Source organism: Xyrauchen texanus, chromosome 26, assembly GCF_025860055.1.
Source record: "Xyrauchen texanus isolate HMW12.3.18 chromosome 26, RBS_HiC_50CHRs, whole genome shotgun sequence".
Taxonomy (NCBI): domain Eukaryota; kingdom Metazoa; phylum Chordata; class Actinopteri; order Cypriniformes; family Catostomidae; genus Xyrauchen; species Xyrauchen texanus.
Genome location: NC_068301.1, coordinates 6,915,135 through 6,987,223, shown reverse-complemented (window position 1 = coordinate 6,987,223; position 72,089 = coordinate 6,915,135). Strand labels below are relative to the sequence as shown.

At 37.3% G+C, this 72,089-nt stretch overlaps 1 protein-coding gene across 1 annotated transcript; it reads left to right on the top strand.

Annotated features, from left to right (window-relative positions):
* Nucleotides 1-11,727: 11,727 nt before the first annotated feature.
* LOC127619842 (POU domain, class 2, transcription factor 2-like) lies at nucleotides 11,728-71,293 on the top strand. The gene is made up of 16 exons (XM_052092858.1): nucleotides 11,728-11,830; nucleotides 53,689-53,754; nucleotides 54,199-54,233; nucleotides 57,105-57,161; nucleotides 58,361-58,474; nucleotides 59,827-60,066; nucleotides 61,692-61,808; nucleotides 62,033-62,137; nucleotides 63,957-64,157; nucleotides 64,508-64,649; nucleotides 64,740-64,888; nucleotides 67,086-67,277; nucleotides 67,935-67,983; nucleotides 68,091-68,238; nucleotides 69,302-69,375; nucleotides 70,986-71,293. The coding sequence occupies exons 1-16, from the start codon at nucleotides 11,728-11,730 to the stop codon at nucleotides 71,291-71,293; spliced, it is 2,100 nt and encodes a 699-aa protein (XP_051948818.1).
* The last annotated feature ends 796 nt before the right edge of the window (nucleotides 71,294-72,089 follow it).

Here is a 72,089-nt window from a genome sequence, read left to right as displayed (position 1 = left end):
ATTAATCAAATGTGCAATATAGCATGCAACAATAAGTGCTGGCAAATAAATATTATTAGCTTATATAAAGTTTTTTTTTTTCTATAAAGATACTCCTCTTTCTCATAAATGCACATTCTGAGTGAGTGGCTATTACATGGTCCCATCATGTGTCTATTTGATCAAGCTATAATAAACCTTTCACCTGTCCTTTTTGCCTCTGTCTTTGTCTCACTCAGTTCTTAGATGTATTCTGACAACAGAGCAAAGGTTGTCACAGATGCATATTTTTGTTGGTTAGCCAGATGGGAAATTAGTTTATCAAAAAATAAATAAATATATTGACACAATTGTTTAGTGTTCAATCGGTGTGGGGTTTTCCATTATTTGATTCCAATGGACAATAATACAATTTTAATATTTCTGTACAGTACTGACCAAATTCTTTATATCACTGTGCAATATATTTAATACATTTTGTAATTTTTGAAATACACACATTTGTTACTTTCATTTTAAGGAACTCTCCACCTTTCGACGGGACCCGTGGCAGAACCAGTGGGGTTATTTAGTGCCGTTAGCCTTTAACTGATATTGAATGTGGTCAATATTTATTTGGCTTCACTTAACGCGAATATAATAAGGCCTTGTGTTAGTGACCGGTGAGAGAGGCCGATGCGCCGTCGAGTGGAAATCAATAAACACACTGAGTTAATTATGAGAAATCAATTAAAAGGATGGAATTGTGACTTTTATAAAGAGCTAACTGCCATCGAGATATCGACAGGTCGAAAGGGGAAAGAAAGACGCATCCTCCCGCGCGTGACTCTCAGCGCGTGTGTTTTGAAGTCTCGAGCGCGCGGCTGGTGTCTCTATCAAGAGAGACGAGAAAGAGAGCTGCTGGCCGGAACTAAGATTCAATCCAGATCTTCCAGCTACAAGCTGTCTGTCTCTCAAGACTCAAGAAGCTTTATTGGCATGGTTGAGGGCTTTACATGGTCAACGCATTATATTTAAGCGGTAGCCAATTTAAAAAATGAATATAAATAAATGAAGGCTATAAATTTGGACATTTTGGCAAATCTGAGGATTATGTGCATAAATATATTAATGCTAAAATTGGTCCAGTTTAGGCTACCTGACCCTAAAGACGCAAAGCACATCTCTTTTTCTCACACCCTCATTCACTCTCTTTTCTTTTGACCTCCTAAACAAAATCGCCAAGACTTTAATATAAAGGTTAGTTTACTGACCTAATCTGAAGACTCATAAAACTTGAGTTTAAGCTTTTGTCTTAACCTTTTACTTTATCTGAAAAAAAAATAAATAAAAAAAAATAGAGCAACGCATTTATTGTTTATGATTTGTAAATTGACGACTGCAGAATATATTTGGTTATTTAGCAAATGCAATATGCAAACACTTGTCTAGTTTATTTTAGAGGGAAATAAACTGTAGGCCTAGTGAAATTGATATTTTGTTAGTCTGAATCTAAGAATTCGATTATCATAAAGTTTAACCAGATGTTTTTAATCTGATCTTTTCAAACTTATCCTAAAGTTTTAATTTATTCATGCGGAACACGGTCAAGTTCAAGTCGGAAGTTTGGCTGTTATGGTGTTTATTATCGTGTTTTTTTCGTGTTTATAAATGAACCGTCACTGAATTTACAATGGAATGTAAGTTTTTATATTAGTCTTAATATTTAAGCATTGTTTCGAATGTATTTTTGACAGTAAGTTGTGTTTACATTTGATGTTTTTATGAGTTAACATTTTAAATAATACATTTGGCGACTGCTAAAATTATAAAAACGCTTCTTTTTTGTTTTGTTTTTGTTTCTCTTGGTGAGTAGGATATGTATTTAATTTTTATTTTATATATTTTTTTTTAACTCAGACATAGGCTACGTTGTCAATGCAGACAGAATTAACTCTTACATTTGGAATAAACGCAAATGTATGTAAATGCTTTAAATATTAATTTTAGAGTAATGACAACTCAGAGTTCAGAGCGAAACGATTAGAAATCGAAATATTGTCATCTATGTTTTTATATGCAAAAAAAAAATGCAAATATGCAAAGATATGTACAGGCAAAGCTATATTAATCAACGTGTTTTGTAAGCATACATATATATATTCTTCGATAATAATTAGTTTTTTGAATATACTTGTTTAATTTGCTTATATAAATGCAATTAAATGGTTATAATTTAGAGCAAGCAAAATTCCTTTTGATACCATTTTGAAATTCATTATTTGATACCTGAATGTACGCAGAAAAACATGCATTTGATTACCTGTAAACAGCCTTTTATTTGTGTTAATCATACTGTTAACTGGTTGGAAATTTAGGGATTGATATGCACTTGCATAAATACAATGTTTATATTATTATTATTTATTATAAAACCAAGAAAGATATTGCATAAAAACATTATTAAACACGCAAAATAGACATGTTTCAAGATATTTAGCAAATACATTAATGTGGCTTATGTTTTGCATTTTAAGATCAATCTTGGGCAATGTTAATTCATAACATTCACTTTCATATAGGCCTATCCAACCATTGTTTTCGATTACAACAAGTATAAACACCCAAATATTTCTGCGGACACCGACATATTAAAAAAATAGCTGCGATAGTTATTATTTTTTAATAATGTCGATTTTTCAATTTTTACAAAAATGTTACAGTTACGGTTGTTGTGTGACTTTAAAAATAAATAAAGCGGAAACAACGCTGAAATTAACGCTGAAAAATACAATTTGTCCACATAATGTGCAAAGCTGTGCAAAGCCCATTAGCTCGCGACCTCAGTGTCAAAGGGCGGCTGGTCAGTCTCGAGACGGACATCATCTTCTGTCGTTATTGCTCTGTATTTCATTAATAGAACGACATGCTTAACAGTACATCAAAATACATATAAGCAATTCAGAGATCCAGACTTTCTGTTCCAGTGGTGTGAAAATATTCAAAATATGCTGCCAATGTCTATTAAACTTAATATAATATTGTAATACCAATATGCTGCATAAGGCTCCATAGGCTATCATTTCAAATGCAGCATGTAAAAATGTATAAATAAAATAGATATAGTCTAATTAAATGGTTTTATATATAATACCTCTAACATCATATAGGCTATTTCATATTGATGCTACATTGTGATATCCTGGTGGAATTAGTTTTAATTTACTTAGTATTGATCCTTATGGACAATAGCAGTCTTTACTCTGCCGCGGATTCTCTTGTTTGGCTTCGATACTGTAATCAATAGGTTAGATTCTCTTGAGCTGATGCATTGACTTTTTGATGTGTCATCATAAGAATAGTCAGTGAAGTATTGACATTGATGGTTTGGATTACATAGTTTGTGTGCTTAGAGACCAAATCAAGTGTGTGTGTGTGTGTGTGTGTGTGTGTGTGTGTGTGTGTGTGTGTGTGTGTGTGTGTGTGTGTGTGCTTGTGTGTGTTTTTCATTTTAATGGTAATACATTTTTAATTGTTAAAATAGTCTTCTGAGGAATTCATAAAAAAAATTTTTAGTAGTCTGAATTGGTAAATCCAAATGAATAGGTAGTCAGTTAATGATGTGCTGAGCTGATATTATGAACATATTATTGTCTACACTGCCAATATACAGTATACTTAGGATTGTAAAATATTTATCCATTTATATGTTATATACAGAATGAATAGAATGATTTGATTGTTTTGTGACAAACACATACACGCATGCACACACACGTACACTCTGTAAGCTCTGTGCTGGTTGGTCGTCAGGTGGTTAGAATGCGGGCAAGTGATCAAGTTGAGGGGTCGAAGGTCAATTTCATCCCAGACAAATGACCTCATTCGCTGGAGGCTGACCCCTGTGGTCAAACTGGTAAGGGGTGGAAAGAAAGAGATAAACACAGAGAGAGAGAAAGGGGGAAAGAAAGAGAATGATTGGCATTGGGACTGGTCATCTAACAGTCATGCACTCTTGATAGTGTAGTGTCTGTGTATTTGGTCAAATTCTGCCTTTCTTGTTTTGGTATCATGCATTTCTCTCTCTCTATGCATTAACACCTGACCTTGACCAGTGACACTGAACCTAACCTTCAAGAGTGCCTAAACATCAACCCCCACTGCACCAAAATGCACACACACATACATTAAAAGAGAGAAGCAAACACACACAGATGTCCAGCTAGAAGCTTGTGAGTGGATGTTAAGTAGTAAACGCTGGACAAATGCACTCTAATCTACATATAAATACTTTCCTCTCTAAATCTTCCCTCATTTTTTTTAAATGAATGAAATAAAAAGAAATATGGAAATTCCTTAAAAATGTTGGGAATATGCAATGCATGACCTATTGAATTTTCTTTTGAATTGTTTTTTGGGATTGGAAAGCTGTGAAACTCGAAAAGGGTTTCCTTCACCAAACAGCTCTGTTGTCATAAACGGATAAAAAGAGCTGAAGTGCATTTTTTCTTTCTTTCAGCAGCTACAGAGGTGGTCAATTTGCACCGGTGGCAACAGCGATCACCCTAGCAACCTTTATCTCTGACATCAAACAAATTACTGTATATATATATATATATATATATATCTCTATGATAGAAGAATTTATATTCTTTATAATAGAATATAAAGTTTGTACAGTATAAAAACCATTATGTCTATGGAAAGTCCCCATAAAACATGGAAACCCAACACGTGTGTGTGTGTGTGTGTGTGTGTGTGTGTGTGTGTGTGTGTTTACCCACATAAATAACATAAGAAATGAACAAGTGAAAATGTAATAAGCACAGAAGTCTCGACAGTAAGTATTTTACACTTCTATCATTTTTGTCACTTCTTCTCCCCCAAACACCCTTCTCTTTTTCTTTCTTTCTCCGACATCCTGTTAATCCCTGCCCACTTCACCACATGTTTTCTAATCCCAAATATCAGAGGTATCCCCCCTTGCCTTTGAGCCCCTAATGCTGTAACCTCCTTTGATAAAGCCTCCTTTGCTTCCTCTTTCCCTCGTTTTCTCTCATCTTATCACTCACTCACACTCCTTGCACTTGTCCTCTCTCGCTTTTTGTATTTCTACTTGAATTCTTTTTCTTCTATATTTCATTCCGGTTGCTCTCTTCGTTTGTTTATGTAGTTTACATTTTAGCCACAAATAATTAAAAACGACTGTCTATATTCTTAATTGGATAATGCTAAATAAGTCTAGGCCTAAACTGTATATTCTTGCTTTCCGTGGAGTGTGAGAGTATGTAGGCTCGCCGCCGTCATATTTGTTCACATTGCCAAGTGTCATATCAATAGGTTAATAGGCACAGTGTCAGATTCAGTAAGTCGCTGATTAGTTGGTACTTTACCAATCTATAAACTAGTCAGGAGTCATAGACCCTTCCGCATTGATTTCCCCCCTCTGCCTTAAGGATGATGTAGAGGTCGGCATGAAGTTCAGGTATTGATCATCCCCAAATCACAACACCCGTTCCATGTCAACCTGTGCCATTATAGCTATCCCATACTTTTGTATGATATAGTCAATGGGGCTTTGCTTAGCTTGCTTCTCACCTGTTTGGCTGGATGCTAGCTGGTCAGGGTGCTTTGCTAATTGGGCCATGTTGTGATTGACAGCTAGATTTACATGCTTACCCATGGATGAGTGCCTCTGTGTTTGACCATCTGATGGGACCGTTGAACCAACTGCTATGCTCGCACATCAAAAACACGGCTGTGTATATGCACACTAACCTTTGACTCCCTAATTTGCTTAGTCACCATTTAAACTTGTGTGATGGTCCATTTAGGTTGGCCGTTGTCCATAATGGACCCTTCTTGCCAGGACTCGTTCATTATTTGTGTCAAACCTCTCCTCCCCTTTCCCCTTTCCTGTAGTTTTTTTTCTTTTTCTTCTCTGGTGGGTAATTGCATGTCTATTGTTCTTTATTTTCATCCCCTATTTTTCTTCATCTGCAGCCATTTCATTGACTGTACTTCCTTCCCTTTTTCTCGCCCACTTCCCTCTAACCATGTTCAGCTTTGCCGTTCTTCTCCTCTATACTTCCTGATTCCCAGCTGTAATCGCATCGGCGCTGCTTCCCTCATTCATTCTCTCCCTCTCTTTTTCGCTCTCCCTCTCTCTTCACTGTGTAAGCAAGAGAGTAGAGGTTGTTAAACATTTTTCTTCTCTCTTAATTGTTTTGACTTGTGCCATCGGCATCCCGATTAGGGCCCATTGATTTCCTAGTGCTAAGTGCATTGATTTCTACATTTCTTATTGATCCCGGTTCTAAATCTACCCACACTCAGTCTCAAAGCACAAGGCGAGACAGAGTAAAAAGAGAGAGAATAGAAATCAGTAAAGAATTGAATATTATTAGCCATTAAAGGCATTTAAAAGTTTAAGATTCTCAGAAAATGTAATAAAATGGAAAGGCTTTTTTATGTGTGGTTTTAAAGATATGTTTAGTTAGTAAATTCAGAGTTATTAGCTGTGTACTGATGTTTGATGAGTAAAAATCACAGGTTAATATTACATATGTGTCATTTTATAGAGTAAACTACTGTTGTAATTAAGCGAACACATTCGTTTCACTATGCTAGCGCTCAGCTATAAATGCTTTACCTTTTACTCTGTCTAACCACACACAGACACACACACTTAATCGGCACCCCATAAAGATCACAGATGGGTATTGGGGTTTTATCCTCTTCCACTGTAACGGTGGATCACATATTTAGCAGGCCTCTTACTGGGAAAAGTCAGCTCCCCCTCTCAAGCTAGTCTGTGTGCTACTGATAGCCCCTTCCATGTCATAGCATTAGGCCGCTACAGGCAAGACACATCACCAGCACTTTGGGGGTCGATGTCTTTTACCAACACTGACTGCTGGGTCTTCAGCTGCTGTCTCCCGAGTCTTTGATCACGTTAAAACTAGCATAGCGTGGAATCGTGGTAGAATCTGTAGGAACTGGAAAATACTTTTTCTATTATAATTTGCAGCAAGCAGAAAGGATGCATTAATGGAAAAAGGAATACAAATTTTAACCCATACAAGCAAATGTGTGAAATCAAAAAATTGTAAGAATGTTTGGCGGGCTGTGCAAGAAAAGCTTGAAAAAAGGCTACAAGATGTAAGTAAGCAGCCTACTGTGAACTGCATGTGTGATTAGAGACTCAAAGGAAGGACGTTTGGTGAAATAATTTAATGTAGAATTTAGTTGATTTAGAGTCATTGTAATATAGACTTTGTTAATAAATCTTATTATGTACTCTTAAGCTTACAGTGTTTAAGGAATATTACGGGTTCAACACAAATTAAACTCAATCGACAGTATTTGTTGTATATTATTGATTACCACGAAAAATCACTCATCCCTCCTTTTAAAATAGAAAAAATCTGTTACAGTGAAGCACTTACAATGGAAGTGAATGGGGCTAATTTTTAGAGGGTTCAAAGGCTGAAATGTGAAGCACTTGCCTTAATTCTTTTGTTAAAATGTGTGTATTGTGTGAGCTGTAAAGTTGTTTAAATTGTCATTTTTACAGGCAATTTAGGGTTTAGGCATTATGTAGTCATGACAACAAAGCGGTAAAAATTTAACTTTACACAGAAAAGTTAGTAAGCAATTTTATCACACTAAAATCATGATTACATGCATATTGTTTTTGTCTTGTGGTTTTAATTTTGAAACAGTGATATTTTAACATTTACCGTCTGGCCCCATTCACTTCCATTGTAAACAGGGATGGATTATGATTATGAAATATGGATTATTTTCATTTTCATTCCCAAAAGATGTTGAGCAGGGGGTGTGGGGGGTTCGTTTTCATTGTTGATGGGTTTTTGAGTGGGGAAATCGCCAAACTGGATCATGCAACCTTAAAGCCCAGGCCCCCACCCGGGCAGTCATGGGCCCCTGGGCACTGGCTCCATTGGCTCGGTCAGTAATCCATCCCTGATTGTAATTGCATAACTGAAACCTTGATTTTAGCTATTTTTTAAAAGAAATGGAGGGACATGTCGAAATTATCTTTTGTAGTAATCAACATTAAGCCACAAACGCTGTCGATTAAGCTTAACTTGTATTGAACACGGAATATTTCTTTAAATGTTTCAAAGTGCAATAAACATAGAAACGGAGAAAGGATCAAATATAAAACTTTTTAGCAATAGCATTTTTAACGGAAACACAGACTAAATAAATCTCATCTGAAAAACTACATTTCACAACATTCCCTGGCATTGATGAGCAGGTAATCCATTAATAAGACATGAGCTGAAGTCTACTGGTGATAAAGACTACATTATCAATGTGCAATTATTACCCTGATCTGTGTGTGGTGAAAGAGAGCTATACGGCACAGAGGATAGATTTGTATTCGGGGTATTGGCAGGCTTGAGCCGGGTATTGATGATATGTCAGCTCTGATCATTAGATCAGCTGAACATAGAAAGTGTGTGTCTCTGCTTGAATCTGCCTCCATCATTCAGGAAAGGCAGAGATGATGAACAAAAGGCTAAAAGTTGTCTAAACATTGGTGCGTTTTCACAGGAAAACCTTTCAGATTTTTTCCTTGTTTGTGTTTTAGGTGTAGATGTGTGTGTATAAGAGCGATAAAGAGAGTAGAAACATCATAATACATCCAAGTGTAAAAGAAATAGATGTTGTGTGTGTTTGTGTGTGTGTGTGTGTGTGTGTGTGTGTGAGTGAGTGAGTGAGTGAGTGAGTGAGTGAGTGAGTGAGTGAGTGAGTGAGTGAGTGAGAGAGAGAGAGTGAGAGAAGGAATGACATTGTATTGTGTGTGCCGGAGTGTTTGTGAGGGAGGAGGAGTCCTAGTCACAGTATTAGCTGCTTGTTACAGCATGAGGGGGTGTTGATATAATTGTAAGCTGGTATTGATTGGGGCGCCTTGTTATTGATGAGAGAGAATTTAATTCAACAAACGCATTTGTCAACATGACATTGCCATTTAACGATGAACTCTTTCACTATCGCTGTCTGGTGCACCCACACATACAGAAGGAAGTTTCTTTTTATGAGTGTGCTAGGTAATGATTGTTTCTATTGATTGCCATGTTGTTGTTGTTTTTATCACAACAAGACCTGCGTAAGCGATGACAATTATGTCAGCAATAACACTGATATTTGACAAATTTGGGCACAAAGTTAAACTGAAAGAAATCCCAGAATTTGAACATCCTATACAGTTGTATCTTGCAGTTTTGGGGTAGATGCAAAAAAAACAAAAAAAAAAATTGAATAAAATATGTTGGTCAATCAAGTATTTAGTGATAGATTAACAACAGTTGAGTAAACATTTTCTTAAAAGTTTTTTTTTCCACATTTGTTTTTTATTTAAAACAAGTATATGTCCATATGTCCTGTTGTTGCTCAGGTATATGGTAGACTACTAAATGACCACTGCATATGTAACCAAATGGAAATGTCATATTTTGAAACTGTGTTTCAGCCCACACACCTTTCTTCCTTCCTTTTCTGCGCTAGACGTGCAAAACACACTATATTCTACAAGAAATAATTGCTTTTGTCTGGAAGGAGTTTGAATGGGGGGGGGGGGGGGTGCAACGCGTGCCCTTTCAGGAGAGGGGGATTCGTGAGGGACAACTTGTCGCTTCTACTTTTCTTCGGTTCCCCCCTCTTGCTCGTTGGACACGCGGATGTCATCTGCCAATGAAGGGGGGAGGGGGGGGGGGGGTTGTGCCATAGGCACAATGTGTCTGTTTTTACACTAACATTACATTTGTCTTGTATATTTATGCCTAATTCTTCATGTATCAAATAGCTATAAAAGCATGTTTCAAATGTAGCGATTTTGTCCTTTTTCTTTTTTTTTGTGATACATTGTCCAATATCTGATCTATGTGAAACAGGTAGACACAGTTTAGAGACATTGGTGCGAACGGGAATGGGTGGTGGAGGTAGGGGTGGGGGTCAATCTCTGCGCTTTCGATTTTTCCTGTATTGACTGCGATGTTTAGCGTATAGATTTTTCTATTTAAAAATCTATGTCGGCAATAATCTGGTGTGTAAGTGCGCAGCATAGATTGTAGCTTTATTACTGACAGCACACAATGTGTCCGAGGAGGAAAAGGGAAAGAGAGAAAAAAGAAAGGAGGGATCGAGGGAATGAAAAGATAGAATACGAGAGAGAGAGAGAGAGAGAGATACTCTCATAGACCAGTAATGGACCAAATGAAACTTTTGTGGGGCACCGAGAATAGCTTTCTATTTGTTGCCAAATGAGATCACAATGCACGTTAAATAATCTCCATAACATGTCAGTGACCGGTGTCGTTTAAATCGCCCCATCTTTTCCGCAGACATACCTGCATGTAGATGAGGATATAATAATCACCTGATGTAAGACGCGCGGTGAATGCATGTAAGCCTATCGATCAGCGGCCCACCGCGATCATCAGAGTCATCATAATGAAGAGTAATCAAGCGATCAATACGCAGGATAGCTCGCCTTATATGGGATTAGTAAAAAAAAAAAAAAAGGTGGGGGGAGTTATGGATGTAGGGGGAGAGAGAGAGAGAGAGAGAGAGAGAGAGGGAGGCGGGGGGAGTATAGCGGCTGGTCCTCTCGTTTCAGTGTTGCTTTCATAACGGGAGGCGGACAGAGCTCGCGAGCTAACGGGGTCCCAGATAACGGGACTATCGTAACGGACACACACGCACACACAGACGGATGGTGGTGGGACAGAGCCAAAGAGCTGAAATTCGCTTGACCGGTACCGTGTTGTTTTCTTTCGTTCAGTTTTCACATTCCGAGTACAAACAGTCTTGTTTTAGTTAGGCTATTTATTTATTTATTAATCGATTTATTGCGTATTAATTACCGGCTAGTGAGTGGAGGCGAAGGGGGTGGAGCGTACACAGCCGCTGCGTAGCCTTACACTTATGTAATTGATTATTTAAATATATTAAGCAAATATATTATAAAGCCTATATTTATGCAAAAAAAAAAAAAAAAAATGCTGCTTGAAATGCATGCAATGTGCGTGAGATACACCGCACAGTAGGAGAGCTAGAAACCAAATATTCCCGTTAAACAATTGTAAACAGTTCTTTTTTTTTAAAGCCAACGCTGCCAGTAACCGAGACTTGATTGTAATGAACCAAGCAGCTTTTGTACTTACGCGAACCCGATTTTGACGCCAGTTTTGTTTAAAAGTGGATCCAGAGTTCCACGCGTAAAGCCATTGTGACGTTTACCGTTCGCACACCTGTTCACGCGCGGGATACGTAAAACCCAGGATTACGACTGAAAGGTTTGGATAAAATAAATAAATCACAATTTCAGTTTATGTGCCGAAAATTTCCTCTTTATGTCTAAGAGTCTTAGAACCGCTTGATAAATCCACTGTTGTTCTAATTTATTCGAAATTACCAGTGAAGAGATACAACAAACGGTAGTGACCACAGACCGCTTGAAAGATTCCCGACTATCCGTCTGTGTGTCAGTCCGAGATAGAGCAACCTTGCCGAAGCTGTAGTGACGACTGAGATGCACAATACCAAAAAAAAATGTAAAGATAGCTTCAGCCATTTACTCAAGTAATTTAATGAACCAAATAATTACCATTACCAAAAAATTCAAGAGTAAACAAACTCTTACACAAGTCTACGTGACAAAAGCAACCAAAGAAGAGAGTCAAGACAAGCGCCAAAGTCCAAGAAACCATAGCAGAAAAACCCAGACGACAGCGGATCATGTTTGTTCCCTTGCCGGTGCCGTTAGTGTTTCAGAGAACCGCTCCTGACTTCAGCGCCTGGCGACTCAAGTCTCCGCTGCCTCTGCGCTCCGGTAACTCCGGTAAGAGACACCCTTGCCTTCCTCTGGTTCATGTCGGTAACAGTTTTTTTCTTCTCACGGCTGAAAAGAAGACTATGTTGAGCTGAAACACCTGTTCAGCCCGAGTCAACCTTCTCAGTGAAATCCATTCAATGTATTTTTTCAAGCTTATGAAATATCTCGTTTGTGTACAGGCCTTATTTTTCCAGTTTTTATTGTTATTTTTAATTGTGCCGCTTCGATACTTCGATAAGTGTAGCTACTAGGCTATAGCCTATTGATGAAGGTTGGTAGAGTTGAGAGAAGATGTCTGCTTATAATTGCCCTTGTTTGCTTCGTCTCGGCTTATTTAGGCTTTTATCTTCCGTTCTCCCCGTATCTGCTTCCCCATCTGCCGTCTGACTCTCTTCTCACGGCCGGTTCGGGGAATATTCATGGTAATTTATCGATTCCGCCGAGATCGATACAGGCAGACCGGGACAATTTAACAAGATTGTGAATGCCACTTCATGTTTTTTTTTTTAAAATCTCATTTCAAGTCTTTTTACATTAGGGATAAATAACCTAACTTAATTAACTTAATCATTTAATTTCAAATTACATTAATCACAAGACCTAACTGTAATTTAGGATACAAGTTAGGGCTTTATGGCTTTTATGACAAAGACTAGAGATAGAACTCTATTATAAAGAGTTTTTATAAAGAGAGTTGCAAGACTTTACATTTGGCTGTGTTTTTACTTATTCTTAAGTACCTAGTAATACAATTATGTTATTTATGTGCTTCTAAATAAGCTACATACCATAGTAATGAATTGTAATGGCATGTAATGTGTAGCGGTACCAAGAAGTTGTGTTGGCCTCGAAATGACAAAGACTATCTTCGTATTTGTACTTTTGTATTTGTGTTGATTAATGGGGGTGGACGTACAGCGTCTGGCCATCAAGCAAGCATAAATGTTCCAACCAGCAGATGGATTAGGCAGCACACTCTCATGGCGAAATCGTCAGGATTCGTATGACTTTTCTAAATTTGGCAAATTCGTATGATATCGTGCGACTGCACTAGTTTGAATTCCTACGACTTTCACTAGAGCTAATGACGTCGCTGGACATCGTTTCCATCTAATACGTCTCACACACAGCAGCTTCCTATCACGTTTATACACTCTACTGATTGGTTAAGTTTAGATAAGCAGTTTAGGTAAGGGCATACTATTAATGAGCATTTCCTGTGCGGATCTCGCGCTTACTTTCGCAATAGACTTCCGGGTATTAGCACGTGATGAAATCGTACGAGTTTATGCGAACAACATCCGGGAATTAGCATGTGATGAAAACTTCCGGGAATTAGCATGTGATGAAATCGTACGAGTTTATGCGAACAACATCGTGCGAGACCATACGAAATAACCAACTGGTAAATTATGAATTAATTTTCACGAGATCAGATTGGATTAGACGCAGTATTGCAACACTTATAGATAATGTGTCACCTTAAACACCTGTCGCAAACCTGCTCACAATGGCTGAAAATGTAAATAAGGAAATTAGAAATTCTGTTTCGCATTTTTGCTCCAGTTTCTTCACATCTTGTGTAAAAGAGCTGAATATTAAAAAGTATAGGCTATATCTCAAGAACAGACTGCAGGATTCTTTAATTACTTACTGGTGCCTAAATGTGTAAAGAGCCAGACGTTAAGCTTTCGTCAGCTGCACCACATAATAGGCCCACATGGTGATCTCGTTTCGTTAAAAGCAGGTAGTGTTAAAATTGGATCTGCTGGCTCATTTGAGCCTGGGATTTGACGTTTAGGTCAGATGTCTAATGTTTTGAAGGATATTGAGGGAGAAAGAGAAACAGGAGTATTTTATGATGGCTATAGTGTATGATATTCCTGGTGTGAAATGCTAAATAGTTAGGAATGATAACATTTCTTATACAGTTACAAGAAAGCATAACAAATTATAATGGGCACACGTGCATTTTGCAGCTTGTGTATTGAAAACAGACTGTTATGGTGTTTTCATGTTACGTCTATGCATTACGTACTTGTGTTCGGTGTTTGCAGACACTGGTGTATGTTTATGTCTGCTGTGGGTTTGCGATGATTAGCCTCTTTAATGTCTGGAGGGCAAATGTCATCATCACTCTATGATGTATCAGTGTATAGTCGCATTCCACCTTTTTCCCTTCAAAAACGGTTGTTTTCATTTGTTTTATATGAAATAGGAGAACATTTTCTGTGTGTATTTGAATGTTCAGTTGTCACTTGCCGTCTAGATTAAAACCTTTTAATGCTTTGATCATAAAGCGAGACTCAAAATGGACACCAGGTGCCAGATCTAACATTAAATGCTGTAGAGGTCAGATTGACAGCCGAACAGCCAATAAGGGTTTATATTTGTAGTGAGGGGAACGCCTTGCAGGTGATAGACACTACGGATGGCATCAGTTTACTAGAGAATATCTACAAAATAATTTACCCAATGTGTTGTTGAATACTGTGATGTCAGGAAGAATTCTGTTTTAAACTAGTCTGTGTATATCTGTGAGTGCTTAGGCTGTTAATAGGATTGTGAAAATTATGAATATGGCATATTTAGTTGCACTATTATACTTTAACATTCTCCAATGGAAAGCTTGTTTTATTAAACAACAATCTGTAAATGTATGTTGAAAATTTGATCACATTGCATTAACACTCTCACAAGGAAACATCATGTGAATCTACGTGGATTGTGTGAAGTCTTGTTTAAAGCTAGTAGAATCAGTATAACGAAGCATGTAAAGTGGGGTCCTAAAGTCTGTGGACCTAGTGAAAATCAAACCTAAAATGAAGATAAAACATTTATGATTCATTTATTATTGCTTTGGCACTAATTAAATAGACAAAATAGGTGAAATATAAGCTTGTGGAGCACATGCCAGCTTGAAAGCATGTTGCCATTAAAATGGGGGCAAAAATGGACAAACAAGATATAAAGAAATTCTGAAATTCAGACTCAAATTGTTATGCTGATAATACAATTCGTAATAAAAAAATAAAAGCGGTCTCAGACTTTTGATCTGCACTTTTTGTATTAGCTATTTGCATTATTGTATATGTAAATATGTAAAAAAAACAACAAAAAAAACAATGTCATTATTAAGCAAAATTATTATAGAATTCAATTAAGCCGATTATAATGTGTTTTAGCTTTTACAAGAAAATGCTTATGTTAACAAGCACATTTTTACCAATTTAGTCTTTGTATTGTTAATGTAGTTCATCAGGGAGTTGTCAGAATTCATTTTCCTTTGGCGCTGTGATTGTTATTTTTTTGCGCAATCTATCAACTCCTTTCAGTGTCAGTGAGTTTTTGTGATTCTTAAACAATAATTTTTCACAGCCCATTCACTGCAGTCAAACTGTAAACTAGTTGCTACAAACTAGTCTTACCTTGCTTCCAAAGAACAGGTGTAAAAGGCATGAAAAGTAGCTGCTGTTAAAGGAGAATTTAGGGGTCTGTTGTGGGGCTGCGTGAGGTTAAAGGTCAAATTTGATCAGTTCACTTGATGGCTAGTTTCGTCATGTGTCTGTCTGCACATGTGAGTTGTTTACACTGTTACAAATTTACAGTTTGATGCCCCGTGAAGTGTTTTAACCTCAAACATGTATTGATTAAGGAAGATCAGCCCTGCTGTCCACAGCCGGAGCGTGTGTGCGCACGCACATCTGTATAGATCGGATTTGAGCAGTAACGTCGGCGAGTCCCAGTGCTAACGTGATTGCAAATGACAAAATGTCCACCCGGGTTTGTTAGGGACATAATGGGGAATCAATAGACACAACAGAGATGTCAATACAACATGCTTTATTGCATTAAACCACCTCTCTCTTCCCCATTCCGACACCTAGCCTCTCCCTCCACGCCGGCTCTGTCTCACATACACGTCAACACAAACATCTGCTGCTTTGAATTTTGTATTTTTTATTTAGTTTTTATGTTGTATATACTTACAGGAGACTGAAATAATTTAAAGTGCTGCACTCATTGCACTATGTAGGCCCTATCTCTGAACGTATACGCAAACATGCATTAAGACAAACACTCATATATACGAGTTCCCCCGCTAAGAGCCCACCTTTCTGATTGGAGCCATCTCTATCCCTCCATCTCTCTCTCTCTCTCTGAGTATCCATGGAGACATTCATAGGCCATTAAACAGATGGTAATAAAGGGATGTAGGTAAACACTCTCGCCCCTATGCAGGTCCTCACCTCTGCGATGGAGACCACCATCATGACCACTGGCAACTAAATGGACCTCATTCTGACTCAAATACCCTATATCTGGCAGGGCCAAGTGGTTTTTGTCGTGCTCTAATGTGTGTTTGCGGTAGCTGGTGTGTAGGTGAGGACGTATACATAATGACCGCTGGAGGGACAGTGTGTGTTGGCCAATTTCTGATAGCTCTTAACACACTGAGCGCTATTATGGTCCAACCATCTGAAAATGGAATCCAGTGGTCATATTGTGCAGAGGGAGCTCTGCACAAGGTCTATGGACCTTTATCAGACTCATAAACCAAATAACACACTGTAGCCATGTTAATACACTCTCTGGTCTCTCTCTGCATCTATTGTATCTACCCTGCTGGAAAACCAGGTCATACCAGCATAAGTCCCATAGCATACTCGCAAACTTCATTTCTTTTGTCGTTGGAACACAATTCATAACACAACTATGCATTGCATTGCTAAAAGTTGCCACAAGGGCATTATATCAGACAGATCACACTGTGAATTGGGCGACAGTAGGTCGAAAATTCTGCAGCTGAAATCTGTACTTACTGAAATTTGAATCACCGCCACCTGTGGCCGAAGCTGGAAGGATTGTTGAACGTATGAGCTCTTGTGTGGTTCAGTTTCCAGGTGAAATGACCACAGAGTGGCACCAAAAGCAAGCTGTATTTTTAGTTGTAAATGAAGTAACACTGTCAACAGGAATGCATATTTTATTAACTCTACCCAGTGTTATTATAGTTAATGAAAACTAAAACAAAAATGAACTTATATATATTAATAATTTTCGTTCACTAAAAATTATTGGAAAAAAACTGAAACTAAACTAAAATACTTTTTTATGAAATAAAAATGGGTAAATATGGGAAAAGTGGGACACTACTGGAAATGTTACTTTTCATGACACTTTGAATTCTGATCCAATCGCCACATAACCTAACATTATACTTATGAAAAAAGCTTTCTTTTGTCTTATACCTTAGTCAAAAGCAAAAATGAAGACATTTTCAATACTGGGAAGTAAAACCTTTGAACAAACTCTTTTAAACAAATCCCAGATTTTTTAAAGCAGTACTGGTAAAGTGGGACAGAGGAAAAAATATTCTCTAGGAAATATCTACAAAGTATCTGGAATTCATTTTTATATTTTCTAATAAATTTTCACATCATAACATTATTTTAACTTTTACTTTTTTATAACCTTATCAAGATTTACCTCAAATTTCTTTCATTTTCTTTACCATTGCTTTTCCCACCAGTGGTCATGGAATGAGCTCTGCCACACATCCCGAAGTAAAATCATCAATTTAAAACCTCAAAAAGATAAAAGTATCCCATCATTTATTCACCCTCATGCCATCCCAGATGTATAAGACTTTCTTTTTTCTGCTGAACACAAACAAAGATTTTCAGAAGAATATTTAGCCTCTGTAGGGCCATACAATATCAATGTCAAAGTCAACAGGGTCCAAAACTTTGTAGTTCCAAAAAGCACACAAAGGCATTATAAAAGTAATCCATAAGTGGTTTAATCCATGTCTTTTGAAGTCATCTAATCTGTTTTGGTTGAGAACAGACCAAAATATAACTCTTTTTTCACTGTACATCTTGCAATTTCATTCTCCAGAAACAATCATGATTTCAAGCTCGATTACACTTACTAGTAGAGCTCGCAGTGTGCTAGATGGTGCTGGGAAATATAACCAAGCTTGAAATCATGATTGCCAAGGAGACTGCTGATGTCAAGATTTACAGTACAAAGGACTTAAATATTGATCTATTTCTCACCCACACATATAATATTGCTTCTAAAGACATGGGTTTACTGTAACCACTGGAGTCATATGCATTACTTTTATGCCCCCTTTATGTTCTTTTTGGAGCTTCAAAGTTCTGAACCCTGTTGACTTGCATTGTGAGGACCTAAAGAGCTGAAATATTCTTAAAAAAATCTTCATTTGTGTTCAGCAGAAGAAAGTCATACACATCTGGGATGGCATGAGCGTGAGTAAATTATTTGAAAACGTTCATTTTTGGGTGGATTATTTATTTTATTGTGTACTCCCAAAAGATTAGTTTAGTAAATATTTATAATCATTTAATGAAATACATATTGATACAATGTAGATCAAGCTTAAATGTCCTTTGTCACTTTACCCATATTCACCCTATATTATAAAATTGAAACATTTACAATCGACAGTAAACATGAAAATACCACTAGACAGAAGTAACACAAGACTGCCCTGAAAAATGTCATATTAGCATCTTCAATGTCAAGCATCTTTCTTTTATAGTTCTCTTTTTAACTCTTTTAAATCTTACTTTTCTCAACTCTTTCTTTTTTCACTTAAGAAGGAACCAAGGTCTTCTCTCTTGCCTCCTCATGTTGTATATGAATGTGATAGACAACCCTGAACACAAAGCAACACACACTTAGGAGACACACACACGCACAAATATATACATTGTGATCTGTGTATAAACCCATTTAACCTAATGCTGAAACACACATACAAACACTCACACAGGTAAACAGTCTTGACAAGCTGAGAAATCATCTTCTGATGGTTTCTTCAGTGGATTGAGTCAAATGCACAAGATAAACACACACACACACACACACACACACACACACACACACACACACACACACGTTGTGTTTCCATGTTTTATGGGGACTTTCCATAGACATAATGGTTTTTATACTGTACAAACTTTATATTCTATCCCCTAACCCTAACCCTACCCCTAAACCTAACCCTCACAGAAAACATTCTGCATTTTTACATTTTCAAAAAACATAATTTAGTATGATTTATAAGCTGTTTTCCTCATGGGGACCGACAAAATGTCCCCACAAAGTTAAAAATTTCGGGTTTTACTATCCTTATGGGGACATTTGATACCCACAAAGTGATAAATACACGCTCACACACACAAACACACACACACACACACACACACACACACTACTGATATGGATCAAACACATATCCTCTCTTACTCTAAACTCCATTCAGTTATTTAGTGTTTAACATTTTTGCTAAAGGCTGAAAAGTAGGTTTTTACAATCTCTGAAACAAGTGGTTTTGTTTTGGACACTGGTGTGTTAGGCGAATTTAACCGCACTTTTGTCTGAAAACAGAATGCCATTTAGATACTTAGTGTTGAACAGTTTTGTCCCAAAATCCTTGCCACCCACTTTCCTCTAAAATAAGACTAGATGTTTTAAAATACACCAGCAAACACTCAGCTTTGGCAGCCATAAAAAAAAAAATACTAAAACTAAATAAAAACATCCTGGTTTTCACCTGACCAGAACTCATGTCTTAGTGGTTGTTTGTGCAACGTTTCAGTAGCGCCATGAATTGAATGATTTTAACTGATGCAAAAAAGTCTGATGGCGTATGGAGCTTTTCAGTAATTTGGTAGTATGGGGTTGATTTCTGGGTACAAGAACTTTCTGAAGCAACTTGTCAGTTTCCCTAGTGATTATGTTGGCTATATCAGGTTTTAACGTAAACTGTCTTCTTATACGGTAAGGTTTTCTTTAAGGTCAACTTATGGCAAAGCAACAGTTTGCAGAGAATCTTGCTAAGTTGTTTAAGCCGACTTCACACTACCTGATTTTTCCAGCAATTTTCAGGCGTAACTTTCAATTAAACAATCGCTGGCCAGTAAGTGAAAGATGGAGCTCTGATTAGAGTCTGTCATCGGGATGTCGTTTATCCCTTGATTGTCTGGACTCCCTGCTGAGTTAATGGCTCTGACCACTGGAAAAGCAGATCAAACTTGTCAGAAAAATTTGTTCTGTCACTAGGCTGGGGTCTTGTGGACTCATCAAGTAACCAGTGAGCTTCTTTTACTGAAGAACTGGCTAGACGTCATGCTGATCTGAACGTTTTCATCAGCGATAACATTCACAGCCGCACATCATCACAAACTCCAAATGTAATCATAGTGATTCTGTCACCAAGCGTTTTTCTGGGGTTCTCCTAAACTATAAGTGACAGGGACTTGGAGAGAGAGAGTCATGGGGAATCGGTATGTACGTTACCCCACCATTTTGAAATGGCAAGTGTGTCATACCTCTGACTGAAGAGAGCGAAATCTTCGCAAAACAGTTGGTAAGTGTGACACCCTTGGTCAAAATCAAGTTGTTTGGAGTCGGCTAGTGTGACACCAGCTTTAGTTAAAATTGATTGAAGTGTCGACATGTTTATAGTTAATAACATCCAGTTTATTGGCACAGACATTTTAAGGGAACTCTATCACCCTCTTTGAGTCCTTTAAGTATGTTCAATGGGACCAAACGCTTACAATATGTTGTTTATTCGTACTTTGAGCATGTTGAGAATGTTTCAGGCATAAGGTGGTCCAGCTTGTTTTTGAAACATCACAGCTGGTCTTCTGCTGGTCCAAGGTGGTTAAGTAGCTCTATCCAGCTTAAGCAATCCAGCTTATCACCTATCTAGACCAACTTGGACCAGCTAATGACCATGAATGACCAGCTTGGACCAGCTCAAGACCATGTAAAACATGCTACCATAAGAAACTGTTTTTAGCTGGATTTTTCAGCCGGGTCTACTTCATTTCTCCATCTGTTCATCACCCTTTAAGTCTTATTCTTGTTTTTATTACTCATTGGTTCTATACACAAGTACCTCACACCTTTGCCTTATATACAATCAGATATTTCTTTTTTCGGAAGCAGTGTGTGTGAATAGACGTAGGTCTCTTCATCAGGGTCAGGGTCTTACTGACTCCTAATTATGTTCAAGTATTAGATTTCACACTCTTAAAAGCAACCACACATAACCAACATTTACACTTGTGCATTTATATGCACTAACAAAACATACATTTACACCTACAGTAGCTTATATCCTTTTGTGGCCTCCAAAATATGATCGAACCATCTTTATGAAAGCATTCAATTTCTATGCACAGACCTATTCATATAGGTAACGCAGTGTGTTGTTCATTTATGTCTATTTAAGTTTGTCCTACCCCAATTTGAAATATCTGGGACATTTGTCAGTTTCAGTGGCATTTTAGCCCCAATTCCTATTCATTTCCCTCATCATTGTCCATTTATTTGAGCCCTTATCAAAGGAAATCCCTCTCTTTGAGGAAAAGAGTCAGGGTTCACCCATTTTATTACAGAGAGAAAGAGAGACATAGTCCATCGCCCTCTGGTCAGAGAGAGTGACCGTGAGCCATGTAGAACTGAAATTGTTGGCAGTTGAGTTTCATGCTTTAGCGTTTAGGAGAGAGAACAAAACGAGTTAGATGGAGAGATCAAGAGCGGATGGAATGAAAAAAAGTATTGCGTACACATTCATATTGATTCTTGATTTCATGTTTGCCAAGTTGCATTTGAATTAATATTCGCTTTTGAACTTGTATTGATTTATCTTGTTTTTACTGTGCAGGCTTCAGTGTTTCATATGTGTGTCTTTCACAAGTATCTACATCTGACCGGTGTGATGTGGCCATTGAAGTAATAACATGGAATAATAAAAACCAGAGCTTGTTTGATTGAATTTGTCCACCCTGCATTTCATTTCAGCTCCTGAACTGAGAGTGTCCCGTTTTGGGCGGGTTTTCAGCACCTGGTTTAATTTGATGGACAAGCTGTAATAAAATTAGCATGTGTATGTATCTATATGTGTGTGCATGTGTGTTTGGACTTGAGGGATGGGCTGCCCTTCCCCATGGCTGTGTAGTGGTTACAGTCGGGGATGGAAGGGAGAAATTTAATATCCCTCCACAATGTATACACAATGAAGGGGTATTGCAACAATGGTGTGGAATATAAGAGAGAGAGAGAGGCGTGAGCGGCAGCTTTTAATAAATCTGAGTGCTTTTGCGCTTCGATCTTCTCAGAGTAACCACATCTTTACCCTACACCCCCCCACCCTGATACACTTACACATTCACACACACAACACAAGCATATTCACACACTTTTGACAATGGACATGGCCAAATAAAGACAAACACAATGATACACAAAGAAGTTCACATATTCATAAAATACTTCAAAGAGTGCTGTTTTCTTCAGTGGATTGAGTCAAATGCACAAGATTAACACACACACACACACACACACACATATGTTGGTCTACCTATCATTATGAGGACTTTCCATAGACATAATGACTTTTATACTGTACAAACTATAGATTCTATCCCCTAAACCTAACACAACCCCTAAACCTAATCATCAAAGAAAACTTTCTGCATTTTTACATTTTCAATAAAACATTGTTTAGTATGATTTTTAAGCGATTTGAATTATGGGGACACTAGAAATCTCCTCATAAATCACATTTATAGCATAATACCCTTGTAATTACTAATTTGTAACTTACAAAATTGTCCTCGTAAATCACAAAAACACGCACACACACACACACACACACACACACACACACACACACACACACACACACACACACACACTGATATGGATCAAACACATATCCTCTCTTACTCTAAACTCCATTCAGTTATTTAGTGTTTAACATTTTTGCTAAAGGCTGAAAAGTAGGTTTTTACAATCTCTGAAACAAGTGGTTTTGTTTTGGACATTGGTGTGTTAGGCGAATTTAACCACACTTTTGTCTGAAAACAGAATGCCATTTAGATACTTAGTGTTGAACAGTTTTGTCCCAAAATCCTTGCCACCCGCTTTCCTCTAAAATTAAATAAAAGCACATAAGAATCAAAGACTCTAATCTTCTAATGGACTTATTTCTTTTTATCCAACATGACACTTCTGATTTGTGTATATGAATAATATGTTTTTGTATGTTGAAAATAATAGGTCAGGTGACCCCCCCATCCCCTCCACTTCTCTTTGCGTCTATCCATCTTCCCCTGTTCCATATGCAGGATGATATATGTAGCGGTCAGCTGCATAATTCTATAAAGAAATCTTGCGCTGATTACCCAAGAGGGTAAACACGGGAACTGGGCAGTTGGTGTGGGTGTGGTTTACCTGACAGGCTGCCTGGCTAATCCCGTAGATAAGATAAATAGGTAGCGGTGAACGTAAGTGGACTTGACCTCCGCCGGCACGGCAGCGGCGGATGTTTTAAGATAATGACAGAGCTTTGACATACTCTCACGCACGCCAATTCTTCAATGTCTACATTTAGTTTGAGATTTGTTATTGTTTTCTTTGTGTTGTAGCATCGAGCAACAAAGAAAATCTTCAGTCGCATTAGTGTATTCAAAGGAGCCTGCCTGCATATGTGAAAGTGCCAAGCAGCTCTTGAAAAGAGGACTCTCTTGAGGGCGGCTGTGTATTCAAATTTCTCTTGTTGAAGATCTTAAAAAGAATCTGAATGCCTCAGCCGGTTCAAAATGCCCTCAAAAGGATGCACCGAGACTGTGAAAGACGCTCTTTTCTACGTGTGGCTAAAAAGGCACCCCCAATTGGAGTGTGTTCACCAGTTGTCCATTCAGCCATGCACTCTGACCCCTCTCACCTCTCTTTGTCTGCCCGCCAGGGGCAGTGGGGGTTGACAAGTTGACCCCTGACCTTCTCCTCTCCCCTACCCCTCCTCCGGCCCTCTCCAGTGCCCCTTCCATTCACTTGCGTCCACTCATCATCCCCCCTCTATGCTTTTTTATCTCATTCCGTCTTTCTAAAGCATTGCATTCTTATTGACTCACTTGCCGTCTCAAGTTCAAGGCCTCGCCGGGCTGCTTGCATTGAGGCAGGACTGAGGCAACCATGCAGAGACCGTAATGCACCACGTGCCTGATTGTCAAATAATGCTACAATGCACAAAATCTCCACATTTGCACAAATCCAGGTAAATTAGTTGTTGTTGGTTAAAAATTGGTCATAGGAATCTAAAAGGACCAATGTTGCGTATAATTATTTATAACCATCTAAGAAATCAGTTGTTTTCAAATGGTTTTGCTTCAGTTTTGCATTGGATCAAGTGGTGAGCAAACATAGTACCAAATTTATTGTGCAAAAGTAAACTGAAATATTTGTAATTATTGGTAACACTTTACACTTTACATTAGTACATGCATTATGTATCATGAACTAACATTGAACAATCGTTTTTAAAGCATTTATAAATCTTGATTAATGTTTTTAATAGGCTACCATTTTCTTTGTTAATGCATTATGAACTATTATGAACTACTATTTGAGTATAAAACTTTTAAAGTTAAAAATATATTAGTATGTGTTGAAATTAACCGTAAACAAGAAAAGTGCTGTAAAATTATTTTGTATTGTTAGATCATGTTAACTAATGTAGGTACATAATGTTAATAATGTTAACAAATACAACCTTATTATAAAGTGTTACATTATTTTTAATTTATTATGTTCATTAAGCCAATCGTTCACAGCACAAAACAGATTGTGGCGTGTTTGCGAACGTTTTATCCTTGTTGCAAGTGAACCTGAATTTAAAGTAGTCTGGGTTCTTGTTTCTTATACATTGTGTTGTTTTTTAATGTTATTTTTGGATTAGGGTATATCATGCAACCTGTCCATGTTGGCATTTGCCTAATTTGGCTAGCATCTAACAAGTGACAGATGAATTTGTGTCAAAGTACCATAGAGTTTGACTGGATGCACAGCCGTTGACGTCAACAGCAAAAAATATGGGAAGCATTTTCTTCCTTTTAAAGTTGATAAGCCTTTTATTTACCCTAACTATACACGGTTAATCTAAGTGGTATGCATGATGTTCTGTGCATTTTTGGAAGTGTATCAGTGGCATTCTTCAGAGAGAATGTCTTGATATTTTTGGAGGCATTTGACATTTCACACATTTTGAATGTGTTTGACCTCACTTTTGAAAGATTTCAAACATGATTGAAATCATTCTCAAGATTAATTAAATGTGCAAAGCAAACCTGAATAAGCCGCAAAATACATGTTACGAGGTGTTTAGGTGTGCACCGAATGAATTGTAGAAAGGCATAGAAATGCTTGTAAAAAAAAAAGTTAAAAAATATATATTTAAGTCTACCCAAAGAATGTGAATGGAATGTCTGTGTTTGTATGTGAATGCGTTTTTTATGTCTTTCCTTTGGATGGTGTAATTGAATGATTATTGGAAGGACCTCAGGGTGGAGGCTTGAGAAGAGGAAAGAAAGAGGGAAGGCTTTAGATCGGTACAAAAATAATAAGACCGAATTTGTCACATTTCACACAGATGAGTTCTTAATGTGGTATCATAAATCGCTGAGCTGTAAAGAAGAATGAATCTCAAGGACATGAAAGATTATTTTTTAATACAGGTTGAAAATTAGGCTCTTAAAATCTCTGAAACAAATGATCGTAGCTGCAACGTCAGTAAAAGTACTATATATATATATATATATATATATATATATATATATATATATATATATATATATATATATATATATATATATATATATATAAATGTATTATTTATTTTTAAGTGAAAATTCACCCAAAAATGAAATATTCTGTCATCATTTACTCACTGGAACACAAACATAGATGTTAGACTGTATGGTGGTCTCAGTCACCATACACATTCATTGCATCTTTTTTCCATACCATAAAAGTGAATGGTGACTGAGACTGTCATTCTGTCTTGCATCGCTTTTGTGGTCCAAGAAGGTTTTTGCATAACTCTTGCTGTCCATAATGTAAATAAATACTATTAGAGATTTTAAGTTATTCTTCTGTATTCAATTTTAATATTTACTGAAGTCGTTAAGAACAACTGCCAAATGTTCTACAGTGGATGAAAAAAACTTTTATTCTCTCAGCTGTAAAAGGAAATAAAAAAATTGCTCTACACGTGTGCAATCTGTAGGTGCAGCTTTTAAGATCCCTCTTTTAACACACACTCAAACGCTCACATGCACACACCAACTGCGCTTTCTGTCCTAAAAGCCCCTTTTTACTCCCTCAATTTTGTCCATTTCTCATCCATCCTCTCCGCTTTTATATTAGCAGGTGGTGAAAACCACATACAGAAAATAACACAAAAAGATGTGCTTGTCAGAATTAGAAGCCTTGCCCCATGTGTCTTACCTTGAAGATATTCCTCATTCCCTTTTTTATCCATCAGAAATGACGTTTCAAAGATAACAATTATTTGTATCGGTGCACTTAATGTTAAATTGTCCTTCAACAATATGGCTATACCACTGTGAAAATGGTACATACATTGTGCACGTCATTTTTCACCGCTGGAATTATTAAATCTTTTGTCACGCTGACGGAGTGCTCCGAGAAGGTTCTATCTATCTATGTTGGGCTTTTATGTGACTTCAGCAACATATATGTGGCCATGACAGTATGGTCATTAGTAGGGAGCATCCATGTTTAGATAATGCCTTATACGCGTTTTTAGTGAAAACCGTCTCAATGATCAGAATCAGTTATTGTTATTGGAAAATTGTCCACAAATGCCTTATGTTAAGTAATGCCTTATGAAGTTGACATGTAAATAGAACCTATATTGCATATATATATATATATATATATATATATATATATATATATATATATATATATATATATATATATGTATGTATATGTATGTATATATATAGAATATATGTCCCATCCCCCTCTAGATAACAGCATACATATATATATATATATATATATATATATATATATATATATATATATATATGCTGTTGTCTAGAATAAAATTGGTATCATCAGTCTTTATATTGACAAACTGTATCAGATTATAGCTACCTGTTGCCGTTCTTGCTATTTAAATGTGCATTTTTTTATTTATTTAATAGCTCAAAAAACGTGTACTGATATTTTGTTAAATATACTGTATGCAGGAATCTTTCTGAACTTTCTGAGAAAAATTTATATGAAATGAAAATGTGTTGTGACTCGTTATCACTCGCAAAGTTTTTAAAAATGCAAAGAAACTACATGTTTAAATAAACCAAAAGAAACCTTGTACCAATACATTAGCGTTCAGCTGTATAATTAATGAGTAAATACTGTATGTTGTCAAGCAGCGCATTGTTAGTTTATTTTATTAAAACTGCCACATAAAATGTATGACTGTATAGAGTCACAGTGATTTAATTGATGAACCTCATATAGAAATTGTTGCATGTTTCCATTTGTTTCATTTCCCCAATGAGAAGGGTAGTTAACAGAAAGGAGCGAGGTGACTGTCCAGGGTTCGGAAATGAGAAATGACCCAACGCCACACCAGCAACCCCTCCACATCTCCCCTCCTTGCCTGTACCATCCCCCTCTCCTTTATCCTTCCCCCAGGAAAGAATGAAGAAGGGATGGGTCAGGAGAAGAGGAGAGAGAGAAAGAGAGACAGAAAGCATTAAAATTCATGGACTTTTTTATTTTCCCCACTGAAAATCAATACCGTCTACTATGGATGAGGTGAACAGTGGACAACAGTGGTTGTGGGCAGGGGAGGTTTGGGGTGGGGTTGGGGGATGTGGAGGGGTAGATGGATGGGGGTGTTGTGAGTGGGGGGGGGGGGTTGTTCATTAAGTGTAAGCTGCAATACTGGGGACCCCTTAGTAGGGAGCCAAGCAGAGGCTATTGTCCAAGTGCCAGTCACACAGGAAAAGGGAATGAGGGTGAAGGTTGGACCATTGGACAGGGCAGTGAGTGTGTGTCCAGCCACAACAGGTACACACAACGCACACACACATGCTTCCAAACTTCACACTTTCCATCTATCCATCCATCCATAATTTTTTCTATCTATAATTCTATGTATCTTACAAGCCTAATTTTATGATTATTACATGACTGTGGCTACATTTTAGCAAAATTATATTACATGGCCAATCGCAGCCTTACACCAATCGCAGCCGTTCCAAGGTGAAATGTCCACTTAGTGGCGCAAATGGCGAGTAAATGTTCTCCCAAACGGATGAGATTGTTAATGTTAATTCTCTATGGAGTTTTAAATGAGAACAACCTACCTCCCTACCCTAAACCTAAAACCTAAACCTAACCGATAGTGTCTTATGTGACCTGAAAAACACAATTGCTGAAGCAACCACATCATTTTGTGGTGCTTCTATGACACTTTTGGCTCACATGTGCTCCTCAGGACTCATACACAGATCGCAATGCTCCATTTGATCGCATTTGAACAAGCTTGTAAGTAAATTTGGTTATGAAATGCAAATGCTAAAATGTATCGCTGTACAAGTCGTGCACTATAGTAGAAATGTTTTGATGACATAAGACAGTTTTGTGTGAGGAACAGGAGTGAAAAGTAAGTGTTTATGAACTAATAATCTGCTCTTTTACTTGTCAATTGTGTGTAAGGGAATAAAAGTTATTGTTGTTGTAGTTAGTGCCTCTGTAGGGTTCATTTCACCAGGAAAGTGCTGCTATATGTACAATGAGCCACTTAAAAATAATGTTATATATAACTTTAGTAATGTTTAATAGCAGAAATCCAGGCGTTTTGGTTATATATGTTTTTGAGACGTCAGTGATAGCATCATTCAATCACTGCCAACCATAGAGCTATAGGACACTCCCTTTTTCTCTTGCTTCCTATTTAGTGAATGGCTTAACCTCCAGTGAGCTGTCTGTCTGCACTGGTCTCAGAACAGTTCGAAATGCACTTTATGTTCATCCAAACTCCATTTAAAGCCTCTGAAAGCAACATTTTTCAGCTTTTGGATGAACCCATTAATTCCAATGTCAAAAATGCACAGCAAACATAGGAATGCATTTACCAATGTTAATGAATAGAACCATATTGTAAAGTTATTACAAAATAAAATATAACAAAATTTATAGTAGGCTAAAATTAAGTTAAATGACTCACAGATGTGTTAATGTTGAAAGTTATTCAAAATAATTAACATGTTTTTTATTTTTTTTTATTTTAATGGAATAATGGTTCCAAACAGGTTTCAATGAAAAAACGTAAAGAAGTTTCATACTAGAGGCACTTTTGTTGACTCTGCGCCTGTAGACCCTTAAATAACATTCTTGATTATTGTGAAAAGTATTTAGTCAGTTTAAATCAATTGTAATTATGCGTTGCAAATCACGCATGTGGACGTGGGGTCGGACAAATGTGTAATTGACCATTGTCCTGGCAACCAACTTACTGCATAGCTGTGATAGTTTCATGTCTCTCGTATCACTGCACCATCTCTTTCCTCTCACATAATAAGATCATTTCAACTCAAACGATGAAGTTTATTTATTTAATTTTTATGTAATAAGTGGGATAATGTACAGTCAGCTGGTCGTTATCGCAAAATAAATCCCTTCAGGGTGATACAAGACCTTTTATCCCATACTTATAGGCCTATATGTCTACATGTATATATCTTGCTCTCGTCAGACATGACAACATCTTGTCCCGGCATGTTCACACTCAGCAGTCCTCTTGTTTTTCACTCCATTCTCAGAAATGCACTCACCTCTCACACTTCCTCCCCAGGACATCAGGAACCCCATTACCATTGTGCATACATGTATGTCCAAATGCACACACACATATGGCAATATATGTGCACTGTGGGGGGATGGCTGTCTGTGCACATAAAGGACTTGTGAGGTTGGTTACTATGGGGATAGGTGTGGAGGTGTAGGCCTGAGCATTTTTTCCTGACGTGAGTAAAAGTGTCATAAATAATGAAAAGGAAACAGCATTGAAATGCAAAGGCTGAGGCTTAGACATGTGGGTCGTATCGACATTTGTGAATTCTGGTATCCACAGTGTGTGGCGTTTGTAGCTCAAATCTGTGGAGCCTGAAAGGGACTGAAGCTTAGTGATATTTTTACACTGATATTGATAAGTTGTCACATATATATTATATTGATTCTGAACACATGTATTAAATAAAATTAAAAAATCTTTGGTGGCTTTATTGTATTTACAGTGCCACTATTTGCCTTTTTACAATTTTTTTTTATATATATTTGCTTTGTTTTTTGTTTAAAAAACATGAATTTGCTGATTTAATAATTTTATGTATACTTAGGCATACTATTAGAATTAATAGGGCCTCATTTAGTAGTTTTATACAAACATTTTTGTTCTGGGTGACTTCTCAAAGGAAGTTGACATGCTTCAGTTTATCTTTAGTTATTTCTATGTATTTTGTCTAGTTTCTTTAAAGGGGTCATATAATGGTACATGCACTTTTTCAAGTTGATTGTACTGAAATGTGTGTTGGCTGTGCCTGTACACAACCATCCTATTATGATAAAAATCCATCCAGTGTTTTTGTTTTAATCTCCTTATATATTTTCCCCTGCCTCAAATCGAGCTGTGTGACGTCACACGGTCGGACGCCCCTCCCAGGATTGTTGATTGACAGCAGTGTTTCAACACAGACTCGTCCCTCGCTCGTGAGCGAGCTGTCAATCATAGTCCGTCATCATTGTTGATACACTGGAGCAGAATGGCGCCTAAGCGATTGTGGTTTTCTGTTCTTCGGTGTAATAACGAACACAGCAGTCATTTTGATGTTCCTAAATCTGAACCGCTGAAGACGCAGTGGCTGAGTTTTGTTTACGATGGGAATATTCCTCACGAGCAACGTCAATGCGTTCATGTTTGCGCGAATCATTTTTCACCAGACTGCTTTATAAACGAGGGTCAGTATAAAGCTGGTTTTGCTAAGAAGCTGCTGCTGAAAAAAGATTCGGTACCAACTATTTATATTCCCTCTGCACCTCCAGAAGAAGTAAGTGTAACGTTTTATTAACCTTTATATTAATCTTTGCAAATCGCTAACCGTAACGGCGGGGCGGGGTGACCAAATCTCATTATCATTTAAAGTCATATGCACTGAAACGGCGTGCTGAAAACAGAGCTGTTTCTGAGCAGGTAAAATTAGTGTTTTCTTAAAATACTAATGAGAATTTTAATAAAAGTATATTACAAAGTTTTCATTTAGACCCTAAAGATTCATATTAACTTGTACAAAAATGGCATTATATGACCCCTTTAAATACATGACATTCCACCTTTTTACATGTGTTAAGCTTTTTCTCAAGAAGTATTGCAAAATTCACGAAAAGTGTTTAATGTTTCGCCTGGCATATTTTAGCAGAATGGTTTGCTTTACAGAAAACAATGCCTGATTTGTGTGTGTGTTATAATATAATCCTTTTATTATTATTAGTTGGATATGAAAAAGAATCTGTGCACTTAAAATTTAAATCAAAACTTTTAATCCAGTTCGAATCACTAAAAATCTAGAATCAAATCTGAATGTTTGAAAATTTGAATCCATTTAGAATCACTGAAAAGTTTAAATAAAATTTGAATCACTTCAAACTTTGAATCAAATTCATCTCACTGCAAGGTCCAACTGGATTTCGAATTACTGTAAGATTGTAATAGCTTTGATTATAAAGGGAGTGTTTTACTTTTGTCATGTTACTCGCTTGCGGTGTAGACGGGGTGTTATGGACTTTTACATGACTGTTTAAGATCACACTTTGAGTCTATAAACACTCCCATTACAATCATCAAAGCTGTCTACACATAAGCTCATAAATCTACACTCTGTATTGACATCGAATGACCATCATCCTTGAAACTAATTTGAATAATTGAAAACTTATTTATTTAAATTCTGATACTGAATTGTATCTGAATCACTGCAGACATAAGCTGTTTCTCAATGTGCTTTCTTATGCGTTTTTAAGTTCTTGTGAACTCTTTTGACATCATCATCCACCATCGGAAAAAAGAGAGAAAACAGATCTGAACTTTGAATCCCATTAAATCGCCGAAATCTTAGAATCGAATCCAAATCACTGCAAACTTTGAATCCGGTTAGAATCACTGAAATCTAATCCAAATAAAATTGATATCTCTGCAAGCTTCAAAGGGGTTTTGAATCACCGTAAATAAATAAAAAAGCTTAGATTATAGGGAGGATTCTAGTTTTGACGTGTCCCTAGCAGTGTAGATGGGTGTTATGGACTTTTAGATGACAGTTAGAGGTTTGAATTGCACATTGAATCACACTTTTTAGTGGCCTTTTTATTTCTAAGATTACGGTGGATTAAGGTGGACATCACGGATATAGACCTGAACTACAAATAGAGGTTGGAGTGCATTTCATGCTCACAGGTGAGGCGAGTGTGTGTGTGTGTGTGTGTGTGTGTGTGTGTGTGTGTGTGTGTGTGTGTGTGTGTGTGTGTCTGAATGTGTGTGAACGCGGACCCTTTGAAGTGGAAATGGCCTCTGGTTGGCAGTAGGCCAATGCATCAATAAAGGCAACTGGAGTTTGAGAGCTAGTGAGAGACATTTAAGTTCCATTTCTCCCAGGCCTTACAGCCTTACATGAAAGACCTGCTCTCTCTCTCCCTGTGTCTCTCTCTTTCTCTTTCTTTCACGCACGCACTCACAGAGAGAGAGAGAGAGAGAGAGAGAGAGAGAGTAATCAGGCCAGACTTGTGCACTACAATGGTCAAGTGTGCCATAATTGAATATGTGTGCCCAGTTGTTTATGTGTGTGTGAGGGTTGCTGATTTTTGAAGTGGCTTGTTAGACACTACCACAGTAGAGCTGACTTTCAAGTTTAATCATGAAAAATTTTTTTTTGTGGAACTGGGAGACACAAGGACACACTTGTTTCTTTGCTAATCTGGCTAATCTTGCTTCACATTGTCACAAATAGCCACAACATATATGCACGTCTTTTCGTTTTTGTCCATCTGTTTTTAGCAGTTATTTACAAAACTTGTGAGTAACACTTGATTAACCTGTAATAATCCATTTCTTTTCCATTTCTCTTCTTTTTTCTCCCAGTAACATTTCACTCTCAGCATGGTTTAAAGGAATATTCAAGGTTCAATACTAGCATTTGAAAAAAAAATTGCAGTTACATTTAAAGCACTGGATGGGAATGGGGCCAGTCCATAAATGTTTCCAAAAGTAAAGCCACCATATGTAACATTATATGTGTTAACATGATTTTAGTGTGATACAATTGCATACTAACCTTATCTGTGTAAAGTTATAGCCAATTTTACAACTTCGGTGCCATGATGATGTCATTCTGCTAAACCCTGTACTCAGGTAAACTATGTAACACTGGTAATCCCTTATTTTTTCACACTAAAGTCATGTTAACATGCATATTATTAATTCTTGTGGCTATTCTTTTGAAACAGTATTTTACTGTTTACGGATTGGCCCCATTGACTTCCATTGTAAGTGCTTTACTGTAATGGCGATTATTGCTTTTTAAAAAAAATATATATATATATATATTGTGGTAATCAACATTATGCAACAAGCTTTGTTGATTGAACGTAACTTGCATTGAACCTGCAACATTCCTTGAACATTGGCTTTATTAACCACTTTTGTCAGCCAAGGCTTTTTGACTTATATTTATTGAGAATGATACACAAAGTTGAGAGGTGCTAGGAAATGATGAAGGGGAAATCGAATCAGTACATACCACAGGTCAGATTCAAACCTGCACGAGCACTAAGGCTCAATGCATCTGCAACTGGACCTCAGCTCCAACTATAGCTGGACTTTTAGTTTTTGTGCAGTTTGAACCATTCAAAATGGTTTTGATTTTGGATTTTCAATTGATTTAGGTTGATCATGAAAGTGCGTACAGATCAGAACTCTTTGACAATAAAATTTTTTTCTCCTGAGAAACTTATTTCTAAGTGCAACAACGACAAATACTATCACAGATTTACTCTTGGTTCCTGTTTTACTGTCATCGATTAAACAAACACAACATCATTCTACTTTACAGCAGTCTTTTCCTGTTGCTTTTGCTTTGTACAACTGTTGCATCACTCAGCTTTTTTTCTGCCAACTCAACCTATTTGCAGAAACCCTACAAAACACGTGGCCGTCCTCCCTCTCTTACACATTCTCTCTCTCCCTCTCTTTCTCTCTATTGATCTAGTCATAGTTTTCTGTCTTCAGTGTGCTGGCTGGCTGGCTTTAATCAATACAGATAATTGTCTGCTTTCTCCCGATGCCAAACAGTCTGTGTTTTCTCTCAATGAATCCAGGTCTTCCCCCAACGTACACACATACACACACGCAGGGCCCAACTACCCGGGATTCCCCCCATTAATGACGGGAGATAACCTGCTTTCCTTACCGATTTTTCCTTCCCCCCACCTCCGCTCCCCCTCTCATCGATTGCTGTGAGATATCGCCCCACGTGCCCCTCTCTCCCAGTGTAAACATGGCGAGCACGTGGCGCCAGAATTACACACGCTCGCATGCATAAACAAATACGCAAAGCACACATGCATAAACAAATACGCAACACAAAGCTGTTTGTTATGCAGGTGAATTACATTGGAAATGTCACCCTGGCTGGCCCCAGACAGTAACATATGCATTCCTTTGATTGAATATCCACTGATGACTGATAGCTTCAATCTTCACAAGAAGTTACTAAGACATCTTACAATCTCACTTATTTATCTATTAGTTGGTGAAACATTGAGAGTTTACATGTACAGCAATACGGCGATTACTAGCAAATATCAGCTCATTTAAACAAGAGAACGTAAGTAACCCAGATTTTAACCAGTGCATCATTCTCTGCTTTTCACGTTAAAACGTAAACCGTCATGCACACAACTCTAAAACTCACAAAATTCTGGTGTTTACATGCAACGCCAAATCAAGGTAACTGGCAAAACTTTACGTTTGTTGACCCCCGATAAAGGAAAGCCATATAAGGCGTTTACATGACCACCCATCGGCTTATTAAGCATTAGAAGTGTAAGAACATCCATGTAAATCCATGCACTGTTGAAAGACGTGTAGGTTTCAATTGCTTCATCTGCAGGCCATCTTCAAAGTACACTTCACTTCAAAATATTGAAAGCATAATTTTTAGGGATGCGAGGGATTTTTCATCCAAACTTTTTATAAAATGTTATTTTCGGTTTTCGGCCGAAAGAAAAAAAAAGTCTGAAAATCTTGGCAGAAAGTGTAAACAGAAACAATAAAACCACTCACATGAAGAAAAAGCATTGTTTATGTGGCACATTAATGCCCACATCCCCAGAAGTGAAGCGATTGCTTTCTTGGTAATCATCGCGTTTAATAAAGAGTGTTTTCCAGTGCTCCGATATTGTGTTATTATGTGTCATGGTCGTTACTGTCAAGCTCCAATATGACATTAAAGAAGCATAAAAGCACCATTATAGTAGTCCATGTGACTCTTGCATTATTTTCAAAGTCTCTTGAAGCCATACAATAGTTTTGTGAACCATAAATGATGCGTTTAATAAGTAAATATATAGTCTGCATGCACACCGCTTTAGTAAATGAGCGCTGCTCTGTTGACACACACTTGACACAAAAATAGCATTTGCCAGGCTAATTATGGGCTCATGATGATGCTTTTCTTCTTGGACCGTTCTGCTAAAGTAAAAAATGATGACTGAAATTGTATTATTGTATAATATAACTATAGTATTATTATTATTATCAATAATATTTAGTGCTGTCAGTCGATGTAAAAGTTTTGTTGCGATTAAGCATAATTATTTATAGTTTATCATGATTAATCGCAGATATTTAACAACATAACACTTTATAAAAATGTTCAAACAAAGCCTTACACTGTATAAAATAGAAATGCACTAAAATAGCACCAATTTATGTAACATTAAAAGTTTCCAGGGGGAGTCTAAGTGGGAGTTTGACTAATTGAAAGAACTAGCCACCCCAGCCCCCATAGGTCGTAAAGCCGTTCATGATTCGCATAAGGGCGTCAATGCCAGCATCAAGCTCCGCTTTGAACTCCACATGAAAAGCGCTACAGCCAACATTTTTGTGATAATTAAGACTTGACGTGCTTCTGTGGTAATTAAATTGAAAATAACAGCGGCGGTAAAGTACTTGATTTCTGTCCCATCTGGGCTTGTTTTATACAACAAATAACATTAAAAGTTTCTTTCTCCATCACTTGATCATTGACAGAAAATCTCTGTTTTGTGTGAGTTGTGGTGTGTGCGTCTGTGTAATGATTCCGGGCGGACATACTGACACATCACAAAGGTTCCGTACCAATGTTTATGCTGGTTTATGCTTTATCAATGGTAAATGTGTTAATCGTGATTAAGAAAAATGATGCGTTAAACGTTTAAAATGAATTGCATGTGTAGACAGTTTGACAGCTCTAATAATAATATATTACAAATTACAATAACATGTAATTTTACCCAGTAGATTATTAAACAATAAAGGTTTGATAGTCTACACATTGTTATGTAATTTCTCTCTGTCTACTCTATTTTATTATGGTGTGTAGCTATAGAAAAAGTGGTTTCAGTCCATCCCTAATAATACAATTTTCATATCTCTGCATCACAAATAACTTTACGTAATAAAGTCAGCTCTTTCAATACATGTCTTTTGACACTGTTTTGCTGTCTTGATGAGAATACATACAAAAAAATGGATGTCTCTAGATTTTCTTTGTCTCAACAATGACAAGACTGAGGTTATGCTCATTAGTTCACCCCACCAGCTTCGTAAATCTGGTTCTTTAAACTTAAAAATAGATGGCTGTGCTCTGGAGTTTCCAACAACATTTTTAAATTGGTGGGTGATATTTGATGCAAATTTAAGATTTGATCCTCATGTCAAGAATATTATTAAAGCATCATTCTTCCATCTCAGAAACATTGCAAGACTACACCCCATGTTATCTTTCTCAGTGGCTGAAAAACTGATCAATACTTTTTATTTTCTCTTATTGATTATTGCAATGCTTTACTTGTTGGGGCCTCTATATCTACCTTAAATAAGTTGCAGTATGTGCAAAACTCTGCTGCTAGAATCTTGACTAGGACCAGGACAAGTGATCACATCACTCCTATCTTGGAGTCCTTGCACTGGCACCCTGTCAAGTTTCATGTAGATTTTAAAATTCTCATGCTTACCTACAAGGCTTGGCCCCTCGATACTTGTCTGAACTTTTAACCCCTTACACTCCAATGCGTGATCTCCGCTCCTCCGAATCTGGTTTTTAACTGTTCCTCCTACTCGTCTATGTTTTATGGGTGACAGGGCCTTCTCTTCATTTGCTCCAAAACTGTGGAACTCTCTTCCCTCTGAGGTTAGACATGCTGAATCTTTTAATATTTTAAAATCTTCTCTTAATACTCACTTTTTTAGGGTTGCTTTTCTTTGATTATTACGTGATTATTATTGTATTCTGATTGCATGTTTTCTTTTTTGTATTTCAATGTATTTTTATTTTTCTCTTGTAAAGTGCTTTGAGATGCAACTTTTAAAGGCGCTAAAGAAAATAACATTTTATTATTATTATTATTATTATTATTTATACAGTAAAAGAAAATGTTCAGTATTTTGAATGTAGCATTGACCTTGGCCTAACAGCTCTTTCGTAGACAATTGTGTAGCCTTGCAACCGCAATACAAAACCAATTTAACCATGTTGATTTAATGTTTTTTGTAGCATCTTCATGCATTGGTAGTTGCAGACATACTCATTTACTACTTATTGAAACGTTAATGATGACAAACATCACAGGTCAGTGAAAAGGCAAGGACATTCCCGGTTCCTTGCCAGATACAGTCCAGCATTTGGAGTCGAAGAACTTATCTACATACCAAGGTTTTTTTGTTCAAGGTCATAGCTTTGAAAATGATGCAGACAGAATCATGAGATGGTTTGAATGTCTGTCCGCTCAGTCAGAGCAGATGTATTGAGAAGAATTAAAGTCTGAAGTACTCTCATTAACTGTTGTGCATTTCGATTCATTTGTTCAAGTTGAAGAATCATCTTTAGGCCTCTGAGCATCATTAACAATGTAGGAAAATCTATTTCTATGGCAGGTTTATAAAAGACGTTTATGCTACACTTATAATAGCATTCATTTGTTATAGACAACATTAAATCAATATTAATACTTTCTTTAAAATGAAGGAATAAATGCCCCTAGTCTTATTGTGCACGGTGCATCAGTGCATGTTATTCTAATGAAAAAAAGAGTTTGTTTTCATAATCTATCATTAAAATGTAACACCCTTTCTCCACCTCTGCAATTATATGACTTGGCCTGTGTGGGGAATGGTAATATTAACCAATGATATCATAGTGTGACATGGTCACTCCCTGATCTAATTCAGCTCCACCAATTTTTTCAAGATGATGACAGAAAAGTCCAAAATCTCAACGGATACAATTAAGTCCCGCTCATCATTATTTTCCATTAAACATTCTGTTTCACTTGACTATATTCACATTATTGAAGATAAATGCATTTTATGTTGTCTTTAAAAACATTGTGGTACAGTAGGTCTTTATGATTTCTATGTTTCATTCATTTATTCAGTCTTTACTACATTATGTCCCTAATATTGTTTACTGTGTGATATTAGTTTTTCTGTATCCATTAGTCAGTGGTCCAGCATCCAGTATTGCGGTACTGGAGATTCAGCCATTTTGTGCGTCTTATTTTTTGCTGGTGCAATGAGAACACGGCCTGATCCAATTTGTGTTGGTCACCAGTGTGAAATGGCGGTAGGCCGGGGGACCGGCACTCTCCAAAGCCTCTCAGGTCTCTTCCTCTTTATGTCTCTCTCTCTTTCACTCTTTCTCTCAGCTGGTGATGTGCCACTCACCCGGTACCTTACTGGCCTGGCACCCAGCATGACCAGCAATCAAGAGACAGCACACATAAACACACACGTATACATGTGCAGGCAAAGACATGTCTGAAATATGCTCACTTAGTCTTCTTTTATAAATGATAACAAAGTATTTGTACAGCAAAGTGTATAAAGATGCTATCAAAATACCCACCATGCAAACATATCCATACTGGTGTGCTGTTGCTGTAGTTTTTATGAAATTTATACTATATTTATATTATTTATATATTATTAATAAGGAGACACACTAATAAATGAGCCAATCAAATAGTAACATCATTTATCTGACTTTTTTAAATGACTTGTTGCTTGGTAATAATTTTAGTATAGGACAAAGAGCATTTTGCTAATTTTAATGATGTCTTTTAAATAATATTATGTCAATGACATTCGTTTTGATAAATTTTTTACATGAATTTAGGATTGGGGCAATAAGGCAATAAGATATATTTCAATTCTGCCTCCTCTTGGCAGAAAGCAAAAACACAACAGTTTCCTAACACACTACAAATCAAACTCAAAAGTTGACTTCGCAAAGTAGTCCATATTTTTTGCATGCTGAGTGTCTAGTCAGTCTTCCTAAGCGACCAATTGGCCCGGTTGCTAGGGTAGGTTCAATTGTGCGTTGATGCCGTGGAGAATAGACTGAAGACTCCATACGCGCTACGTCTCCGCGGTAACGCGCTCAACAAGCCACGTGGTAAGATGCGCGGATTGACAATCTTAGACGTGGAGGCAAATGAGATTCGTCACCCGGATTGAGGCAAAGCGGGATGCACACACTCTCCCTTTCAATGCCTTGAAGACAAAAACACATACCTTGCCATTTCCCCTTGAAATACACACACACACACTGTCATTTTGGCAAAATTGCCATACTAGACGACCATATAGCCAACAACGTAGCAACAAAGAGAGGATGGGGGGATATGGGGCGTTGGAGGGAGGGGGGTTGGGTGTTTGTATGTGTCATTTGGTGAGTGAACATAAGTGGCACTGAGGCAGTGGAAAGGTAGGCTGATGGAGAGGGCGAGGTAAAATTAGACAGGAGAGTGGCCGCCTTTTTTGAACAGGCAGAGCTTAGGACAGCCTCAGAGAATGAAGGCGGCCATGAGCTTTATGTTTGCAAGCAACACTGACAATTCAAAATGGAGTTTGGTTAAATAACCAAGTAGAAGCCGTGAAAGTGCTTGGAATTAGCGCAGGTGCTGTGGCCAAAATGGACAGCGGAAAACACAGAAAGAAAGAAGAGTTTGAACGCACCCCAGGGAGCCATGGGTGAAAAATCTTGCCCAAGGGCAGTAGCCGAGGGTAGAGGGGGCCTTCATCCATTCAACTATCCCTCTTGTTCTCCCTCCCTCCATTATTCAGGGGAATTGTCTGTCCATCTACCTCCATACTTCCATCCTAATGTTTTTAAACATAGTAGGTGTTACATTCAGCCTAATCTCATAAAAAGTTTGTTGACAGTGGTGACATTTTTGCAAAATTACATTATGTAGTTCTGTACGTATATCACAGCAATCCCAAGGTAAAATGTCTACTGAGTGGCGCTAAGAGCAAGTTAAATGTTCTCCTAAACAGATAAGGTGAAACTGAGTTTTAAATCAACACGACCTTCTTTCTAAACCTAAATATTAAACCTAAACCTAATCGATAGTTTCATAAAAAGCCAATGTGAGATAAAAAAAACACAATTGCTGAAGCAACTACTTCATTTTGTGGTGCTTCTATGACACTTTCAGCTAACATGTCAACTTGTGTGCTCTTCAGAGCTCACATCCTGGTCCTTTGCTTCTCTATCTGTTTTTCTACCACACAATTTGATCACACTTGAACATGCCTGTAAATGTTGTTGGTTATGTAAAGCAAATGATAACATGTATCGGTCTACAAGACATACATTGAAGTAAAAGTGCTTTGATGTCATAGGATAGCATTGTGTGTGGAACCGGGCAAAAAGAATGTGTTTATGAACAAATAATTTGCTGTAAAAATCAACTTGCAAAAATATAGGTTCATATCAGTTAATTTCCCTTTCTTTTGTTGTGTCTTTTCAAGAGCGCTTTTTCTGCTCAGCGACAGCGAATGATTGCACGAGACAACAAAAGGGAGAGTGAAATGAAGAAATTAGGTTGAGGACAAGGGAATATTTCTAAGTTTGTGTGTACTCGTCCGTGTTTGATATGTGAGGGCCACTGTTGATTTGACTCCCTGCCGCACTTGAGTTAGAAGTGGTTGGGTAAATACAACACAAGCCGCCTTAGTTCTAAGTTAAACAAATGCTGCAGATTTAAATCCCTGGGTGTATAAACGACAAAAAACAACAGAAAGAGAGTGTATATGTGTTTGAGAGAAAGCTAAACAAAAAGAAGAAATGAGAAAAGGGGGGAGGTAGCTGGCATTGCAAAAGTGCCTCCAATGTGAGCGGGTCTGAGCACCCCCCGAGAGGGGCCCCGATCGATACCAACTCGGAGCAATAAAGCTTTCTCCCTGTCATCTCCACAGAATACAAAGCAGAATGGGGGAAAGAAGGGGAGGGGGTGGTGGAGGGGGGATAGAGGGGTGAAAAGCTGTTCCGCTAGCCAGACCAATTTCCTAACCCTCCCTTCTCCTCTCCCTCCACCTTTTTAGCCCTCCAACTACTACTATGTACACCACCTTTTCTCTCTCGTTCCTCGCCTTTTTCGCAGACTTCTTCCTGTCTACTACAAGCCGAGGTGTTGTGTCTAGTTATATTATTAATACTGTTTGAATAAATTAACTTAATTCATTACTGCAGTTTTAACCGGATTGATAGCAGGTGAAAGATTCTTCAGGATACAGCGAAATTAAGAAGGGATGGAGAGGGATGGGGCACCAGGTTCAAACCGGTGGATGCCGAGACGAAACAGGTTTGAGGTTGTACACTTACGGACGATAGAGTCAAAAAAAAGGAAAGAAAGGGTGAAAGCAAGATAGAGAGATAGAGAGGGAAAATCTAGGTGAGGAAGAAAGACAAGCAGGCGGGGAGGAAGAGGTCAAATAAGTGTTCTCTTTAATTGAGAGCCAATTTAAGCCCAGTGCAATCGATAAACCTATACACCAAGCAATCTACCGTCCCCCATAACACATACATCATGCTGTTTAGTTGCTTAGTAGATTCTGTCATGGACAGACACTTCAGCCCGCAGATGGGATTCATGGACACATTGGATTGGCTCGGCTCCAGTGGTCATTGAACTTGCTGTGTGTTTGTATTGGTATAAATGTAAAACTGGCTAAATATTACATTTCTTTTTCGTACTTTGGAGGGGTTGACAGAAAGCATTCGTAATTATAGGCTGCGTTTTGAAGAGGTAGATACTCTTTCTCTCTATCCATCTGAGCCCCCTCCCTCCCTTCTTCAGATCTGCTCTTTATTAGGAGACAGCTGTGTAAATCTTCATTGCCTTCCCTTTGTTTTTATTGTACAATCACAATGCACCCTCACTCGTTTCCCTCCTCTTCCTCACTTTTCATCTTCTCTTTGTTTCTCCCTCATCTTCTCTTATTTCCTGCGTTTACTCATATCTTTCACTAATATGGTTTCTGGCACTCATCGCAGTCCACTTGTTCTCCATCCATCCCTCCATCCCTGAAACCTCCTGTCGGGGTGAAATAATAGAAGGACAGAGGGTTGGGGTGGACAGACAGAGGCATGGAGTAAGGGTGGAAGTGTTGGCCTCCCCTGTTTTGTGCGTTCCCCTGGGGAGTGTGGTAATAATGGTAGCCATACAGGGGAGGGGGGAGAGAGGAGCGATTATTGTCTTGTAGGGAGTCAGAGTTATCGATCGGCCCAGAAATATGTGGTGCGCGAAAGAGGTACTGTATCGGAGATAATATACACTCCTGAGACGGCAGGCGCAGAGGCGCATACACATACACATACACACTAATACAAAATACTAACTGAGAAGTGCTCACGTGCACACACAAATACAAATATGAAATACCCACCACGAGAGAGAGGCTTACACACACTCGCACCAAATATATTTACGTAAATCCACTCCACAGTGTGAAAAACACACTCAAGCTCCTAGCTGGAAACACACACATGACCACAGCTAAAGGCAAAGATAATACAACCCCTGCACCATACAAAAGACACACTAATACAGATACACCCCAGCAAAGGATTCACATGATGAGATGGATAACCACCTACGTATATATTAACTTTTTGCATGCATATTGGAAACAAACAACTTTAAAAAAATTATAAATGTTATTTGATTGATTAAAAGCTCATTGGTAAATCTAATATATTAATATATTATTTAACAATTTAGCAACACACTAAATCAATATATTAACAAATTGTTTAACAAAATCCACTAATACTTCATTTCCAAAGTTGCAGACTTAAATTGCAGTATATTCTTGTTTTAGGGAGTGAAATCATTGTTTGTCAAAACCATACAAATGTAACTTTTGACTTAGCATAGAAAATTCTGGTTTTAGTTTGATTATCACATATACGCTCTCTCACACACACACACACACACACACATGCAGGTCTTTCACTGCTGTTGCCTGGCAACGTGGCTAGGTGTCCTATTGGAGAGCTGCGCTGTCCAGTGATGTCATGACCGCAGCTGACCAGCACTGCTGAATGCTATACAGAGAGCGAGCGAGAGAGAAATATACCAAACACCAAAGGCCTAGAGTTTGTGTGGCTTTTGCGTAAAGTTTCGTAGATGCATTACAATAATTTTTTTAACTAGTGACATTTTTGCTAAATTAGCTCCTTTGTAATGGCAGATTTATGCAATTATATGATTAACAGACAACTGTTGTGTGCACATATACGCCATTATGATGCAACAATATGTATTGTTAAAAACCTACTGTGCAAAGATCTGATGGGATTCTTCAGGGTGCTGAATTCAAATCCTGACCAGAACATGTTGCAACTTTATATTTCTATTTGTGAGAAACACACAGAAAAAGAGGTCTAATTTTAAACCCGTACCCCTCCATTGTTCTGCTCCATTGTCTTTAAATAAGGTCAACAGCCGATAAGATTTAACACCCTAACCTGCCTCCGCATCTCTCCTTGAGGGGATGGGGAGTCATGTTGTGCTTAAAGTATGGGAAGGTGTGTGTGTTTGTACTGCATCCTCAGAGCCCTACGTTTATCTTTTGATTTGTTGTTTTGGTGTTACATTAGTCTGGGTAAAAGGAATATGATGGATTAGATACACGTTAAGATTTATCCACAACATCTGTAGCATGCTGTCGATTACCACAGTTTTTTTTTAAATATTGTCACTCAGTTTGAATGAACAAAAAACAGAAGAAAACAGAAGAAAAACATTTATGCATATGGTTGCAGTTATGCACTAGCAATGTAAGGCTACGGGGGCAGTGTATTTCTCTACATGAGTTTTGTTTGTTTTTAGAAGCTCTAAAGTTTTTCTATGGTAATCAACAATTGATTTCAATTGTTTACAGAATATAACTTTAATATAATTACTTTTTGACCTCTTTATCCGACCTCTTTATCCGACCTCTTATATAAACAACTCATATTTTTGGCAGCCTCTCTCAATTACACCATCAACTAATTACATCAAAACTAATTCAAGCACTGCGACCAGTCACCGTTATTTATTGAGCTGTCCCTGAGAGAGACACCACCTTCTGTTTCTCCGAGGCAGACGTACCCCCTCACTGACCTCCCCAAAGGTCAAGGGGGGCAAGACCAGGGGGAGGGGGACGAGAAAGGGTGTGCAGCGGAGTGAACCTTGACCCTAACACACGCCACCCAGCATCCCTCTTTCAGTCTCTTAAATGGACATACACACACACCCACCCAAGTGCCGTCTGTCATGGCCCTGACAGGCGTTATTGAGGTGGTTGGGGGTACATAAAAGGAGGCCCAAAAACTTGCTAAATCCCTGACCGTGACCCTGAACGTTACCCACACACACTTATTCAGAAGACAGATACATTATGAGTGGTGGGGTAAAAGGTTTAGACCAGAGGATGCATCCACTGTCCTGTGGGTGAATAAGTGTGTGTGCATTTGTGTTTAAGCAAGAACATGTGTGCTGTATATTTTAATATGAATGCAAGTGATTGATAGTTGTATAGCAAGGATATTTTATGGTGAAATCATTGGTACAGTATATCACAAAACAATAAAAAGCCAACGTTTTCTTTTCAGAACGTTAGCAGAACTTGTCTAGCTTCTAAAATTTGGAGCAGTACTAAGTTTTCCTTAGAAAATAAATCAAACAAGAACAACATCAAGCTGGAAATTGTGCCATTATGCAAATTCATGTTTGTTTTTTTTTTTAATTTGTAATTGCTAAAATAGTTTATGTCCATTACTGGTGCTAAGTATTAGATGTAATGCATTCTAAGTAATGAATTACTATAATTTCATTGAAAAAAATTAAAGTAAGGGATTACTCTTAATTATTCAGTAATTGAATTACAGTTACATCTGATATAATTGAGTTAAATACTGTATAGACTTTAGAACAATTCTATATAAAACAATAGTGACTTTAAAATCTAAATGTAATGTCTAATGTTAAAATATATGTTTTCTAATTTAACGCTGCCCCTTTAAATTCTTTGGCCAGTTCATGAATAATTGATTTGATTTTATATGATTTATTTGAAATAATTAAAAGAACAATTTCATGTCTATCCTTGTATTTTTCATCTGGTCAAGGTTGACAAGCGTTTTAGAAAGTAATTAGTAATACAATTACTTTTCAGACAGAGTAATTCGTACAGTAATCTAATTATACTGTAGAAGATGTAATTAGTAATTAATTACTTTTATTTAGAGTAACTTACACAACACTGCTGGTGCTGCACGATGCTAATATTTTTGGCCTCTCTTACATTTTATTTACATTGATATAAGACTGACTTTCCTTTAAAAAAAATCATTAAGCAGAGGATAAAAAAATATTTAAAATCAATCTGACAGATAATAATTTTAAATAGTCAAGGGTAGAAAAACGGAAGAAAACACTCGTTAGATCTGCTGGATGAAGGCGCTCTTACAGCTTGAGGCGGGTTTATTTCGGGTCTCAATTTGACTTCAAATAACTCAAAGTAAAGCCTGTTTTCTTACTCAAACCCGTAACGTGTAAAACGTCAAATAAACATGACCAGAAAAGGTAAAAGTTGTAAAGAAATAAGAAAAAACGATCGTTCGATCATTGTAAGCAGCTCGTGCAGCGTAAAGATGAACGACATTAAAGGCGTTGCTTCCCTCTTGTGGTTGAGTTCCGCCATTGCAGTTTCATTTTCGCTGGCTTGCAGACGAGGTCATTTCAGCGCTTTGAGAATGAGAAGTGGAAAAGAGAGGCGTGTGAAGAGAGGGAAGAACGAGAGTGAAATATAGGCGACTTGTTTTTCATTCAAGTGATGAGCACTTTCCAGCCACCCCAGCACTTTTTTTTTGCTGTCTAGAGCTATGACTATCTCCCTTTCTCTACCTATATCTTTCTCATTCATTCTAGAGCCACTCTTCCTCTTTTAAAATATTGAAAACAAAAACCCACTTCAAACCAACCCACAATAAAAACAGCATGCCTATTTTACCTTGTCAATGTTTCTCTTCAATAACACTTTCCATTTTTGTGTTTGCTCTCTCTTGTACCCGCGTTCAAAGGATGTCAGAGGAAGTAAAGGGGTGAAAGACAGTGTTTGGGGGTGGAGAAAAAAATGTGGGTGTGAGGGAAATTAGGAGAGAGTGACTGTATGAACTGCCGCCTCTTTTAACGCCACTCTCTCATTCATCCTCATTCTCTCTTTCATGTCATTTTAATTTTAGATAAGAGCACTTTTGTCAGGCCAGAAGTTTGGGTCAGCAGCCTTCTAACAAGTTTAGACATGAATATTCAAATGATATGAATATTTGCTCTGTAATTTGCATGAACAGGGATTGGTCAGCTTGATAGGGCACTGTGTGATGGACTGACATCTTTCCTGTACAATGATAAACCTGAGAGGCTCAGACAGCAGACGGAAGGCTGTGGTTTATTTATAAAATGGCGGCAATGGTGAAATGTCTGAATTCCAGGTAAGTCAGTGTTTTTCTCTGTCTCTTTCCTTCTCTCTAATGATCTCTCGAGAGGGGGCCTCAAGGTTACAGTAATTAGTTGCGCCTTCACTAACAGACTCTGCTAATGAGAGGACATCAAAACCAACTGGACTAGGGGCAAAAGTAATTAAATGTCAGGAGCAACTCTCTTGACATATGCAAGAGACTTGAATATCTGTGTGTGTGTGTGTGTGTGTGTGTGTGTGTGTGTGTGTGTGTGTGTGTGTGTGTGTTACATACAGTATTAGAGTAGATGAGATATATTTGAGGTAATGTGTTTGAAAATCAGTGTGAATGTGCTGTGTATTTAAATGTTTATGTGAGAATATACAGTACTAGTGTAAACTTTGTTATAATCAGGGCCGTGTAACTGTTATTCTGCTGTGTCTGCATTTGCGCTAGTGCATGAAAAAAGAAATGATGAAAAAAACAACCCCACTTGTAAAGCTTTGCTCTATTATCTGCAGCAAAAATGTAGAAATCACAACCTAAGCGTTTACTCTGTTCAGGTTTTAGTTGCTTTTCACAGTCCCACACCTTCACAATAAAAAAACAGAACATTTTATGTAATAATTACTTAAAACTACTCAGTTCTTCCTTCATAATAACCCTTAGAAAACTACATTTATTTGAGGTGCACACACATACACACACACACACACACACACACACACACACGCACACACATTTCCCCCCTACATTATTCAGGTTATTTCATGAAAAATGTGCATCATTATACCATTTGTTTCTTTAAAAATAACTTGCATAAAACAAATATAATAAGTAAAATGTGAATTAATAATTTCATATTCATAACATTATATTAATATGAAAATGAAAGGAATATTCCATGTTCAATACAAGTTAAGCTCGATTGACAGCAAAAAAATTAAAAATAAGAAATTGAAGGAACATTGAGGCACAATGGAAGTGAATAGGGCACATGTTTGCAGGGTTTAAAAGGAATAAATATAAAGCTAATAATTTAATTACATTTATTAAATTTATTTTTCAATAAATTGCAACGAAGTTGTAAAATTGGCTATAACTTTACACAGAAAAGGTTAGAAAGTGATTTTATCACACTAAAATCATGTTAACATGCATATTGTTTATGTCTTGTGGCTAAGCTTTTAAAACAGTTAGTATTTCAACGTTATTGGATTGGCCCCCATTTACTTCCATTGTAAGTGCCTCACTGTAATCCAGTTTTTCGTTTATTTCTCCCCTTTTCTCCCCAATTTGGAATGCCCAATTCCCAATGTGCTCTAAGTCCTCGCGGTGGCGTAATGACTCGCCTCAATCCGGGTGGTGGATGACGAATCTCAGTTGCCTCCGCGTCTGAGACCGTCAATACGCGCATCTTATCACGTGGCTTGTTGAGCGTGTTTCCGCGGAGACATAGCGTGTGTGGAGGCCCACACTATTCTTCGAGGCATCCACTCACAACTCACCACGCGCCCCACCAAGACCAAGAACCACACATTTAAGCGACCATGAGGAGGTTACCCCATGTGACTCTACCCTCCCTAGCAACCGGGCTAATTTGGTTGCTTAGGAGACCTGGCTGGAGTCACTCAGCGCACCCAAACTCGCGACTCCTGGGGTGGTAGTCAGTGTCAATACTTGCTGAGCTAACTGGGGCTGGGTTACTTTTTAGTAGGGATGGGCGATACCACTTATTTTCTTTTAGATCCGATACCAAGTATTTTTAGGCCGATACCAATACCGATACCTCTAATAAATTTATCTTTGGATAAAATTTGTAACTTAAATTATTACTTAAAATTTGTATATAATTATAGGCCGTATGTTGTTTATAATAAGTATAAACAACATATCAAACCACAAAATTAACCATAGATATTATTATATGGTTACTATTACTAAAACCAAGTTACAATATGAATACTACAGTAATGCAGTAGTATCAAAACCTTGGTTATTGCCAAAAAAAAAAAACATGGTTAATACAGTCATTGTTACTAGTCATGGTTAATACAATATTACTACAGTAAATCCATGGTAAGTTTTCATAAGGGTATCATTTATTAACGAGGTTTAAAGATCATTATCAATGTTTTAACACCTCTGAATTTAAATAAACCTGTAAAAATGGTCACACAAGCCCTGTATAATACATGTCATGTCTAGGTTTGACATTACTTGGTGTGAATCACTCCAGATGCTGTTTATCTGTCATTACCTCATGAAAGCACTGCTCTCTCGTTGAACGAGCACTGTGACTGAAAGTGTGAGCGCTGTCTGACTGCTGGTGTATTTTAGCATTTCTGCGCATCAAGATGAGCGGAAGGAAAAATAGTTCAGTTGCCATGCAACAATTCCATTCAACTATGCCATGCAACAATTCGCTCATATAATTCTTTTTTCCACTTCGAAGCATATGAGAATATTCATGTTATCTAAATAATAAGATCACTAGTAAAAAAAAAAAAAACGTCATAATCAATATTTTTATGTGAGGATCGATATTCTTGATACCACATCGGTATCTGAAGTATCAATACTCTAGTATCGGTCCGCCCATCCCTACTTTTTATGTTCATTTTGTTATCAGTTGCATGTTACAGAATTATTAAAAACAAGGGTATTCCAAGGCTCTCGGTTAAAGAACATGAATTGACTTGTACTTGTTTCCCTCAGTTCAGCCTTTAAAAAGATGCAACTGGTGCTGATTGATTGAGTTTTTCCAAGAATATTTCTCACTCGCGTCATTCTCTCTCTCTCTCTCTCTCTCTCTCTCTCTCTCTCTCACTCTCTCACTCTCTCTCACTCTCTCTCTCTCTCTCACTCTCACTCTCTCTCTCTCTCTCTCTCTCTCTCATTCCGTGATATAAGTGCATGAAAGACCACAAGTTTAAACAGGAAATGGGGATGACACAAGAATGACTCACACACAGCAAAGAGGTTTGTGGGTAATAGTGACACACAATAGATGCCATGTGACAAAACCTTCACGTTTTTCACACTCTTTAGTGATATTTCCAATGAAGATATTACAGTGTGCAATGGGAATAGTTAAGGTTTCGGTAAATTAGTCATGTTTATTTTGTACTAGAAATCACAAGATCAGTCATTACAAAAACTGATCTCTATAGCATATTTTAATAAGTAATATGCAAATGCTGAATATTTGATCGATGAATGAAATATTAAGAGTCTTCAAGAGACACGTAAGCTTCTGAAAATGAATGGCATATATTGATTAATCTGGCCAAATAAAGTTTCTTTCAATCACTAACTTTCATTAGTTGACTTTGAAAAGTGCTCCTTGAAATGAATACTTTTAATTCAATCTTATTCTTTTAGAACTTGTATAAAAACACAGTTATGTAGATGATTTTCAATGTAGTGCACCTTAGAAAGTTAAGGCTTTTGGAGGTTATAAAGTTAAGATAATAGACAAATATCAGTCCTAAAACATCAACATTGAGCATGTTTCTCATGTTATCTATTTATTGGCCTAATGGCTGGATTTTACGTCCCCATTAAATCTTAGATCACACTAACACTTATATTATTAATAAATAAATATAAAAAAAATTGGCTGTATAAAAAACATAAAATATAATATGATGAATAAGAACCCCTACTTATTAGGCATTATTAGTATTTTATTTATTTATTCATATTGTATTCATACATTTTTATTTTAATTAATTAATTTGTTTTATTTATTATTTTTATTTATTTGTTGACTATGGTTTATCTTTAAAAACATAACCTTCTTAGTTTTACATTACAGGCTCCTCAGATCAGTGTTTTGGTTTATGGTTCTTTAAAGCACTAGTACAGATAGTTTTCTAAAGAACTGGAGATTAAAAAATTATTTGTGGAACTTTTAAAAGGTTCTGCTCTAGCATCACTTTGTAAACCCTCTTTTTTAGATCTAATTGGACTCTTTATTTTTAAGAGTGAAGGGTGGTCTTTAGTCAAACACACAGATGAAGGAAGTGAGACACACTTTATTGCAACCTAAGCGTCATATTCGCCTCTCATAGGCCTTTCGTCTATCATGAAAAAGACCCAAGAAAACAATTCGATGGCATGTTGACTGTGATTTTACAGTATGCTTACGCTTGAAATTGATAGTTCGCCTCACCAATGTGACTGTCTGGAAACAGGTGATCAATCTTTTCTTTCATTTCAACTCATTCAATATCAATGAGTAATGCATCTTAATTTAGTAACTCAGTCGAGTGCAGTGGGTGGCAGAGGATGAAGGTTTCGCTTGCCTCGTTTGGAAAGTGGCTTTAATTTGAGTTTGCCTCCTATGACTAAAGCAAGTGAAATTAGTGAACCACTAAAACAGCACCCACAGTCACAATAGTGGCATATCGAGTGAAGGAGATGTTCTCATTGAGTGATCCGAGGACAGAAAGAGTTCTGAAACATTCCGGTGAGTCACAAACACACCGACCTGCGATATCTAATTAAAACGTACTTAACAAAATACGGTATCCTATTGAAATAGGCTAGAATTTTATATCAGATTACTAGTATGATTTCTGTGCATGATTCTTGTGGATTGGTCATTGGTTTTTTGTGATTTTGTACTGTAGGTTTAGTAAAAAATAGTAGAGAGAAACTAATCTTTACATTAAATCAACGTTATTGTGCAATAAAGTTCCGATATTATGTTTAGTGATTCTTTAATATTGTGAGTGCTGAGGTTTGTCTTTTTAATGTCTTATTTATGTAAGTTTGTTCAATGTAAGGCTTAAGTTACTTAAGATGGTTTATTTTACGGGGGACTGGCAGCTCAGCGAGTAAAGACGCTGACTAGCACCCCTAGAGTCGCGAGTTTGAATCCAGGGTATGCTGAGTGATTCCAGCCAGGTCTCCTAAGCAACCAAATTGGCCCGGTTGCTAGGGAGGGTAGAGTCACATGGGGGGGTTGCTATAATGTAGTTCTCGCTCTTGGTGGGGCGCGTGGTGAGTTGTGCGTGGATGCCGCGGAGAATAGCATGAAGCCTCCACACGCGCTACGTCTCCGCGGTAACGCGCTCAACAAGCCACATGATAAAATGCGCGGATTGACGGTCTCATACACAGAGGGATCTGAGATTCGTCCTCCACCACCTGGATTGAGGCGAGTCACTACACCACAAGGACTTGGTATTTAGGCAATCCAAATTGGGTAGAAGAGGGGAGAAATTTTTTTTATTAAAAAAGAATGTTTATTTTAAGAATATACAAAGCCAAAGTTAGTTGTAAATATAAATAAAATAACACTTCACAATAACTAACTGCATTAGTTAACATGGACTAAAAGTGAATAATACATTTACAGCACTTATTAATATTGGTTGATGCTTATTTCAACATATATTAATAGATTTTGCAAATGAAAAGTTGTATACTGTTTGTTAACATTAGTTAATGCATTATGACCTAACAATGAACAATTGTATTTTCATAATTAAATGAATTTACTAATATAAACAAATTGAACCTAATTGTAAAGTGTTACCAATTAAATATAATTTTTCATTTAGAGTGATTCATATTTATATTATATAGATGTTAATTAAATACTGATTCATAGTTGTTTATAGGAATGCCTATTAACTTTGCATTTACACTGATTGTGTGGCACATTAATAAAAATGGTTCAACTTTTGTTGAAACTGTAATGTATTTTTATTATTTTCTTACCTTTTCACAAATTGACTTGATTGCATTCATAAAATGAATCTTAGATTGCAATAATAGATTTAGATGTTCAACAAGTCTAGCCACGTCATATATGACCTAATTAAAAAATCAGAGAACTGAACAGGAAAATCTATTTATTCTTGGAAATGGCCGTGTAGATGGTGCAGTCATTAATTTCACCCAGAGTAAGGAGGAGAAAAGCTGTTATCCTCCCAAGAAGTGCAACACAATTCTCACGGGATGAAATCCTCTCCTGTCTGCATTAACAACTATTGGTGGTGTGTTTACGTTTGTTTGTGTGTATCTATATGATGCCGTGCAGGACGGGACATGCCCCTCTCTCCCTGCTGCTCTCTGGGAGGCGTAGGTGCTGTATTAGGATGAAGAGAGTGACAAACAGGACGAAAACAAAATGAAAGTGAAAAGTAAAGGGCAAAGGGAAGACGGAGAGAAGTAAAACCGCACACAGAATACTTTTGCTGATGGAAACTATACAATTTTGCGACTAACGTGTTGTTACATAGATTACGGGCTTTGGTTTATTTTTTACAACTTGGAAGGAATTTGGATGTTTTATCATTTACATTATAATAAATGTGAATGTTGGATGTAGCAATACCAGTATTTTAAACCATGTTAGATAGCTATAGGTGAAACTGCCATGATCATTTCAATTATAATTCAATGAAATAATCTGTATTACTGGAAATACCAGGCTATTTGGACTTTCATGGTTATTAATTTTGGGCTAGATCACATGCTATTCTATTTTTCTAATTCTTATGTACTTATTATACATGCTGTTTTGTCACACTACAAGACTGTTTAACTGCAATAAATGTAAGTGATTGAAAATGAAACGCTTAAAAGAAACTATGTGTAAAATATGTGTAAAATATACACTTCATTCATATACATTTTAACCTAAAATATTGATGTTAAACAACATATTATGGACGTTTTTGTCAACTACCCTCTTATCTTGTAAGATACAGTTATAAGACTAAGTTGCACATTATGTCTTTAAGTTATACAATTTAAAAATATATAAATATATTGATTAAATACATATAGACTACTATAAACACATATTAGACATTGTTTTTAGACATTGTATTTTAAAAATAGTTTTCAAACAGTTTCTCTCTGTTTTTGCAGATATCAGGATGTCTAAATCCATAGAGGATGACAAGATGGGTACTGAACTTCCAATGGACAGTACAGGTAAATATGATTATTTCAACATGAACTTGTGTTTATCCTCACACTAGTGAAAGAGTAATTACGGCTAAATACTATGACATTTGTAGTACAAAAAGTCATATTGTTCGTGTTTTATCGCCCCCGCCAGAATGATTCATGCATAAAAGTGTTTGTGTGTGTGTGTGTGAATTTGTTTTGTCACAATTCTCACATTTTCCACTGAATCACACACTCACAGAACACTTTAGTCAGCCGTGGCCCCAATCTGATCCACACACACACACGCGCGCACACACACACACACCAGCAGTAACAGTAACCCAGGTTAAACGCTCCATGGTATTCCAATAATGCAATGCCTCTGGCTAACCAGACCACGCTTTGTTGATGTGAGGCCCAGAGCCTGAGGCACTACTCTGAACTGATGTGTGCTTACATGTGTGTTTGTGTTTGTGTTTTTTACAGACTCTGAGAGGAACAGTCCTGAGGCCAGCGAACAGGTGTGTGAACATCTTTCACTACAAGTTTTATATGAGTTATTGATGTAAATACGACGATTCAGCGCGTTAACTCAGTGTGATTAATTATATATAAAATAACACATTTAAAAAATTAATGCAATTAATCATGTCTCCAGACCAGAATAAGGAATATTCCATCAGAGCAATTCAAGCTTGAAGTACCACCTTTTTTCAGCAGGGGGCAGTAAGCAAAACTCCAGCTGTATAGGGAACGAGCAGCTGTAAAGACAATAAACCACATTTAGGCTTGCTTGGCATTAGTGACAGAACAAGATGAGAATGCATTGTTGTGTTCAAAAACAGCTGGATTTCATATGCATGGATCTCAAGAAGTTTCAAACTGAGTTTAACTTCACACAGACACCTAAAAACACTTTGTTTATGACGTGACTCAACCAAAATGAGACGCTCCAAAAGCGTCCAACTGACGCATGTGTACATTGACGCATTCTTAGAAAAGCCCTTATAATGAATCTACCTGGGACAGATGAACAAATTCAATTACAAAATGGATCTCTGTGGACTGTCGGCCAATGATTGGCTTATGTTCAATAATATGGAAATAAACTATACATTGCCTTCTTAAGCCACTTTTTGCATTATCCTATCAGTTCTTCACATGTCTGCCACAATAATGTAATGCATTTTAGCTATCTGAAATAGATGGGCTTTCTTAGTTATGCGAATATTTATACATGCGATTATTTGCAATTGTCATGTAATTGATTTGATTTGAAATGTTAATCAATTAAGAGCCTAAACGAAATACACTTGAAAATAATAATTCAAGAAAATAGCCAACTATTATTACACAAAAGAGACCGTATATCACATATCCATATATTTAACAAATGGCGTAATCAATAAGGGCCATTGTGAAGTATGTCAGTGTCTTGGATATTAAGCTCATGGATGGTTACTTGGAAGTTTATTGAAGGTTACATTGGTGGCTTTACAAAAATGCAAAAACAAATAAGCAAAAAAACAAAACAAAACAAAAAAGCCATATTGATCAACATATAATCTGCATATTTTGAGGGAAATGTCCTCCTTAATGTCTAAGGTAAAGTCCATCTGTTAAAGACCATCTAGACGATCCACTAGTGGAACAATATTTTGTGGACAGTTTGTTAAATCATGTTTGGAGACACTGGAAAAAGCTAAATGTTAGTGGCATCTTACTTATGAACCATGTTAGAGGGAGTATAAAGGAGTCAGTCGGTAGTATTGCCTCAGGGGCTTGTAGTCTGCAATGATCCAACTCCAAAAGTATTTTGCAAAATGTCGGGGTGTCTGATTTAAGCCTAAAAACGTCTGATCAAAAAGTCAGTGTATTCTTTGGAAAGGGTATTCTTATGACAGTCAAACGTTTAACAACCTAGTCTCATTGAATCACGTTACTGTAAATACATTTTCGCTAAATGATTTTTATGTTGCTCGTACGTATTGCGCATATTTCCTGGTGAAATAAACACTAAACTACAACGATGTATAATTCATTTTTACACAAATCACATGTAAAACGGCAGATTATCAGTTCATAAACACTTTCCCCATTCCTCGCACAATGCTATCTTATGATATCTAAACACTTTTACTGTAGCGCATGACTTGTAAGGTGAATTTGATCATTTGAATTACATAACCGACTAAATTTACAAGCATGATTAAGTTGCGCAGTAGCCCAGTTGCACTTGTGATACACAAGTCCTTAAAGTCGGCACGAAACGGAAGTTGTGACCGACTTTACTTCCGTATTGTGACGTATTTCAGAGTGAAACAGCTTATCGAACAAGAAACAAATGTAGGGAGGGGATTTGAGTTTATTCATTGGTTGTTGATTGGATTGTGAAAAATATGGCCGTTGCATAGCAGAACGGAGGCAGATCTGAATGCACGTTTGCAGCTGACACACACGCACCCCTTCCAGCATGCTTCTCAAGTCAGAGCCGGTTATCGATGAATCTCAACGCATTTATTATCAAACTGACAACATAAACATACATGCACATCGTGGTCATAATATGATTTATAAAATAGATTGGCTGAAGTTTAATTTAATGCCGACTTTATGAGCACGCAGTACCGCCGCTCCCTATAAGCAGACTACGCTGTCTGCGTAGGGCACCAACTCCCTAGTGGGGCACCATCTTAGCCTAGGAGGGCACCGGAAAGTCCACCGGCTGACCTTACTCGCACGTTGTACATTATTCAAGGACCCGAAAGCAGTTGCGGAACACAGATGATTGCTTCGCGCTCACATCACACGAACGCGCTCACATCCCCCGTCCACCTGGAATTCTGCGTAGGGCATCAATTTGGCCCTGAGAGCATGTGAGTTGACACATGAGCCAAAAGTGTCAAAGAAGCAGCACAAAATTGCTTTGTGTTTTTCATCTCACATTAGCTTTTTATGACACAATCGGTTAGGTTTAAGGTGCGGTCACATTTACCTTTGCACAGCTAAATTTCGTGGGCGAAGAAGGTGTGGGCCTTCACTCTGTGAGTGATGTTAAAAAGAAACGTGCCGCTTAAATGACATCCGTGTCAACTATGAATATTCAGTGTAGCAGTATACGAAGCATCACCCACACAGAGGTCACTGCCAAACCAAGCAACTTCCTATTGGTCAACGCGGCAAATTCGCCTGTCAGTATTCCCCAAACTTGAACTTAATGTGAAATCCGCGAGGGGATTTTCGAAATTTACGATCGTGTAGATTCCCATTGAAATTTGCCACAGTCACAGATTTTTCATGAGATCAGGCTGATTTCTAAATAATTTGTTTTCATTTTAATCAGTGTTAGAATTGTTTTATTTGAAACAATTTTTCTTTTTTTTTCTTATCAGGCCCTGCCAATGAAAACAAGTCCTTTCTGTCTGTCTCCTGCCCCCAGCAACATAAAGGTGTGTTTGTTTGCTTTTCAGAATTATTTTATTCTGTCCTTGTTTACTAAAACAAATGCAGCTAGTTCTACGTTAAGATAGCAATATGCAAATGAGTCATTTGAGCTGCATTTCAAACTAGATGACAAAAAATATACAGATGCAAGACACTGAGAGAGCGAGAGAGAGCGAGAGAGAGAGAGAGAGAGAGAGAGAGAGAGAGAGAGAGAGCTATGATATTTAAAAAGTATATAAAGAGAGATTGATCAAGTAGAAGTAAAGTGTAAAGGGGAAGGATCGACATTTGAGAGAAGGAAAGCTCCAGTCAGTAATGTAATGCAGAACCTTCAGTTACACATGATGGACTGGATATTTACATAAATAAATGAGCATAACTGCTGCTTTTCACCTGAACCTGAGAGTAAGTTCATGACTGGAAGTATGTGTGTTTATTTATGAAAATATACTTCATGTGTACTTTTACTAAGTGCTAGTTAGCAAAGTTGGTTGTTGACATGAAGTGATGGCATTGATCCATAGAATTTGAATGTTAGCGTCAAACTAGCTGTACCAGTAACAAATGATGCCTTTAATTTGTTACAGATCAGGTCTCTCACAATTGACTTGATAGTTCATAATTTGTATATTTTCCTTTCAAATATACAAACTTCCATTGCATTGTTTTTCAAAGTTTTAGTGTATTATTTTTATTAATTAAATACTGTAAATAAAAGCTCATTAAAACATGCTAAAAAGTATTTTTATGAATATATATTTAAAACTGTGTTACAGTACAGTTTTTGTGTTTTATTAGTTTCTTTCAAATGTGTAAACTGTTAAGTTTGTAGTAGAAGAAAATGTAAGTAGTAAAGAGTATTCTTGTGTTTAGAAGTGTGTGTGTTGCATATTGCTTTTGTACTGTTGGTGTTTGTGACTGGATACAGTATGTGCGTGTACATGTGCAAAGGATCGATGTGTTACATTATTAGTGTTTATGCTACATAAATAACTGATATAACATATATTTAAATGTATATTTAATATATACAAAAACACTAATCTCTTTATATATATATATATATATATATATATATATATATATATATATATATATATATATATATATATATTAGATTTATATATAATATATATAAGAGATTAGTGTTTTTGTTATTATTGTTGTATATTTGAGTTAATATATTTATTTGTGTGCTTTGTAGGTGAAAGCAGAGGAAGCCGCTGAGATGGCCAGTGTTCATGCCCCTCCACCTCCTCCAGCTCAGCCTCCTCTATCACACACACAACTTATGCTGGCAGGCAGTCAGCTTGCTGGGGTATGTGCTTACACACAAAGACAAGTTCATGAAAAAACAGGAATGCAAAACGACCAACATACTAAAACCTTTTTTAAATCTTTGATGGGGACGGTTAAAGACTGATTTTTAAACCTCATTTAACTAAGTAGCAGTCAAACAAAACGTCATTAACGGCATTAACAGTAACACTTTCCTCTAAGGTTTATTTTAAAGTACATTAGTAAATGTAGTATTTATCATGAACTAACAATGAATGATATATTTTTATATAATTTATGAAAATACAATTGTTCATTATGTTAGTTCATAATGCATTAACTAAAATTAACATACAGAACGTATAGTTTTAATAGTGTATTTGTATGTTACAATAACATTAAACAAGATTAATGAGTGCTGTAAAAGTATTAATCATTGAAGTATTAATTCATGTTAACAAATTTCGTTAACTAATGTTGACGAATACAACTTTATGGATCTGGAGTGGTGGTGGCCTAGTGGGCTAAAGCACATAACTGGTAATCAGAAGGTTGCTGGTTTGATCCCCACAGCCACCACCATTGTGTCCTTGAGCAAGGCACTTAACTCCAGGTTGCTCCGGGGGAAATTGTAACAAGTGCACTGTAAGTCGCTTTGGATAAAAGCGTCTGCCAAATGCATAAATGTATTTACTTCTTTGAAGCTACAATGGTGAAATTAGTGCACTTGTCAAATTGCTACACAAACTTGCTGCAAAAGATTTAAATGGGGCTTTCTTTTGTTTAAACAGTCCTCTCAGATGGCGAAGTTATGTTTGGGTTCCCAAAAGTTTTCTCAGCTGAACCCTTATGACCCTGAAAGTTATTTACATGAAGTACCCCCTGAAAAGTCATGTTCTAACTTTTCAAAACATAAACAGAATAATACATTTAATGACTAATAATATTTCAAATGTTTTAATGTTACACATTATTTGGTATTTCGATCTTTTCTATCTCACGCTCCCCTTTGCGGTTCAATCATGAACATGTGGTTTCATGAACACATTGGTCTAAAAGTAGAATTCTGAAACAAACTTTTATTTTTTGCAACAATAATACAGCTGAATGCATTTATTTTTGTAAACAAATGGCATATGGATATATCAAGGATCTCTCTTGCTTTTTTTCTCTTTATTTTTCGCTCTCTGCCCCTAATAACCATGCTGCATGCTTTTGGTTAATGTATAACCTTTGTAATGTATTAATGCTATGGATACTATCAATGGGTTTTGCTTGCTTAAAAGTTGCTCAAGCTAAATTAGCTTTGAATTCTCGCTCTGCTGCTTGGTGACAATGTTCTTTTCTCCACCTTCTCTCTACATCCCTCACTTCTTTCCTTCCTCTCTTTAGCTGGCAGCTCTCCTTCCTGCACAGCAGCAGCTGTTGCTGCAGCAAGCTCAGGCGCAACTATTAGCTGCAGCAGTGCAACAGTCCAATGCAGCGCATGCCGCCCATGCAGCTGCGGCAGCCAATCAGCAGCATCAACAGCAGCAGGCTAATCAGGCAGCAGCACAAGCCCAGAATCATGCCAAACCTGAGCAAACCCCACCTCCGCTTGCCCTATCACAGCCTATCCAGCTCACTGCCCAGGTACTTCTGCAGTGTGGTTTTAGTTTTAAAATACAATGAAATACAGTTTATAAAATGGATAGTTCTGCCTCGAAATTTTGATTGGATAAGCTTGGAAGTAAAAATCCTATTAATTTTTTACATAGGGGAATCATTTACAATATCTTATAAACAGATGTTTTAAATCTATGGTATATACTTTTGTTGAAGTCATCAGTCAGCATTATTTCAACTTAATTAAAATAAATAATGGGGGGTCAGCAAGTAAAGATGCTTACTACCACATCTGGAGTTGCAAGTTCGAATCCAGGGCGTGCTGAGTGACTCCAGTCAGGCTTCCTAAGCAACCAATTGGCACGGTTGCTAGGGTGTGTAGAGTCATGTTGGGGTAACCTCCTCGTGGTCGCTATAATGTAGTTCTCCCTCTCGGTGGGGCACGTTGTGAGTTGTGAGGGATACCGGAGAATAGTGTGGGCCTCCACACGCCCTAGGTCTCCGTGGTAATGCGCTCAACAAGTCACGTGATAAGATGCGCGGATTGACGTCTCAGATGCGGCGGCAACTGTGATTCGTCCTCCGCCACCCGGATTGAGTCACTACGCCACCACGAGGACTTAGAGTGCATTGGGAATTGGGTATTCCAGATTGGGAAGAAAAGGGGAGAAAAAAAATACAAAATAAAATAACATTTAGCTCTGCAGTGACTGGAGACTTCCATTATGCAATCCCCCTAAACAACACTTCTATATATATATATATATATATGTATATATCTGAATATTTTACAACACACCTTAAACATATTGTTTCTATAATTATTATCAACAAATTGAAATCAATAGTTTACCATTTTTCCATACTTTTTCATTCGATTATTTCATTCACAATGCTTCGTTCATTCCCTTATTGAAGACGTTAAGTACACAGTCTTGAACTTTTGTCTGTTTGTATGATTTCTAAATGCTTTTATGCTTCAAATCAACGATTGTAATGTTGTGATTCGCCACAGAGCTTGTTGGTTTGGTTCATGTCTTAGAACTTATGAAGGATGTTTATGAAATCCCTATGGAATTAAAGAATGGGAAAAATACTTCCAGAACCAAGATGCTGAAAAGTGGGCTGGCACTGTTTTGCTCTATAAATCTGTAACCACACATTGTATAGTGGCAATTTGCAACATAGCTTGGCAACCAGAAACAGCCTACATACTTAAATGCATTTTGGGGGGAAATTATTGCAATCCTATTATCAACTTTAGTGTCTTTTATTATTATGCGGTTGCCACCTGAAGTTTTTCCACTCTAGGTTTTGCATGGCTGACGATTACATCAGAAATAAATAATAAAACACATTTACAGTAATATACCTACAATGGAAGTCTAACATTATTAAAATATGCTACCATTGTCTTTTGTTCCCTGAAGGTCTGGTTAAGTAAACAGTTTGTTTTCATTTTGTCACAGTGACATAAGACTTGAAATATATATATATAAAAAACACCTCAAATTAACGGACAATGCAAATAGTGTTTTACTCGAAATGATTTGCTTTCAAACTTTGTCATGTAACATGGCTGTACTTTTTCTTCTGTCCCCCCTTGTCTTTTCTCTTTTCATCCTCATAAGTCTCTCTTTCTCTCTCTGAAGGACATTCAGCAATTTTTGCAGCTACAGCAGTTGGTACTGATGCCAGGTCATCATCTACAGTCTCCTGCTCAGTTCCTGCTGCCCCAAGCCCAGACTCAGCATGGCCAGCAAGGTATGATACACCCATTCACACAATGTATTAAGATTGTTATGGGGTCAATGGTAATCGTGGCTGTAACATGTTGAATGCTCACCCTGTTATGTGTTTCATCACAAGCATTATTATAATTTCAAGTAACTGTTGATACAATGACGAAGTGATGTCTTATATATATTTTTTCCTGATTATATTAAATTACTTGATCAATGATTTTGTGATGCTTTAGTTTATAATGGCCATTTACTCTCTCTCAGGTTTGCTTTCGGCACAAAATTTGATTTCACTACCTCAGCAAAGCCCAGGGAGTCTCCTGACCACCCCTCCTAGACTGGGGCTCCAAGCACAGGTAAGCACAAGGGCCTTTGTAGCCTAGGCTTAGAACAATTCTACACTAAAGGCCCCGATACACTTCTGGAGAAGTTCTTTGTTATTTGTTCAGAGGTAAAAAGAAGTTCGAAACAGCCGAGCAATGGTATACTGTTTGCAAACATTCAGACATCCTTCACACCGCTGTGGGAGGCGTTTATAAGTACATTTAAATATGAGGACACTCAGTAAAACCTTAACTAATGTGACATTAAAATGAGTTATCAATGTAAGCCTCATTCTATGAGTAGAATGACACGAGGTCAGTAAAAGAAGTTGATGATGATTTAAAGTACTATATTGTTTATATGCAGTAGAAAATGTTTGATTTGTCTTGTTTACATTCTGTTTAAATTATGCTAATGCACAAACACGCTATTTGTAGCGCTATAAGCACCGATTACACTCTATTTTTGTAATTTATGATGACACTGATACTACAGCAAAGATTGGTGTATAAAAGAGTGTCAATGGGCAGAATACAGACAAAAGAATGATGATAGGTATATCTTATTTTAGGCAGATGTATGAATGCTTTCTCTGCAGATAGCACATGAGTGAATAGGCTCTTGAGAGTATTTGAGTAAATTTAAACCCTTAAACCCTTAAAAATAAAAAAAAAGTTGCATTTCATGGTCTTGGAAAATATCTCTAAGCAAACGATAGTACAGATGTAGGGTAAATTTGCACCAGCTCGCTAATAAATCTGCATGTCAGTGTGTTCATGCTGATTGAACTCGACTGACATAACAAAGAAAACAAAATTAGCTGTTGGCCTCAATTTAGGTGGAGCTTCAGGTCACACCTTCTGATGACATGGACCAATGGCAGAAATGTGTTAAGCCGGCTGTAAGAACATTTCCTAAAAGTTTGCCTAGTTGAGCTGTTACAAACCACAAAAACGAACGCAAAAACACCTTCTTTTTGGCCAGATTTTGCTCTAAATTACATCACACCATTCGTTCTTTGATATCGTAGGATGTATATTGGGGCCTTAAGGAGGAACAGTCAAAGTTGGTCTCATAAGACATACCCGTTGGCGCCCTCTGCAAATTTGAAAAGTCCAGTGAAGTCAGGCCTGGCTCCACAAGGGTCCCTGGGTGGGCCTGGTCCACCCTATATAGAGGCTGGCCCACTCTGGCATCCAACTCCCCAACTGTCTGGCTCACCTAGTGAGTCCTACAGCCCACTTCACATCACAGAGCTGGAGCCAGGCCTGAGTGAAGTGAAAAAAATATATTGCTGCCAAATGCATCAAATTTACACTAGTCATGTGTCAACTGTAACAAGGGAACTAAAAGACAAGGGTAGAAAGAATGACATGTGCCCTAACTAGGCGGCAAGCAATAAAATGGACCTTTTCATTTTAATCTAAGTTTTAATTTAAGAGTTTTTGTCCTAATCCAGTTATGATCATGACAAGCAACAGGCAACAGAACTTTTTGTAAGTCGCTTGGTGTCTATTTCTGTTGAGGTGCATTGAGCAGTGCTACCCACACTAAAATCCCTTTGGTCCAAAATTCACATAGATGAACGTAGGTTAAACATAACATGTATCTTGATTGGCTGTGAATGTGTCGCTCTGCACAGCATTTTTTTTTCTTTCAGAGAGGACCTAAAAAACAGTGGAAACTTGTCACGTCGCACCTGGTTGGAAAATGTTGTTAGACTAAGGGAAAAATGACAAATGAGCCTTAGAAACAATGATTATCAAGAATTCTTTCTGGAATATGTATGAAATGTTCTCAAACTACGCAAGTGTTTGAGAAAGTAGTCTGTTTTCCCAATTTGTGCTGTAGCATCATCCTGATGACAGGCTGTGGTCATTACAGAGGGAGAAGAGTGTGGAGAGCACCGTGAGCTCCGCCCCCTCCTCAGCCCCGCCCATGAGCTCCATTTCCTCCGTGACCCCACATGCAGAGGAGCCCAGTGATTTAGAGGAGCTCGAACAATTTGCACGAACCTTCAAACAAAGAAGAATTAAACTGGGTTTCACACAGGTGTGTGCTAATGTCTGATATTTTTTGTCACTTTTTGAAAACACCTTTTTAAAGTCTGACACTTTTAAAGTTCTGACACAACTAAAATGAACTTTATTTGCATTAATCATTTTGGAGATACAGTCCTCAAGATCCAAGCACAATGTTGTAATGTCGGAAATGACTACAATTCGGAGGAAGTTTCAAATTCATACATTGATTTGATACTAATATTCCAAATATAATAAAAATGTATCATTAATATCACATTTCACAAAAATATTACTTATATGAGATCACATGCATTTGAGCTGATCTGAAGAAATGAATAAAACAAGTGAATGCTAACTATGCTCTATGTCTTCATGTAGGGGGATGTTGGAATGGCGATGGGTAAACTATACGGCAATGACTTCAGCCAGACCACCATCTCACGCTTCGAGGCTCTCAACCTCAGCTTCAAGAACATGTGCAAGCTGAAACCCTTGCTGGAGAAATGGCTGAGTGATGCAGGTGAGTGTTTGTGACTGTGCATGCTTATTTCCTATTGGCATGTCACATTGGCATTCTTTATTATCAATGTTGTGTGTGTTTATTGTACAGAAACCATGGCAATAGACAACATGCTGCCGAGCCCCAGTTCACTGTCCTCACCTCTGCTGGGCTTTGAAGGGTTGCCCGGACGCCGCCGGAAGAAACGCACCAGCATTGAGACCAACGTCCGCATTGCCCTGGAGCGCAACTTTATCATGGTTAGATGCACACGCCATACTACTAAGATTTTAATTTCCTTTTACAGAAATTGTATTTCACTCAAATTAATCGTTCGTTATTCCACACAGCAGGAATGACCTTTTTTTTGTTGCTGTCTCATGATAAAATTATATTACCAGTAGTTTTGTTTTTGCTGATGGCATTTTTTTTGCTCTCTGGAGAAGCAGAGGTCTGCCAACAAACTAAATGATTGCAATACACAGTATAACAATTTTATGTCACCATATTAAATGCACATACCTCTGTCACGACTGTAGAACTATTACTAATTACTATTACTGTGAACATATTATATACATGCTTAAATATATACACTCACTGACCACTTTATTAAAAACACTATGGTCCTACTAAAGTGCCCGACATGGTCTTTTGCTTTTGTAGCCCATCCGCCTCAAGGTTCGACATGTTGTTCATTCTGAGATATTATTCTGCTCACTACAATTGTACAGAGTGGTTATCTGAGTTAACATAGCCTTTTTGTCAGCTTGAACCAGTCTGGCAATTCTCTGTTGACCTTTCTCATCAACAAGGCATTTCCGTCAACAGAACTGCCACTAACTGGATGCTTTTTTGTTTTTGGCACCATTCTGAGTAAATTCTAGATATGGTTGTTTGTTAAAATCCCAGGAGATCAGCAGTAACAGAAATACTCAAACCAGCCCGTCTGGCACCAACAATCATTCCATGGTTGAAATCACTGAGATCACAATTTTTCCCCATTCTGATGGTTGATGTGAATATTAACTGAAGCTTCTGACCCGTACCTGCATGACTTTATACATTACAGTGCTGCCACACGATTGGCTGATTAGATAATCGCATGAATAAGTAGGTGTTCCTAATAAAGTGCTCAGTGTAGCTGAGTGTAGTATCATAGGCCAGTTTACTTTAGCAAAACAGTTTTCTGAAATTCCTAAAACAGTTGTTTCTAACCAAATCTTCACTCTAAAGCAACACAGTTAATGTAGCAATAGATTTTGGTTTTGATATGATAGCAAGCAAGAGAAAATAGCTAATGGATGATAAACGTCCAGCTGCCACCACCCGCACTAACAGTACAAATTCAAACTTACAAAAAACAAAAGCTCAAACTTTGCCCGCTCCAAGATCACTTTGTTTCATACGGCTTCACATGTGGTCACAACCTACCGTAGACACTCTAGTTTTTATGATGCACACAAAAATGTTGGTTAGACTGATCAAAGTCATGTCAAAGCCAATATGTCACTTAAAGCACTAGAGGCGTCTTATACTGTTTTACTTCTTGTGGAGAAGTCATAATTAAAAGCCTCATTCCATTGTTTAAGGAAGTAATTCAGATATTTTAGTTCACTGACAAATCAATAATATGTCCCTTATCCAGATGAATAAATTGAATAGGAACAGGTCAGTTTGCATTGCAGTTGATAGTGTGAATTTTTTGAATAATTACTACAGTGAATTATTAACAAGTACATTTTTATAAAAAATATCCAGTTCAAAAATAGTTTAATAATGTTAAATAATGAACAGTTTGAATGTAAGGTACTTGAGCCATACTGGGGACTACTGGTGGGAAACATGTCCTAAAAAGTCCTTGAACAAAAATTGTTTAAAGGAAATGTTTTGTGTGCATGCTCTCAAAAATAACAAATAAATAAATCTGTATTTGCGTTCATTTTTGAATGGTAATGTTAAAAAAAAAAAATTGCTCATCTGCATTTTTGCATGCCTAGCACTGTTGTAGTGTGATAAAGTGTGCATTTTAGACGCTTGAATCAATCAATCAAGCATGAACATGAAAGAGTTTTGGGCTGAAACTTGAGTGCACATGTCTGGCATGTCTCATGCAACTCATCTCACAGGGTTATTATAGTTTTGAATTTGTAGTCTTTATCTCTGTTTTATTTTCAATGTATCCTTTTAATTTAGTTTTCACTGCCATCTAGTGGCATTTTACAGTTGTAAAGGTTGTAATTTTATGATAAACTGTGTACATGTATCTAAAATTCTAAAATCAATTTGTGGTCATTTTGTATTTTATTTTAATTAGTTTTGGAGTCATGAAAATGTTTGTCTGTTTAGTTTTTTTTATATATATTATTTTGGTTAACAAACATTTTTTAATTTAGTTTTCAGGTCTTTTTTATTCAGGTTTTGTTATAGATAATAACACCCTCTCACCCTCTGCAGAACCAGAAGCCTACCTCTGAAGAAATCCTGCTGATGGCCGAGCAGCTCAACATGGAGAAAGAGGTCATCCGCGTCTGGTTCTGCAACCGACGGCAGAAAGAGAAACGTATAAACCCATCTAGTGCCACCCCTCCCCTGCCCACTCAAGCCCCTGTACAGATGCACAAACCCCCATGCTATAGCCCGCACATGGTACGGCTTACCCACTCACATTTTTTGACTGTTGATTTAGCCCAAAGCCATTGAAGTTAATGATTGGCTTTGAAATCATGTTTGGAATGAGCATGGTGTGAATGGGTGCAAGATGCGGTTTAGAGAAGGCATGTCTGGTCATGATCATGTTCAATGAAAGAGTAGACCGGACCTTCAGTTGTTAAGCCTAAAAAAGCATTCAGTGGAAATCGTCTTCCTGATTTTGTTTGTTTGTTTCTATCCAGTTTAAACTTACTTGAGCTTGACTACAATCATGCATTTAAAAACTAGAGTGCATGTTAGCATCTGCATGTCATTGTCCTTATGTATACAAAACATCCAAATCCATCTTATAACTGTGTGTGTAAATTACATTATTGCAGTTTAATAGCATAATAAACAGAACTGTTATTAAAATGTATATTAAATTATACATGAAGCGAGCAACAGACTGCTGCAAAAATACGTTGTAAATAGACAATTTGTACATAACGGGTGTAGAATAGAGTGCCTTAATTGGCACTTTTCATGATAATTGAATTGGGGTGAATATCATTTTAATCACAATTATTTTTTCGATTAATTGTGAACCCCTTGTATGCATAACCAATAAAGGAGGTTAGATCTTAACAATGTTGTCTTTTTTTTTTCCATTAGATGTCCAGTCAGTCACTGGCCCAAGCAGTCACCAGTCTCAGCACAACAGGTAGGATTTCTCTAAGATAGCATAGATGGAGTGTATATGTTGTACTAGGTTAGACTTTTTACATTAGTGGTTACAAGGACAGCTACTAATTCTCTCTACGTATGTAGCCGTCAGTCCCACACCTTCTGTGGCCTGCCCCCTTAACCTCAGTGGACATGCAGCAATGAGCTCCGCCCCTTCCTCTGCGACCCCACCTCCTCTCAGCACAGTGAGCCCCACCCCACCCAATCTTAGCCACACTGGCTTGAACACAGGGTAAGAATTTGTCCACATTCAAATGTTCATATATAAGTATATAAGTATAGCCTAGCCTACATCCCAGCTTTGATTGATTTTCATTCTGCTGAACACAAACAAAGATGTTTAGAAGAATATCTCAGCTCTGTACGTCCATACAATGCAAGTGAATGGTTGCAATATTTTGAAGCTCCATAAGGACAATAAAGGAGGAATAAAAGTAATCCATACGACTTCAGTGGTTAAATCAATGTCTTTCAAAGTGATATGATAAGTGTGGTTGAGATACAGATCAATATTTCTATCACTTACACATTCTTCTTCTTTTGTTTTTGGTGATTCGCATTATTTGCGTATATCACCACCTACTGGGCAGGGAGGAGAATTTATAGTAAAAAAAATGACTTAAATATTGATCTGTTTCTCACCCACACCTGTCATATTGCTTCTGAAAATATACAGTAAATGTAAACACTGGAGTCTAATGGATTACTTTTATGCTGCCTTTATGTACTTTTTGGAGCTTCCAGATTTTGGTACCCATTCTCTTGCATTGTATGGACTTACAGAGCTGAAATATTCATCTAAAAATCTTCATTTCTGATCTGCAGAAGTTAGAAAGTCATACACATCTGGTATGGCATGAGGGTGAGTAAATGATGAGAGAATTTGGATAAGCTGGAATTAGTCAGAGCTTTGTTTAATTAATAACCCACCAATTATAGAAAACTTGTTATTTGTTGATGTAATTTCAATCAATTATCTATAAATGTTATTTATTATATATTAATTCTGTACTGAAATAATTACAGCTTAACTGTATTCTCATCATACTTCTACACTATTCTCTTGTGTTCCCACTTGCCTATTTTAGTGTGATCGAGCATGCTGAATTTCTTGCTCTTTAGTTTTCTCTCTTTGTCTATCTTGATGTAATTCTTTCCAGCATGTGAAAAACAAAACACTCTCCACGATAAGGATAAGGTTTCTCTTGAAATGTCACTAAAATGCTTGTTTCTCTCCGCTTGTATGAATGGTGCGTGTTCGTGGGCATGTGTAAATGACACCAAACACATTGCAGGAACACAATGATGGGTGTAAGCACAGGATTGAACCAGGCCTTCCTTGGCAGTAACCCTCTGGCCACAATGCAAGGTTTGTCATAGAGAAAGGACAAGAAAATAAGGGGTAGAGAGAAAGATGGAGGCAAAATAAGATATGCTTAAAAATAAATATATATACCAAGTTAAGGGAACAAGAGAATTCTACATGAAGAGAAGAACATACTGAAAGATGGAAGTATGAAGGTGTGATTTAATAGTGTATATTTATCATATTTAATAAGGGGGTGGAGTTGGAGAGCTATAATTATTACCAATCAAACCTATCCATCATTCCATTATCAAACAGTGTTCCACTATTTTTAGGAGATGTAAGTGACATTATTGAAGCAGACCAAAGGAATGAAATATGTTCACCGCATGTTCATCACATCACATCTGCATCCCCACTACTTACCTACGTGTGTGTGTGTGTGCGCATTCTTGTGTGTGAATAATTGTTTTTGTTAATAATTTTTTTGTCTCATTTCAAAGCTTCTGTTATTTCTACATTCTTCCATTTGTTTAAGTCATTATGAAGTCAAAATTGGTCTTATATTCTTTCCAATACATGTTCCTGGTCTTATTGTGCATGATTCTTCATTGCACATTATAACTTTTAAATTGAATGCCTGTTAAGGTTATGGCAATAATAGAAAATAAAGACAGATTTTGAAACGTGATTAGGTGAAATACTGCTCTCAAGGGGTAACTTGACCTTTAGCCTCCAAGTAGCAGTCAAAAAGTCTACTTCAAAGTGGGTGCCAGTACCCAGGTTTGCACGATCCAATTAACTGAATGGATAAAATCAAGGCCCACTATATATTGTTTTTTCATCGAATACTGTGTTTCGCTTGTGAAATACTTCACACTATGGAAGTAAAATGAGTTGTGACTGCTGTTTCGTGTTGACTTGAGTGCTCATTTTCATCCTCATCACTCAGACTTATAGTATAAGGAATATATAGGAAGAGTTCACTCCAAAATTATTATTCTCACATCATCTGCTCACTCTTATGTCGTCTCAAACTCGTGACTTTTTCTTCTGATGAACACAAACAGATTTTTTAAGGATATATGATGTGTTTATATCCGTACAATGCAAGTCAATGGGCTCCAAAACGTTCAAGCTCCAAAAAGGACATAAATGCAGCATAAAATTAATCCATAAGACTTGTGTGGTGTAATCCGTCTTCTGAAGCAATACAATCGATTTGGGTGAGGAACAGACAAGACATGTCAAGTGCGAGGAAGTATAATAAGCTTCTCTCATGAATGTGCCAAGGAGACTGGGGATGTCAAGATTTATAGTGAATAAGGACTTCAATTTTGGTCTTTTTCTCACCTAAAGCAATCGAATTGCTTCAGAAGACATGGATTAAACTATACGAGTCGTATGGATTACCATTATGCTGCCTTTGGATCTTAGTGACTTACATTGTCTGGATACAAACACATCAGACATCCTTAAAACTTATTTTTTTTTGCATGTGTTCCACAAAATAAAGAAAGTCATACGAGTTTGAGATGGCATGAAGATGAGTAAATGATGAGAGAATTTTCATTTTTGGGTGAACTAAGGTTTTTCAAAGCGCAAATGCATTATGTACTAATATGCTTTCTTCTATCCTTCTTTTTCCATTTCTTTTCTCATCTGTTTCACAGCCCTGGCTGCCAGTGGTGGCCAGATGTCCATTTCTGCTCTTGAAGGCAGTGGCCAAATGTTCCTGGGTGGAGCTGGAGGTCCAGGAGCTGAACTTCGCCAATCCCTCTTTTTAAACCATCCCACTTTACTGGCCCTGGCAACAGGTGCAGGAATGGGACTGGTCGGCACCCCCAGGGCTTCTCCGCCTCCTGGTGCGAGTGGTGTGAGACAAGACTCATGCTCCGTCTCCTCCTGCTCAAGTCCCACCTCCTTCTGCTCATTAGGTGAAGCCTCACCACCCCCTCTGGGTGGAGCTATGGCTGAGTGACACCAACAACAACCTGCTGCACTTGAGGGGAGTCAGAGGGGCGGAAGAAACAAGAAAAACTAAATTCGCCTTTTCAACCAAAGCCATCTCTCTCTCACTCCATGTCTCTTTTTTGCTCTCTCTCTCACTCTCACTCTCTCTCTCTCTCATTAAATCTTTTAATGCCAAAAATACAGACAGATAGAGGGAGAAATGAGCAGGAGAGAATAAGGATTAGGAGAGATCAGGAGAATGGGGACTGTTTAAACCAAAAAAAAATTATGTATAAACATGGAGAGGTGAGAATGTACATTTATTCCTTTCTGAATGGAAAAAGACAAACTTACATTTAAGAGATGAAATTGAGGGCAGGGTTGAGAGCCAAAAATAAAACTTTATGGTGGAAAAAAAGAAAACGGGTGGCAAAGAATGGAACAAAGGAAGGACATCTGACAAGTGTCACTGGATGGTAGAAAGAGAAACCAAAAAATAAATACATGGAAGAAGAATGGAGAGATTCACAAAGACAAAAAAAAAATATGACAAAAATGCCAAAATCGCCAAAAACCAAAATACCAAAACCAAAAATCGGAGAGAAAAGCTTTACCTAAGACTTTTAAACCTGACTTGTCCAGGATCAGATTAACTCTACACAACACCAAAAACTTGCTCATTTTATTATTTTCTTCACATTCATTTCCATCTTTATGATGACCTATAAGTTTTGTAAAAAAAAAAAAATAATTCCTTAAAACTATTTGTAAATGTCTTTCTCCATCTACCTCTGCTATTTAGCTAGTTAGATGTACTCATTCTT

Coding starts and splice junctions, on each gene's coding strand:
- LOC127619842 (XM_052092858.1), top strand. CDS start 11,728: ATGTTTGTTCCCTTGCCGGTGCCGTTAGTGTTTCAGAGAACCGCTCCT. Junction 53,755..54,198: donor ACTTCCAATGGACAGTACAG/GTAAATATGATT, acceptor TGTTTTTTACAG/ACTCTGAGAGGAACAGTCCT. Junction 58,475..59,826: donor CAGGCAGTCAGCTTGCTGGG/GTATGTGCTTAC, acceptor TCCTCTCTTTAG/CTGGCAGCTCTCCTTCCTGC.